This window comes from Pygocentrus nattereri, chromosome 2 (genome assembly GCF_015220715.1).
Source record: "Pygocentrus nattereri isolate fPygNat1 chromosome 2, fPygNat1.pri, whole genome shotgun sequence".
NCBI lineage: Eukaryota > Metazoa > Chordata > Actinopteri > Characiformes > Serrasalmidae > Pygocentrus > Pygocentrus nattereri.
Window position 1 is genome coordinate 44,935,947 of NC_051212.1, and position 72,089 is coordinate 45,008,035.

Genomic DNA, 72,089 nt, shown 5'->3' on the forward strand with positions numbered 1-72,089 from the left:
CAGGATAGTACGGTTCCAGAGAGACCAATCACAGTGAGCCTAGTTAAGAGAACATTGTGATTTACTGTGTCGAAAGCAGCAGTGAGATCAAGAAGCAAAAGAACGGAGATGCAACCTGTATCCGCGGAAAGGAGAAGGTCATTTAGGACACAGAGAAGAGCAGTCTCGGTGCTATGATGCAAACGAAAACCAGATTGAAATTTTTCAAATAGATCATTAGAGTTCAAAAAATCAAGCAGCTGGGAAGCCACGACCTTTTCTAGAACTTTAGAGATGAATGGGAGATTTGAAATAGGCCTGTAATTGCTCAAAATTGTTATATCTGAGTCAGGTTTCTTAATGATAGGTGTGACAGCTGCAGTTTTTAAAGACACAGGAACATATCCAGAAGTGAGTGAAAGATTAACCAAGTGGCATATTGGTTCGGAAAAGATAGAGACACAGCGTTGAAGAAGATGGGTAGGAACAGGGTCCAGTCGAGAGGATGAAGTCTTAGAGTTAGCTATAATATTGACAATAGAAGTTGAGTCAGTCAGAGAGAAATTTGAAAAAGAAAGTGACAGAGTTGGAGAGAAAACGATAGGCCCATGGTAGTCAACAGGGGTATTCAACAGGTCTTTATAGATGGTTGACACCTTGTTACCGTAGAATTTCAGAAAGGCATTACATAGATCAGTTGAGGCAGTATTTGGAGCTGATGGGGGTCGCAGAAGCTTATTTACCACTGAAAACAGAAGCTTGGGATTCTGACCAGCAGCACTGAAAACATCCGCGTAGTATGAAGCACGAGCATTGTTTAGTGCTACTTTGTATGAGGCCAGATGATCAGTGTAAGCTAGATAGTGAACCTGCAACCCGGATTTCTTAAAAAGACGTTCTAGACGTCTTCCAGCTGTTTTCATATTGCGGAGAGCAGGAGTAAACCAAGGCGATCTATGAGTAGAAGGCACAGATCTAGTTTTCATCGGTGCCAAGGTGTCAAGACAAGCACGTAGAGTACAGTTATAGAAAGATATAGCATCATCAGTGGACTGCATTGAACTAAGATGGGCAAAATTAAACGTTTCCAGAGAGGCCAACAGAGAAGGACAGTCAATAGCCTTAACATTACGATAAGTATGTACAGATTTTGAGTGAGGTTTAGGAACAGGTGGAGAGAAAGAGGCATTGATTAGTATATGGTCAGACACACCAACACAATGTCCAGTTATATTAGTAATAATCCCACCCGTAGAACAGATTATGTCCAGAATATGACCCTTCTTATGAGTCGGAAAGTCAACGTGTTGAGTTAGATCAAAACAGCTTATCAATGACAGGAATTCTGAAGAGGCAGAAGAGTTAGAGTCAAGGTGGATATTAACATCGCCAAGAACAATGATGGAAGAGGAGAGTGAACTGGCAAACGCCAAGATCTCCCCAAATTCTGACAAAAATTCAGTCAGAGAACTCTTCGGGGGGCGGTAAATCATTAAGAAGATACACCCAGGAGCCTTGAGAACCATGACTTCAAAAGAGGAAACATCTTGCGGGTTGCCCAAAGTCAATTCAAAATTGTCCCTGAATAAAACCGCCAGTCCCCCACCTCTACCTGTTTTTCTAGGTGAGGCCAGATAATTAAAATTAGGGGGAGAAGCAGCATTCAGGTAAGAAAAGTCACCCGGTACCTGCCACGTTTCAGTTAAAAAGAAGAGATCCAACTGATGCTGGTCGATAAGGTCATTGACTAATGCAGCCTTATCTGTGAGCGAGCGACAGTTCAGTAGCGCCAGGTTAGATAGACGCTGTGCCGAGATCGAAGGAGCAGACTGATGCGACGATGTAGAACGAGGGACCTCCAGTAGAAACCTATGGTTCACTCCACGATGCGCTCTTCCAGGGCGTCGCCTAAAGCAACGATCAGTAATCCGTACTGCGGGATGATTGATGCACAGTGCCTGAGGTGCTAGATAAGTCTGACATTTACGGCCACGATGTATATATCGGGGTCGTCTAGAGATGCTGATAGAGCAGCAAAGATTGTAAGTGGGAGCATCAAGCCGACGGAAAGAACGCAGCCTTCGTAAGTCCTCGCTGGAGTATGAGTAAATAGGATAAAGGCTCGGAGTACCAGTTAATTCCTCCATCGCCCGATCAAAAAATGATAGTCCGAGAAAAGGCAAAAGTAAACACACCGCAAGCCCATTTAGCCACCCGCACGACATCAGAGCCACAGGGGCGGTTCGTGCAAGCAGGCTCGCAGCTAGCAACAATAGCCGACGAAATTGCCGGTGAAACCAAAAGTTAGGAATGTGCCGTTCGTGCAGGCTGGCAGGCAGGCTCGCAGGCAGGCTCGCAGCCAGCAACAATAGCCGACGAAACTGCCGGTGTAACCAAAAAGCCAGGAATGTCACCACAGCGCAAGCAAAGCTGCAGCAGCGGATCAAAACACGTGTCCAGAGAAAACCCAAATCCAGAGCAGTCGAGGTAAAGTCCAGCAAAGTATAACAGACAGAAAAGTGAAAAAGAGAAAAAAGAAAAAAACAAATTGAAGAAAATCCAGCGAGAAGCGGCAGCAAACAAAGCGCACAGCGTACTCTCAACCGGAACCGGAACTCCTGGCTAAATGCATGGCTAAAGGCAGCCCCTTGGAGGAGTGGTTAGCGAGCATATACTTCAGTATACCCGAGAAACATGTATGCAGATCAGTAGTACCACGAGTCTTATTACAGAAATCCTGTGAAAGAGAAAGTGAATAGTTAGCATGTGGGTATTCTAAGTGAGTAAGAACCAGACAGTCAGGAGATAGACAAGTATGAGCCACCTCCCGTAATGTGGTTGACTGGTTCTGCGGGGCGGTAACCATGGAGTGTCTGTCCACGCTAGAAGGCATCAAGTGACAGACATAACATGAGTCGTTGGTGTACTGCTTAGCCGTCCAGTTGGCGTACTGACAGAAGGCATTGTCTGTCGGGGAGGCGCCAGCACCTTCCGAGCAGAGAAAGAGCATTATCAGCAGCATCATGCTTCTGCAAAACAAAAGAGAGATTAATAATAGGCAGAGTGGGTTATAATTCAGGAGCTTTAACACAACGGGAGGCGTGGATCCACTGTGGAAAAAGGTCAGTTAAGACACCAGTACGCGTAACAGCGAGTACAGTTGTGGGCTCTGTAAAAGGAGGGTCAGAAAAACCCTTTCGTTCGAACTTTTTAACCATGATTTGGTCCCCGGGCTTATACAGATGCGTGGGGGTCTTGGGAGGGTCAGTGATGTTTTGATTGACCCTCTCCCAGTACTCATTCAAGACTGACAACAGGCCCGCTGTGTACTCACTGCGACGTACCTCAAGGTCCGCCAGTCCCCCCAGAGCCGTTACTTGTCGCCATGGGACAGGAAATGGTCGTCCCATGACAATCTCGTATGGCGATAATCCACCTAAGGTGTCTGTTCGCGTCATGCGCAGTTCAGCTAAGACCACAGGTAGGACTTTTACCCAGTTGGTTGTGTTTTGAGTCTGCATGGCTTTTCTCAGCCGCCCCTTTATAGTGCGATTCACCCTTTCTACCATTCCGGAGGATTGGGGGTGATAGGGGATGTGAAAAGCCCAGTCTATGCTTAGCTGTTTAGCAAGCGCTTGTGTGACCTTTGAAGTGAAAGGTGTACCTTTGTCGGAGTCAATTCCTAGAGGGACGCCATGTCGTGGTATGATTTCCTGACATAGTTCTTCACTACCGTGTTCGCGTTCTCCTTGTTACACGGGAAGGCCTCAGTCCATCTGGAGAATTTATCAATCATTACCAGTAGATACTTGTGGGGCCCTACAGTCGTCATGTGTGTGAAATCTATTTGCCATTCCTGGAACGGCGTCTCAGGTTTGGGAAGAACCTGGTGAGGGCCTATAGGCTTTGGATTGTTCTGTGCACAAACTAGGCATCGGTCTAGAATGCGGTCTATAGCCGAATTCAAATTATGAATGCAAAACAAATCTGACATGTCATGCTTCACCCCTCTTCGCTCCCGATGAGAAATACCATGAAAATCGGGAACGAGAAAAGGAACACAATGGGAGGGGAGACACAAACGGCCCTTACCGTCACGGAACGGCACAACATCAGAGTCATAACCACACGAGAGCCAATGCTGCACATCCGAAGGCGAGGCAGAAGACTGGATATCAACCAGATCTAGGCCAGGGAGGCAATCAACAGTAAGAGCAGCACAGGAGAAAGAGGAGGAGTCAAGAAACGGGCAAGGGGGCCCATGGAGTGCGCCACGCCTGGCGGCAGAGTCAGCAGCGTTATTCTCGACAGAGTCAGGATCGGAGCCACGCTGATGAGCACGGACCTTGACCACAGCAAGACGAGAAGCTAAGATAAGCTTCACTCGGGACCAGACTCTGTGGGCAGCCCTATACTGGGGGAGGTGGAGGAAAAGGGCCATGAGGACGAGGAGGGCCCTTCGCCATTGCCTTCAAGTCCCTCGCACGTTTTCTACACTCTGGCTGCCAATGACCCTCCCTGCCACAGTAATGACAGTTCCCTGGTTTTCTATCAGGGGCTGGCCTGTCCGGCCTGTGGTTAGATCTGACCTGACCTGAACCTGGATTTCCCTGATACTGCAACAGAACTGTGTTAGGGGCCATATCAAACAACCCATCTGATTCCATCATACGAAGCTTCCTCCCTACATCCTGTATTCTCAAGTTACTCCGATCAGTCAGCTGCATTTTCAGCATCTGCTGACAATCAGCACGACAGTTACTCATGAACGTATTAATGAGCAAAACATTCGGGTCTTTCTCATTCACATCCATACCACCCTGGAAAATCCAAACATTCCTAAACCTTTCCCAGAACTTAACAATTGGCTCACCCTTCTCCTGCTTACATGAGGTTACTTGAGACAAATCCTGCCTACGCTGTTTGCGAGTGGACAGATATCTAGTCAACAAAGCCTGGAGCCTGTCCATAGCATCAGGTTCTGACCATATATAGCGAGTGGTGAGTGAATACGTCGTTCGCTTTTGGGATTTATCATCAGCACCGGCGGCGCTGGCCTCCTTGTCCTTTTTAGAGCGCAAATGATATTCAGTAACCTTCTCGTGTCTATTTTCTGGTTGATCATTCTTAGGCGAGAGCATAGGAACGTTCTCCAATAAGTCAGACTCATCATACTGCTGACCCATGGTGAGACTAAGGATTAAACGAAAATCGGGCCCGCCCAATTGTTGACATCTAACTAGTTTGATGAGAGTAGGCACCCATCGGACAGGTTCAACGTTAATGTCCGGCAGCAATTTCACAATATTGGTTAAGGTTGTAACATCAGGCGGTTTCACCTCGACCCCTTCCGGCCCGGACTGCCAAGCCATGGCAACAGCCAGGGAACTCCGTTCCGATCCCGGGGTCCACGGACCCGGTGGGGGATCGGGGCGTGTTCCAGGGTCGTAGTCCGGGTCTCTTTCCCCATCCAAGTCCGAATCATCATCATCGGGCTTGGGGACTTTAACTACAGCCAGAGACAGGGACGGGTCTGAGGTGTTTGGTCTGGCCTTGGGCTTTGCAGCAGAATCAGAAGCCTTAAGATCAGCTTTAAGAGCAGTAAGATCTGGGTATAACCCCGGAGCGGCAGGCGGCGGAGGCTGATAAGGGGGTGGCAAGACGGGATTATTTGTTACCAGAGGAGCCATTGGGCTAGTTGGGGATACGGTGTTCATACTACAACATGATGCCTGGTTTGAGGGCAGGGACAATTTAGGGCCTTGCCTTTTGGCCTTAATAGGCTTCGGAATTGTTTTCAGCACGCTTTTTGGAGTAAAAATCTTTTTAAAATCATCCCACACCTGTTTCATGTCATACCACGATGTATAACCCTCTTTCATGTAGGGGAGGTCCCATTGCGGATCCCCAATTCCTTCGTAAATCATTCTATGAGCAGAACTCAAATACCCTGCGTCAAAAGTCCCATTCCTAGGGTATGGCGGAATCTGAGGATTACTCTCAGTCCATCCTGCTAGGTTAGAGAGAAACGGGTCAACATAGTAGGCCAGATTACATCGCCTCATCCAATCAGCAGGTTTCTCATCCGGCTCTGGTTTGGGAAACGACGTACCCATATCAACAAACACAATGACAATACAAATACAAACAACACAAATCTTGGGAGTCAGAGGGATTGTGAGCATAAAACCACTAGGCGCCTAGGTTTGTACCCTCGTTACAGGGGCAAAAATCCTGCTTCATCTCATACTCCCACCCACCAGACAGGGCTGGGTAGGTTAGCTGAGCCAAAAAGGAGCGCGATATCGTCAACCAGGCAGAGGTCCAAAGGAAGGAAACGGACTTACCAGGTGAGGATATCACGTCGGGGTCACCAAGACTGTTAGGAAGGGCCTCCTAGAACAGTGCTCTCCCTCAGAAACCAGAGAATGAAGCGATAAACCTGCTCGGCAATCCTACTAAGTCCCAAGACAGAGAGAGCTCTCGATGCAATAATGAACAACACTCTCGTAGAGAGATGAGAGTTTTATTCACAAAGCACACAGAAGAAGGGGCAGTCCCCTCTTTATAAACACAGAGAGCCCGTCCCACGTGCTCGCAGGCAGCCAGGAAGGGCCCGACCACATTCTAACATATGTCGTAACCTGCTGGTCCATACATGGAGTTGTTTTTCTCCACCTCTGGATGTGCTCAGTTCAACATCAAAATCCAGTAAGTCAAAAGTGCAAGTGGTTTGCAGAATAAAAGAGGAACAATAGTTATTAGCAGCCTGTAAGTATGCACAAAGGGCAGACACCCTTGCACCCTCAGCAGTGTCTGATTTTATTAATACATGTTAGTCACCGGGGAAGAAACAGGCCAAAGGAAAGTTAACCCTTTCAGCCCCTGTTTATTTTAGCAAGACAATGCCAAGCCACATTCGGCACGTGTTACAACATCGTGGCTTCATAGTAAAAGAGTGAGGGTACTAGACTGGCCTGCCTGCAGTCCAAACCTGTTATTATGAAGCGCAAAATACGACAACGGAGACCCCGGACTGTTGAGCAACTAAAGTTGTACATCAAGCAAGAATGGGAAAGAATTCCACCTACAAAGCTTCAACAATTAGTGTCTTCAGTTCCCAAATGTTTATTGAGAGTTGTTAAAAGGAAAGGTGATGTAACACAGTGATAAACATGCCCCTGTCTCAACTTCTATGGAATGTGTTGCAGACATCAAATTCAAAATGTGTGAATATTTGCAAAAAACAATAAAGTTTATCCGTTTGAACATTAAATATCTTGTCTTTGTAGTGTATCCAATTGAATATAGGTTGAAAAGGATTTGCAAATGATCGTATTCTGTTTTTATTTATGTTTTACACAACGTCCCAACTTCACTGGAAATGGGGTTGTATTTTTAAGACATTAATTAGTAAAAGTAACAGATGAATAGAAGTTTTAGCATAACTGAGTGACACAGACTTCAAACCATAATACATCACATAGGTGCACAGCAGAGATTTATCCACACAAACCTACATTATGCCTATATATGCACCTGTTACAATCATCTCACACCTTCAGTATTAAATCCCACAGACAAAGAGCTGATAAAAATAGTTAATATTCATTGTAAACCTCTATTTGAAAATCTCAAACTGGGTTAATTTTACTTGCAGAAATATTATAATTGTTAAAAGTGCAGTGCAGGTATTTACATTGTGCGGTGAACTCGACAATGTGCTGACCTGGCATAACAACATTCCTCTGTCTGTGAGTTATACTGTTGGTCTAGTTTACTGTCCCTACTGTCTCTACTTTCCTGTTGGGGTCTTACTGCTCTGCACCTCTATCACTCTTCCCTGCTCTTTTTTTATAGCAGAAAGAGTTTTCAGACAGCTGCGTTCTTTTCCTCTTTCCCTGTGCAACAGCTGAATTCAGGATGAACATTTGAAGATTTAATGGAATTCCATAGAACATGAGCTGAATACGTCTTCAGTTCTTATATGAATGAATGAATTGAGAAGATTCTGCGCTTAGGTTGTGACAAGACACTGGTCTAGTGTTATGTCACAATTTACATGTTATTCATATGTGTGTTGTCATGGTGCTGTTTAGAATTGTTAAAATGTAAAGACTAGTTGTCCATGACACCATCTAATGAAATATGAACTTGCTCCACACCTGTAACATGCCTAAACTAACATAACCAATGAGAATGAGGACCATCACCAGCTTCAGGTCCAGTAACAACAGAGGAGTAGAGGTCAGTGTGGACGGGGCCAACAAGCTAAATCTGTTCTTTAACAGATTTGACACTGCAGGCTCTGCCTATGTACGCCTGCAGCACAGTGTGTCGGACAGAGTGGTCAGCAACACTAGAGTTCCACAAGGAACTGTCCTCTCTCCCTTCCTCTTCACCCTCTACAGCACGGACTTCAGCTACTACAGAGAGACTTGCCACCTTCAGAAGTTTTCTGATGACTCTGCAATAGTTGGATGTATCAGCATTGGTGATGAGGATGAGTACAGGGTGACGATGAAGGACTTTGTCGCATGGTGCGAGCAGAGCCACCTGCAGCTCAATGTGACAAAGACAAAGGAACTGGTGGTGGACCTGAGGAGGGACAAGGCACCGGTGACCCATGTTTCAGTGTGGACACTGTGGAGGATTACAAATATCTGGGTGTGTATATTGACAATAAACTGGACTGGGCTAAGAACACTGACACTCTCTACAGTAAGGGCCAAGGTCGTGTCTATTTTCTGAGGTGAATTAGGTCCTTCAACATCTGCTGGACTATGCTCAGGATCATCTATGAGTCTGTGGTGGTGCATATATACAGTCTCTATGCTGTTGCATGCTGGGTAAGCAGGCTGAGGGTGGCAGATGCCAACAGACTCAACAAACTGATCCGCAAGGCCGGTGATGTGGGTGTGGAGCTGGACTCGCTGACGGCAGTGCCGGAAAGGAGGACACTGTCTAAGCTGCAGGCCATGGACATTATGGACAATGGCTCCCACCCACTCTATGGCACAGTGATGAGACACAAGTGCTCATTCAGTGCAAGACTCATTGTACCGAAATGCACCATAGAGCACCACAGGAAGTCATTCTTACCTTTGGCCATCAAACTCTATAAGTACTCCCTCAGTGTATGATTCACAAAGTGTGGTTCATCTGTGCAAAACTCAATACCAAAACTGCTCATATGTGTAATAATAATTATTGTGTGTGCAATAACTCAGAGGCACAATAAGACTGCTGGGATAGGCTCCAGCACCCCCCCACGACCCTGACGGAGAAGCGGCTTAGAAAATGGATGGATGGATGGATGGACATTATTTGAACTGCTTTATACTAGATGTTTCATATTTACTATCACACTCACTGCCATTTTACTATACTCATAAGTATTGAAATCTCATGTACATATTGCAAATTTCTCTTTATCTTTGTTTTACATTATTAAAGTGTTTATCCTTTTACATAAATGGTTGCAACTGTAACAACTGCAATTTCCCTCTGGGATCGATAAAGGATTCTGATTCTGATTCTGAAAACCACACCTATAACATGCCTAACCTAACATAACCACACCTGTAGCATACCTAATCTAACACAACCATACATGTAGTAGTGCAAGAACCACCACACCACATGGGTGAGGGGAAAACATGAGGATTCCCTCCAGAACTTTGATATTTTTCGGAGGTTTAAATTGCTGGGTTTAAATTTAGTTTGAAGATAACAGGATAGTGAATATGGCTTATTATGACTTTTTTTTTTTAGTTAGAAAATGTCAATTAACTTTCAATGTAGCTTGAAAACTATTATTATGTTAAAGTGTGGTCACTTATGAAGAATAAAGAAAAAAATCATAAGTGGGTGTATCCTTTTTACTGCATATATTTTAAGAGTTTTAACTGGAATCTTTTAACTGGAAAGCATTCAGCACAATCCTCAGCTCTACAGCACTGAGCCGGTTGCAGTTTGTTCAGGGTTTTTGTATCATAGTAAATGCTCAGTGTAACGCAGGGGAACAATGATGTGGTGGGCGCATATACTGGGAGAAGTGAGATTTATTAGGGGCAAATCCAGATTTAGGGTCTAAACAGTCCAGGGTAACAGAGCCAACATGGAGAGAATGATGGACAGACATGATAAAAAGGAACACAGACTAAACACAAAAACAGAGAGTAAGAAGTCCAAAAGATACAACACCAAACAATACAATACAAAGACCAGCAAACAACTAGGGAAAAACACAGGGCTTAAATACTAGAACAAGGTAACAAGACACAGGTGGTTAACAGGTGGGTTAACAAGACACAGGTGAGAAAAATCAAGGGTAAGGTCTGGAAACAAGGGGGCAGGACAGGGAAGAATCAAAACAAGGAAGCACATGGATAATACCAAAAGGTAAACAAAAGCACATCGAGGACTGGGAGGGGCGAATCGTGACACTCAGTTAACAGTTACAACGTCTCAGAGCAGCCAACCACATGCTGAAGAAAAAAAAACGAAAAAAAAAAAAAAACATTGCCCACAAGCATTTCCTGAGTGCATTTCCACAAGCCTAATTTCTTCATGTTAAATTCTAAACTCAGAGCCCACTCTGTTTCACAATGGCTCAACAATACATCATACTGCAAATGCAGAGATACTTAATCATTTATCTCATTGTAACATCAGGTAAATTTTCATTATATACAGAGAAATGTATTATTCTAATTTTATTTATTTAGTCAATTATTTTCTTTTGTTTTATATTTTAAATTTTCTTCTCTTTTTATTTTCTTAATACAGGTGCATTTGGAGATACAATTGGGCCAAAGGAGGAAAATGCCAACCTTGTGAGAAAAGAAACAGATGCTGTTACTCTGAAATGCTCATATGAGTCAACCAGTACTTACATTTTGCTTTACTGGTACAAGCAGCGTGTTAATGAAGCCCCAGAGTATTTATTGTATAAAGGAGCAAAATCATACAGTAGTAGCCAGAGCACCCCCACTGACACTCGACTTGAAGCACAAACAACTGATACATCTACTGAACTTACTATCAGTGGACTAAAGCTCACAGACTCTGCGCTCTACTACTGTGCTCTTAGAGTAGACCCAGTGATACATAGTCCCTGAGAGGCTGTACAAAAACTTATTTCCTCACTACACCATGATATCAGTGAACCACAAACCCAGACAAAGACACCACTAACACCTGCTGCTGGAACAAAAAGAAAAAGAAACATAAATAAAGTATTTCAAAAATTACAACTACACTTATCCCTCAAACCTGAAATACAATGTAACATCTGAAGTTATTCCTTTTATAGTTTACTTTTTAAAAAGATTACTGTCAACAGAGTGTGTATGAAACTAAGTACAGACAACAAAAAATGTACATGCGTAGATGTGTGAACAATCAACTATCATTCTGTTTGTATGTATCTGTCTTTGTTATGTACTTTTTATATTATGAATATGTGTTAAATGGAAAGCCTCTCATATTTTTTAAAAGATGCATATATTCACCAGTTGATGGAAGGGTGCATGATAGAGTGGACATTTTAAAGTAAGATTAGAATCTGATACAATACATAGTTTACTGTCTTTGTTGAAAGGCAGAAAGGAAAGAAAATAAAATCGTATTATTACATCACAGGTTGATATGCATCATAAAAGCCCCCCACCCCCATAAATGGATTGGGGTCTTAGCCCAGCTTAGTGACACAGGCTTAGGCCACAATTTACTCATGCTTGTAGTGCAAATGAAACATCTACAGATAAATCAAGTTTAAAGAACATCTGGTGTTTGACTTTGAGGTAACAATAAAAATGCAACTGGAAGGTAAAGAACCAGAACATGTATAAAACAAAAATATGACAATTCTGTCTTAATATTTTAAAAATATTAGAAAAACATTTATAATATGGAAACAAGGATCAGAGATCTATTAACATGAAAAGGTTGAAATGAAAGATTAGGGTAAACTGGTTCCTGAATTGATCACAAGACAGAGAAAATAAACATTCCATGATTCATGCAGCTCAACCACCTCACTCACGGCTGTCCATCCAATGTCTTCATCAGGATAAGAAAGTAGATGGTCTCACCAACTGTAGTTTTAGCCTCAGCACCACAGTTTGGTCAATAATTTCTTTATAATTTATAAAGGATCTATATAAGGATATATAAAGGATCGCATTTATATTTTATTAATGGGTGATCTGATATGATACAATAACAGGAAAAGAACTCACAAATACATGACTCATGCAGTCAGTCTGCTATTCTAGTAGAATCATGCTAACCTACCAAGTCTACACTGAAGTGAATGCTAAATACTAAATCCCATCCCATAGATGGAGGAGACATATTTCCAGAAGTTCTGCACTCCTTTTAATTTACCGTCACCTTAATTTTTCAATTTAATGTGCTGTACCACAAAAGATGCATCCTGCCTGCAGACTAAATGGAGGACTTGGAGTCACATTCCTGTCACCAAAATATTTGAATTCTCTGTATCAAAGAGAAGGAGGTGACATAATTTGTTGCCAGCTTCTGGAAAATGAGCATTTCAGCGAGTCAATTTAGGTTGACCGGACACACAGGAGTCTGCAGCCACAGCCTATAATACCCCAGTTCTGTCACTACCAAGTCAAAGAACTTGTGCTACATTTGGCTAAACAAAAATCCACTACAAGGGATCAAGGCACTGCAGGAACCAGCTGAAAACTCGCTATGATGCTTCTGTTCAAGCAGATGGGTGAAGATGGGTGTGAGTAGCCCAGCCCTTTAAGGAGAAGGTGTTGATCAACTCTCCCGGTGTTTTGAAGATTGCATTTTCATCCAATTCTGGGAGATCCCCACATGTAGAAGCATATTCAAACACGCTAGTCAGTGCAAACTGAAACTATATCTTCTGACCAGACTTTGTTGGTTTTTGTGAATTTTTGCTTTACCCCAGAAAAGTCAGTGGCATTTCTGGACAGTGTTGACATGTGGCTTCTGCTTTGCTTTTTTTCCTTATTCATGATTTCATTACCTGTTTCAAAAGGTTTTCTGACCATTTAACAATGTTTCTAGTCTTGAATTACCTTTTTTTGGAATCTGCTGCAGTCATCAGTTTCAGAATGATCAGATCTTTACAAAACACAATTAAGTAGATAAATCAAATCATAAAGATCTTATCTTTGCACCGATTCTGTTTAAATGAAAATCAAAGTACATTTTCAAATCACTGATATTTTTATGTGCATTTAACTTACTGTCTGAATGTTTTTATGACTACGTATGCATTTTAATCTGCTGGTAAAGTAATAAAACCTGCCTGTAAAGTGTAGAAAATGTTTCATAGGTCTGCAAATGAAAGACATCATCTCTAAACTGTATGGATTAAATACAAGACAGATTATATTGAACAACATGGCCTCTAAAACAAAAAGAGGCCATTCACAAATTATCTGAAGAACACTGCACCTGTTAGAGTATTCTTTCCAGTAACAAAGACTCTTAAAAAGCTCAATTTTCTGTATAAATATTTATTTTAAGCAAAGTCTTCTGTACACTTAAGAATTTATAAATTTATAAATATAGAGAGCACAGTGGAGCAGCTCCCCAGAGCAGGAGTTTCCTGTTGTAGTTTTTCATAACTGCACTCACTTCAGAGAGACTCACACTAACACTCAGATTATTCAGTAACTACAGGGACTCCAGTGCCACCTGGCTAAGCTATTCTTAGGTTATAGAAGTGTAATAGAACTGACTTTTTAAAGATGTTAACCAGATTATATTTAGCTCATCATTCGACTATAATTACTCAAAAACTATTCACTCTGCCTTTATCTTTTCGCCATACATGGTGCAAAACAGCATCAAAAACCTCTGAAATCTCAGTGTGTAAAGGGTAGGAGTCAAAAACCTTTGATCCCTTGCGTGGCACTACATCAAGAAAATGGGTATATTTTTGTGACATATGTCTTCACATAGACTTGAAACTTGACAAACTCTTATTAGTAAACACTTTCTGTCGATACATTCACAAAGCAAGTAAATCACCTGCACAGGGGAAGAAAAAAATTCTGTGTGCAGAACTGAATAGAAGCATGTTTACCACATTTAACGCTTTTGTTTTTACAGTAATTAATACATTTTTGAAGCCTGAAAACACTAACCTTTATTTATTACTGTTAAAAACAAGAAGTGCTAAATGTGGTAAACATGCTCCCATCCAAACTTTTTTGTAACATGTTGCAAGCACCAAATTCGCAACAAGCATATTAACAAAAAAAAAAAACCCCCCCCCCCCCCCAAAAAAAAAAAACAGTTCATATGGTTTTCATATTCAGTTCATATTCAATCAAATATTATGTTTTTGCTATACTTATATTTGGTAACTATAACTACTATCTGCAGTGCTGACTTATTTGGAATTGTGCATGATACCACATCTTGCAAAGGCTTAGTTCACTGTTAGCACTGCTGTGTGAGCCAAAGGTGGCCCATGCATTAAAAATACACACGTCTCAAAACAAATCTTCCCCACTTCCATCACTGATAATGATTACCTGTGCTGTGTAAATGTAATGACAATCATTTCTTTTTAAACAGGGACTAGTGGGATTAAGGGGTTAGTTAAGGTAATTTAAAAATGATTTGTTGCAGTCTTAAACAGTTTTTTTGTCATTAGACATCAGACATTAAGTTAAGAGAACAAGTAAATGTCTGATATTTAATTAACTTAAACATTTAAGCTAGCAATATTACTTAAAACATCTTTTTTAAACAGTGTAACCATTTTATGGACACAGAATAAAAGTACGATGTAGGATTTTTAGAGCGGCACAACCTGCTGACTGTTGTACTGTGGACATGAGATGGTGAGTTTAAATCCTTTCTATCCTTTCAAAGGCCGCCTGTGAGGAGGAAGTACAGGCCAGCCCAAATTCAATGATCCTGGTAATGCCTGAAGCCTCAGTCAGTAGCAAAGTTGGTTTACTGGAACGTCCTGTACTCATTAACTGTAATAGAAAGTGTTTTATATGGTTCTATGCAGAACCTTTCTTAAAAAAAAAAAAAAAAATAGGTACTTTATTGTGACATTGTCAACTTTGTAACAATAGAGGAACCCTTTTGGTGCTATATAGAACCATTTTATCCATCAATCTGAAGAACCATTTCACCATGGAAAGAAATGTGTTAGCATGCCAGTGGTTCTTTGAGTGTTCATGGCTTTATATAAACCGTTGTCCTAACAGATGAACCCTTGACGAACCAAGGATCTACAGGTCTGATATATTGGTATGCAGTGGTATGATCATTCTAATTCACTGTATCTAGTGATGTGTAGATCCTATCATAGGGTCTCAAAGTCACTGGGGGTGGGTGTGCAGCTTTAGCAGACATGGAATCCTCTGAGAGTGTCAGAAGGTGGAGCTGTGTGCTTTCACAGAAGACAGACCTCATTTCTGACTTTTCCTCTTGCTGTTATTTTCTTTAACCATCATGTTCTTCTGTGCATTTCTGATTCTTTCAGTATTAACAGGTAAGAGATACTTTAAACCCCTGTTTTTCAGTATATCATCAAAATTTCTTAACATTAGTGTTTCCACTTTCGTTTCTAACAGGTGACTCTTTTGAAAATGTGATAACATCTCATGGGTCTGTTATACCTGCCAGAGATGCTGAGACTGTTACTCTCTCCTGCAACTACAGTGTTTCTCCATATGGCTTGTTTTGGTATCGTCAATATTCCAGATCTAAACCAGAATTCCTTCTCTTCATCACTGAATCCGGAGATCCTGTTAAAGCAGCACAGTTATTTGCTACAAGTGATAAAAATAGCAAAGTTATGAGGCTCACAATCTTCCCTGCTGAAGTATCAGACTCTGCATTCTACTACTGTGCCCTGCAGCCCACAGTGACAGGAAAACCAGCTACACTGCACAAACACACTGTGTGGAATGGAACTCTGCACTTGATCATGTATTTTTGTTTCTATACAATGTTGTAGACACTCTTCCGCCATGTCTGCTATCAGCAGTGCTGCATGATAATGTTGAAAAAGGTGATTTAAAAATAAATGGACTACCAAGAGAATCTCTGACCCTGTGTCACGCCTTCCGTAGACCGACATCCCACACTCTGTCCAGAACTCCAACTCCCAGAAGTCTCTGGGAGGTTACATGATCAGGAACCCTACCAACATTCACGCTCGCCTGAGTGTTGATTGATTTCACCTGTTTCAAGGACTATATATATATATATATATATATATATATATATATACAATGAATAGTGATTTTCTGGATGTTAGTGTTTGTTTAACCATTTTCAAAACTCTCCCCGAGGGAGCCCAGTATTACAGTATTATATATAGTTAAAAGCAGCTCCTGGTTTGACCAATCAGTGCTTCATTAAATTGTACTCATGTCTGGTGGCTGTGAAGGTGTCAAGGAAAAATATTGACCCAAGAAATTCCTGTTACTTTTTATTGTTTTTATGCTTACTTGAATTATGAGTATGACTTTATTCTAATGTATATTGTGATAAACTCATTGCTGAGGTAAATTGTTTAAAAATTTGCTTACATGCCTAAAACTTTCATACAGTACTGTATGTTTTCTACATGACAGAAAAAATATAATATTTAGATATTTAAAGACATGCTCTTCTTTAAGTTTAATCCCTTGCAATGTTGTGTGTATATACCTGAAAGCAATGATGAAAACAGAGATGAAGAGCAGCATGATTGTTCTGAGTGACAGTTCAGGTCTCCAGCATCAGACATTAATAGCTGTGTTGACTCTCTGATGTTGTATGATCTCTATCTTAACACTTGTAGCTCCACCCACTCCTAGTTCACAATGAAGCTCATGCAGCTCAACTCTGATCTTATTTCATCTGATCATGTTTGTCACCGAGCGCTTGTCTTTGTGAAGTATTGTTTCAGTGCCTGTGCATTACCAAGCCTTGTTTTTGTGTTTTCACTTTCCGGTTATTGATATTCTGCCTGTTTCTGTTAACGCCTTCTGCCTTACCCTTTTTGGACTATGTTTTTGATCTCTTGTGCACCGACCATCAACTGCTTGTACTTTGTTTTTGGATTCTCCCTGCATTAAAACATTTTACTATAGCCTGCTCTGCGCTTGTCAGAACATTCTTCAGCAGTTACACCCTGTTAGAAGTGATTAGTGATCTGCATTTATTGTGACTCACACCTGCATGAAGTCACTTTTGTTTTGTCCCAGATAGCACTTAGATAAATATTAAGTTCTGCTTAATGTTAGACCCATAATGACTAAGTCCAGATCAGACTTCTGCTTAAAGCTACACTAAGCAAGCTTTGAGATTTGTTCAATTCTCTCATGGAAATTGAAACAATACAAAATGTCGGTTGAACTTAAGAACCCACCATCCTGCTTACCCAAGTGAGTGAGGCCATTTGGGATCCTGGGCACAGAAAGCTGTAGCATCACCAGGGATCAAACTCATGATGTTCTGATGATGGCCAACATTTACACGGCTGCATCACAGAACAGATGACATACTCTAGCACTTTTTTCTTCTGACTCAGTAAAGCTACTTATTTCAGCTTTAACAAAGCAAATCTTACACTTTGGAGCTTTAAATGATGAGGTTACGACAGAAATTCAACAATAAACAGACAGATACATGGAAAGATTAACACCTCTTAGCTAACTGGCTTATTTTGTGTCTTTTAGTGTTTTTGGTAGATATACAAATTATTTATATCCTGGACCCTCGAGGTTTGTCTTTCTAAAGAATGTAACACAATATTTCAGGTTACTTCAGAGTGTTTTTTAAGAAAGAAAAGAAAAGAAAAATCTATAATTTATGTGTACATGTGTGTTCAGTTATGTTAATGTTTATTGCTTGTTGAGTGACATGGTGGTGCAGTTGACTCATAGCAAGAAGGGTCTGGGTTCAATTCCCCTGCCAGTTTATCAGGGTCCTTTCTGTGTTGAGTTTGCATGTTCTCCCTGTATCTGCATACGTTTCTTCCCACAGTTCACTGAATTTTGGCAGTTCTGCCAGTCTGTAGTGTTTAAATGCCTTTGCAAAGAGCCATGAAAACAATTGTGTACCATGAAAATAAATGACATACCATCATCCCATCATTAACAGGCTGACAGATTCAACTATAATAATAGTAGTAATAAAAATAATAATTATAATTATTATTATTAGTAGTATTATTAGCATTATTATTATACCTGTATCGAAATTATCACAACATAAAAAATGAGTCATGATGGCAGTACATTGTGATTAAGTGTATGAGCTGCATTATGGGTGGTGCTGTGTATCTTAGCAGAGAGCTACACTGATCCCATTCAGCTCTGACTCTCAGTCACTTCACATCTCTATCAACATGCTGCTCTCTATCCTTTCTCTCCTAGCACTGTTGTCAGGTAAGAGAATGTTAATGATTTTTGTTAAATTCCTAACTGTTGCAAAAAATAATGCGTGCAATAAATAAATATATTACATATTTTTCTCTTTAATAATCCATTTTAGGAGACACATCAGCACAGAAAATTGCACCACTTGTAGAAGAACTGCATGTTTCAGAGGGAGATAATGTTACTCTCTCCTGTAACTACAATACCAGCACTAATGATGCTCTTCAGTGGTATCGTCAGTTTCCCAGATCCAGACCAGAGTTTCTCCTGTACATTTACTCACATGGGACTTTGAGTGATCCTCTTCCTCCTCGTATGTCTGCTGAAGTTAAAGACAAAAAGCTTGTGGATCTGATAATCTCCTCTGCTGCAGTATCAGACTCAGCACTCTACTACTGCGCTCTGAAGCCCACAGTGACAGGAAACCCAGCTACACTGTACAAAAACTGTTTCATATGGAGACCAATGTTGTTGTCAGGAGGGGGAGCTGTTTGACTTTTTTAATACCCCCAGGTTTTAACGTACACCTTAAATGGAAGACAAACCATCATCTTCCTGACTGCAAAGTAATACTGCTTTTCCACACATTAGCTTCCCATAGTGTATTCAGGGGTCACATACTAGAACATTCCTAGGACCACATGACATAATAATGCTCACCATTGTGAATCAACTACATTTTGAATGTAACATTCTATTCTGAGAAATTTGAAAAAGAAAAAAAAAATCTTTAAATATATTGCCTGGAGAAAAAATCCACTTCAAAATTCTCAATTGTTAAATATAATTGACGGAGAACCAGAAAACCTATGGATGAAACTCAAACAGGTCATCAAGGAACTCATTTCGGCCGCTTGTATTCGCGATCTCGTTCTTTCGGTCATTACCCAAAGCTCATGACCATAGGTGAGGGTAGGAACGTAGATCGACCTGTAAATCGAGAGCCTTGCCTTATGGCTCAGCTCTTACTTTACCACAACAGACCGGTAAAGAGCCCCCATCACTGCTGACCCAGCACCAATCCGCCTGTCAATCTCCCGCTCCCTTGTACCATCACTCGTGAACAAGACCCCGAGATACTTAAACTCCTCCACTTGAGGCAAGAGCTCATCCCCGACCCAGAGAGGGCTCTCCACCCTTTCCCGCGTGAGAACCATGGCCTCGGATTTGGAGGTACTGATCCTCATCCCGGCCGCTTCACACTCGGCTGCAAACCGATCCAGTGAAAGCTGAAGTTCACGGCCTGATGTCCCCAATAGGACCACATCATCTGCAAACAGCAGCGATGTGACCCTGAGGTCACCAAACCGGACACCTTCCATCCCCTGACTGCGCCTAGAAATTCTATCCATAAAAATTATGACTAGAATCGGTGACAAAGGGCAGCCCTGACGGAGTCCAACTCTCACTGGGAACAAGTCAGGAGGGGGGCTGTTTGCTTTTTTTTCATTTTAACCCTCAGCTCATTCAACCCCAGTTTACTTTTTATAACAAACTTTATTAAGGAATATTATTTCAATAAAAACACATTTTCAGATACAAAATACAAAATCCACATTCATCAAAATTCCTGCAGTATTATTTACATTAGAAACATGCAGCACTATTAAAAATCCAGCAGAGTCCAGGGGAACTTTCTCTTTCCTCGAGTGTCTATTGTCCTCAGTCTTTTGATCTCACACAGTATTTGTTTATAAACAGTTTCTGCAGGTATTTCGCACTGCTCTATAACCATTTTACAGCGCGTCTTCCAGATCTTACAATTAACAACACAAACGATGAACCAATAAAACTCTAACACACTTTTGGAAAAAGTTTCATTAAAAATCCCGAACATTACACTTTTAACATTAATGTCCAACTTCAGCCCAATGTGCCGTAATTTCCTCCAGATGTCTGTTGTTCTCGGACAGTGAATGAAAAGATGTTCAATCGTCTCGTCTTCACTACAGTCAGTCATCGGACACGTTCTGGTTGTGATGTAACAGCTCCATTTCACTACACATCTGACGGGTAGCCGGCCAACGGTCACCAGCCACATCACATCTCTGACGTTCTCAGAGAGGAATGTGGATGAGATGTTTTTCACACAAGCTCGTCCTTCGGTGGGAGTTAAATACTTATAATGGAACATTTCTCCATAATCTCTGTCCTGTATGATCTTATAGATCGATTTATTTGGGGAATTCCTCCAATCAATATTTAATTGTTCATATTTTGATATAAAATCACTATAAACTAATTTGAAAGACGGGATGTTTTGTCTCGCCCTGCCTTTTTTTTCTCCCAAGAAGTTTTATTCCCTATCCACTCTGAGTTTCTGCTCATAGCCTGAGCTACATTTTTACAAAAGGCTATTTTTAATTTTCTCCCCAACTCCACCGCCCCGAGGCCTCCTTTCTCCCGGGGTTTATACAAAACCTCCCACTTCGTCACTTCCCTGTTGCTTCCCCAAATAAAACGAACACACATTGTATTTAATCTCATCTCACACTTTTCATCTGGAGGAAAAATAGTAGCCAAAAACAACAGTTTAGACAGAATAAACGTCTTAATCACGTGAATCCTGCTCTTATAATTTGAGATTTTCCATTTTCCTAATTCAGTCTGAATTTCCTGTTCTTTTTTCTCCCAATTTGTGTTGCTACACTTCCCGTTTAATATCGTGAGTCCCAGGATTTTAATCTCTTCTTTAACGGGCAAGTTTATCGTGGCTGGATCTCCCTCTCCTATCCACATGGCCTCACTCTTGCTGGTTTTTTTAACCGCGCCCCGGCTACCGCCTCATAAGTGTTAAAATGCTCTCTGATGACGTCTGACTCCACTTGACCTCTAACAAAAACTGTGACGTCATCTGCGTACGCAGAGATTTTCAGTGGCTCTGTGGTTGAGAGTTGGACTCCCTGCAGCCTAGGATCACATTTGATTCTATGCAGCAGGGGACTAATAGCAATCACATACAGAGCGGAGCTTAGCGGACACCCCTGCTTCACTCCTCTGTCAATTTTAAAATCCTTAGTTAAAATCCCGTTTACGTTAATCTGGACTTTTGATTCTTTATGTAACAGCTTGATCATATTAATGAACTTCTCTGGGAAACCATAATGTCTTAAAACAGTCCATAAATAATCTCTAGAGAGGAAATCAAAGGCCTTTTTCTGATCTAGTCCAACTATATAAAAGTCCTGATCTCTCTTGGTCGTGATTATGTCTCTAATCGCACACAGATTATGCCACATGCCCCTTTTACTGCACAGGTCTGGCCGACCTCAATGACTTCATTCATGACCCCAGACATTCTGTTTACTATCACTTTAGCCAAGATTTTATAATCTATATTCATCAGGCTTATCTGTCTCCAGTTATCCAGATCACTGCGATCTCCCTTTTTAAATATTAATGAAATCACACAGTGATAAAAGGAGTCATGTGGAGAGGCGCCTTTGGGGCACATGCATAGCTTCTTTTTTTTTGTTGTTAAATTACTTGAGATACTTCAAATTGAGCAAGAGAATAAACGAAAACAAACTTCCGGGCCACAAAGCACTGGACTGAGTAATTGGTGTTTCAACTGTTCAACAAAAGAGACCGCCGGTCTTGCTTTTTATAACAAACTTTATTAAGGAATATTATTTCAATACAAACACAATTTCAGATACAAAATACAAAATCCACATTCATCAACATTACTACAGTATTATTTACATTAGAAACATACAACACTGATTAAAAATCCAGCAGAGTCCAGGGGAACTGTCTTGCCTCTTCCACTCATCTTTGACTTCTTTCAATTTCGTCCAATTAAACTGAAATAAAGTTTTCCAGTCGCCAAGCGCGCTTCTTATAGCTAAAGCAGCTGCGTTTCTATTGGCTGAAATGCAACAACCAATCGTTTTAGCGCCGTCAAACTGTAGTACCCGCCTACCGCCCACCGTTTTTGTCCCGTACCCCAAATTCTCCCCCCACCCCTCTCTTTTGTGCTTCCGCCTGTGCGCGAGAGACAGAGAAAACTTATACACGTCCTTGTTTTCCTTTTTAAATAAACTTTATGAAATAATCCAAATACATAATCAATACAAAATCACATGAATGCAAATTTATACACTTGTTTTCCCGCCTAATCCTAATCCATGTCACTGCAAATGGCAGCTTGGTACTTTCAGTATTGATCACAATTTACAGAACACTGTGAATTTATCACCATTTCCCCTGTGCAATATAATCAACGCTCCGAGTACAATATTTAAAAATCCCTCTATAGAGTAAATGTTAAATATTCTTGAGCTTCTATTGAAATAGTTTATATAGTAACTCCTCACCGTCCCATGTGTGATATAAACCAGTGCCTCGTGCAATATTCCATGTGAATTTCAAAAAAAATATATAGTTACAAAGTAAATATATAAATTATATTGTCTACACATTAGCAAGTAAAAAAACCTTAAATACTCCAAGTTAATTACTCGCTTGTTAATTCTCTATCACTCGAGTGCCTCGCTGCCCGTTCGCTGCTGTAACAGGGAGAATTTCCCCGCTGTGGGATTATTTTATTAAGAAATAATGATTTTGTGCAGGGCGAAAGAAAACCGAGCTCCTTGAGTGGAAATGTGGGGCTCTTAAAAGAGCCGTTTTTGAAGGGGGAATTACGGGACACGAAGGTAAAACGGCGAGTTTACTTCTTCTTGGGGGCCTTTTTCGCCGCCATGGGCTTGGCAGCTTTGGGTTTGACCGCCTTCGCTTTCTTCGGGCTCTTGACCGCCTTCTTCGGTGCCGCGGGCTTCTTCGCTTTCTTGGGAGACTTGGCGACTTTCTTGGCGGCCGCCGGCTTCTTGGCTTTCTTCGGCGATTTCTTAGCGGCCGCGGGCTTCTTCACTGCTACCTTCTTGGGCTTCTTAGCAGCGGCGGGCTTTTTGGCGGCCGCCTTCTTGGCTTTTGGCGCCGCTTTCTTTGCCGGCTTCTTCTTGGGCTCGGCTTGTTTCTTGTTAAGCTTGAAGGAACCCGAGGCACCGGTGCCTTTGGTCTGCACCAGAGTGCCCTTCGTCACGAGGCTCTTGACGGCGATCTTGACGCGGGACTTGTTCTTGTCCACGTCGTAGCCGCCGGCAGCCAGAGCTTTCTTGAGGGCGGCGAGAGACACGCCGCTCCTCTCCTTAGACTGCGAAACAGCCTTGACGATGAGCTCGCCGACGCTGGGGCCGGCTTTCTTGGGCGGGGCGGCGCGCTTCTTCTTGAGGAGCTTTGGCCGGCGCGGCGGCGGCTGGAGCGGGAGCGGCTTCTGCCATCGTTCTGCTTTTGCTGCGAGGGGAGCGAGAATGAGCGGAGCTGCGCTGTTCAGAGGAACCTCCCTCTCAGGCGACGGGCCGCCCCTTAAAAGGCACACGAGAACGGTGTAGACTCAACCCGGCGGGCGCTGTGCAGCCGTGCCTCAGTGACGCGCTCGCACTTGTGTTTTCTCGTGATATTTATCGGGTAAAATAAGAGCGAATGCGCCGATTGTTGAGCGCCCAACGGCTCAGTCCTCTAGAAGAGGTTCTGTCGTGTGTCCCGAGTCCAGGAATGAGCGCGCAGCGACGCCTCGTTTCGCAGGGCGCGCTCAAAAAGGCGCCGCGCGGTCGCCGCTCCGAACGAGATGCGGCGCTTTTGGCGCGATAATCGCTGGAAAATGGTAGTAAACGGCGACGTGAGCCTTCGGACAGCTCGACGACTCATTCGGGGAGAGCCTCGGCGAGGGCGCGGAAGAAAAACGAGCGGTCAAGCGCCCCGTTTATCAAGGGTAAAACGAGCTTTCTTGGAGCGAGTAAAACACACGCGTAAGCAAGCGGGCGCCGTGGGCAGAGCTCCTCTCTGCTGATGTGCTGGTGTATAAAGCGCTATATATAAACTTTGACTTCACCAGTGGTAAATAAACCCCAAGCTCCTTCTCACCCTAATTAACTTTATTCTAATTTCTCCCTCACCCTAGTGGGAAGTAACCATGAACTTCTTATAATCTTACTAGAAATAAGCCTCACTCTTCTCTGATCCTAACTTGATTTAGTCTGAACTCATCATCAACCCTGTGGGAACTAGCAGTGAAATACTCAGACTACATCATAAGCCTAAGGCCCAGCTCCATACCAGCTTTTAATCACTCTTCTCACAAGCCTGACGACTTCCAACATCTCCCTTCACTCACTATAATTTCACCATAAGCATGAGCTCTGGCCCAAAAAAACTCCTATGGCTCGCTCCAACTACATAATAGTCCCATGTCTTAGCTTCTGTCATGCTTTTGATTACTTTGACCTCAGCAACAATCAAAGTTCTTGAACTAAATATATTTTCACTTCACCATAAACCTAAAGCCTCGCTCTAAATCTGCTATGGCTTTAACTGCATGATGAGCCTGAGGCCTGGCTGTAAGTCTGATTTGGCCTACTCTACGACATGGACTCAAAGCTGAGCTCTGCACCTGATTTTAGTTCTCTCATTTTATCAGAAGTCTGATACATCTCAGTTCACTCTCACTCCATCACAAGCCTGATGCCCTGCCCTAAGCTTACTTTGACGTTCTTTAACTGGAGCTACTCATCTAACTTTACTATAAGCCCAGGGCCTAAAGCCGAGCTCTAAACCTACCATCAGTCCCTCTCTATACAGCGTAAGCCTGTGGCCTAGCAGGAAAGATCATATTACTCACTGTCTTCTTTGGAAGTCAAAGGCCTTGCCCTACACTGACTTTCACGATCTCCGAGTTCAGGGCTATAGCAGCTGTTACTCTGACTACTGTATAAACCTGAGGCTGTCGGGACCCAGAGCTCCCTGTCCTCCGCTCCGAAGTCCCAGATGATGTGGAAAAACATTACTAATTAAATAAAGTTAAATCAAAGTTTTAGTTTTAATTTAATCTGTTTTCTCATTTAGAAAGAGTAGCAAATTAAAAGAATTGAAAAAAAACATTCTTGCAAAAGTTCAAGAAAAGTGAAGAATCACTCTTTGCAAAAAAGTCAAAAAAAGTATTTTCTTAATGTCCCTGGACCCAATTTCTAATTCCCAATGTGTCTTGTTTTCTGGAGAAATCTGGTAACCCTTATTTCTCACCCAACTCAAGATGTTTTTTTTAATTAATTTTCTCTGCCTTGTTTTATCAGGTCTCTCTATCCTCCCTGTGTCCGTTGTTTGAAACACTTTCTTATTAAATTGGCTCAAAGACCAGTTCTTACCAACCCTTATCAGCTAGCCTTCCTATTCCCAGCTAACTTCTACTGTAAAAGCAGTGTTTCTCACTCTTTCTGACCTGCCAGGTGATTTTTTCCTACCACAATGGCTCCTTTCATTCCCATACCCTGCTTGGGTCTGGAGTTCGTGCTATTCTATATATGGAAATATTGGGCCTGCTTTTCCGGTCTCTGTCTGCCTGCCTCAGTTAAGTGCTTATAGGCCTGTCTGTCTCAGTTTTAGTATTTATAACCATTTTTAATATTTTCAAAGCTAATGATCATTACAAAACTTTTATTAATTAGGGTTCAAGGACATTTTCTTCAAAAACTCCAACAGGCCTAGCCATAAGTATGTAAGCTTAATGGCACGTCTTGCACCTACTTTTGCTTTATGTTCTTGCTTTAACCGACCTGTACTCCCTGACACCTTATCATCAGCCTAAGGCAGGGGTGTGCAGTCTTATTCACAAAAGTTCGGCGTGGCTGCAGGTTTTCACTCCAAACAAGCTGCAGCACAGCTGACTTCACTTATTTAATTAGTTGGTCTCAGTCTTGGAGTGAAAACCTGCAGCCATACCAGCCCTTTGAGGATAAGACTGGACACCCTGGCGTAAGGGCTGCTTTCATTTCCTCTAACAGGTTTGTGCATATCTATATTCTTTGATGTAAATAATGCTGTATTTTGCACTTCTGGTTAGATGCTGACTGCATTCCATTGGCTCTGCACCTGTAACTGCACAATGACAAAGCTGGATCTAATCTAATCTGAGCCTAACGCCTGTCTCTGCATCACAGCCCTAAGACTTAGACTGTAACAGACTTTAACTAACTCCCATTTCATCAGACGTCTCTGGCCCGGCTGTAAACTCTTTATCCTCAGTCTAACTTCAATATGACTGCCCTAAACGCAGTTATACTCACTCACTTGGACTAAATACAGCAGAAGCCTGGGGCCTTTCTACACACCTGTTCATACTTCCTGAGCCTAAATCCTAAATCCAAACTTATCATTGTTTTAGTCCTAAAGGCCTTAATTCTGCTCTTCACACTCCACACAGTATTCCAGCTATTCTCTGGCCCAACACACCTGATCCAGTGCATAATCACTTACAAGGAAATGTTTTTGAGGTGGAAAAAAAAAAAAAAATGACAAATATTAGCAATGAGCAGCGATAAGAAACACTTTAAACTCACCAGCCCAAAAACTGGATGTACAGGATGAGTCAAAAGTCACAGGACATGTTTTACTGTATTGTATTATTGATTTTGTGACAGCACAAAAAATAAAATCAAACTTAGTGTAGCCTTTATTTTATTAATGCAGTGAGTTCATCTCTCTCTCACACACGGTGGGAAAGCAAAAAAGGAGCTCACCAGGCCGCACATTTAAACCGTGTTACTACATTCAAATATACCATTATTTTAAACTACAAAAACCCGAATAACGCGTGTTACATTTATTATTGTATATATGAGGCAGAGAGCGCCATTTCACCAGCGCCCATTACCCAAACAAAGAAACTACGTGCAAAGAAGCTGCGCAGGAAAACACAAACTAAGTTTCATCAGACACATCCCCGCTTTCATTCTCAGAAACAGAGAAAAGCTCTTAAAGCGAAACCGTGGGTGACTCTTAAAAGAGCCGTTGGTGTTGATGAAGTCCGGGTCACTTCTTACTTGGAGCTAGTGTACTTGGTGACGGCCTTGGTGCCCTCGGACACGGCGTGCTTGGCCAGCTCGCCGGGAAGAAGCAGGCGCACGGCGGTCTGAATCTCCCTGGACGTGATAGTGGAGCGTTTGTTGTAATGAGCCAGACGGGACGACTCACCGGCGATGCGCTCGAAGATGTCGTTGACGAACGAGTTCATGATGCCCATCGCCTTGGACGAAATGCCGGTGTCGGGGTGGACCTGCTTCAGCACCTTGTACACGTAGATGGCGTAGCTCTCCTTCCTGGACTTTCTGCGCTTCTTTCCTCCCTTGCCGGCCGTCTTGGTCACGGCTTTCTTGGATCCCTTTTTCGGGGCGGACTTAGCAGGTTCAGGCATGGCTCTCCTCTTCGAGTGAGACTGAAGAATGAGAAGAAGCGCCCGGCACCGGCTTATTTACACTGCGATATTCAAATAGATCAGGCTCCGCCTTCACAGTGCTGTCAAACGGTCATTGGACGATGAACAACGGCTCGCTTGGCGGACAACCACTAGCTCTCCTTCACCCCACTCTCCTCCTCCTAGCTAAAGACTGTCTTTGTTCTCTTTCCCGCGCATTCCGATCTACTGGGTGTCCTGCACAGCACATCTGAACAAATTTATTCAAAATATTTCTTTTTATTGCTCTTTCATAAAATGGCGTCACATTTCTAAACACCTTTGAAAGGTTTTGAGTTTTTGGCATTTTTAAATAATAATTGTGTATTTTGGATCTCAAAATGCTGTTTTACTAAAAAAAAAAAAATTCAAATAAATAGTTCAAGTCATTCTGTATTACAGAGTTAATGAGATCCAAGTAACACATTTGAGTTCATTTCAAAGGAAATTGAACGGATGTACCGGGTTCTGGTGGAGAACCGCGCTGCGTTTGACCGTTTCAGCTGTAAAAGGTAGAAATCGTGAAGCTGTGACGATGAATAATAACGGCTTTACTAACTAAACGACTCCAACAGCGTTTTCTGAAACCTACAGTAGCTCACCACACACAACATATACAATGTTCCTCTTCCTCTGTTGTTCTGGTATTAAAGTAAGATCACTACTAATTTCCTCCCAATGTTGAAGTTAAATGGACCAAACTGGAATTCCCATTTCTACCAAACAGGTCATAAGGAGCAGCTCTTCTGGTGGGAGTGTGGGGGGCTCTTAAAAGAGCCGTTGGGTTTCTGGTTGTTCGAGTCGAGAGTTTAACCTCCGAAGCCGTACAGGGTTCGTCCCTGACGCTTCAGGGCGTAAACCACGTCCATGGCGGTGACGGTTTTCCTCTTGGCGTGCTCGGTGTAGGTGACGGCGTCCCTGATCACGTTCTCCAGGAACACTTTAAGTACGCCGCGAGTCTCTTCGTAGATCAGGCCAGAGATACGCTTCACACCGCCACGGCGAGCCAGACGGCGGATAGCCGGCTTGGTAATGCCCTGGATGTTATCGCGGAGCACTTTGCGGTGACGCTTAGCGCCTCCTTTACCGAGACCTTTCCCGCCCTTTCTTTTTTTTTTTAAAGAAACTTTATTTTAACAAAAATATAACAGTTTACAATTAACAAACAAACATCATCATTACATACAAAATATCAAAACAGTTACAGACTTTATATTTTAAAAGGTCAGAAAATCCCATTTCTTACCTTCCTGTTTTTTTGTATCGATAGTCCTTCTTCTTTTCAGTTCCCGTATAATTTGACTAAAAACAACATCACTGGACACAAAAGCTTGATCTATCGTCATTCTCGTTCTTGTTTTCCACAGTTGACTTTTTACAATGCAAATGATTAGCCATAATAATTCCTTTTGTTGTTTTGGGAGAGAGTTTCCAAATAATCCATATGCTATTGTCTTCATATTCATTTGTATATTTATATTTAAGCTTTGTAATGTATTCCATGTTTCTTTAGATCTATAACAATCAAATAAAAAGTGTTCTAAAGTTTCTTCAGCGTCGCAGTTTGGCATGGGACATTTTATAGTCTTTACATAGCAGCTCCACCTGACTACAGTTCTTACAGGTAGTCTCCTAACAGAGATTAGCCACGATACATCTCTCAGATTTCCTGATAGAAGTTTATTGTTAATATTATCACATGCGTCTTTATATTCATTTGGTTGTAAATCTTTGTAAATAATCATATCCCTATAAATAGAGTTACATATTAGTTTATATATTTCTTTACTATGATCATTTATCCAGTTTATATTGAGATGTTTATGTTTTGCAATAAAGTCTGAATACAGTAATTTAAAATATGGGAAATTGGATCTTTGGCCTCCTCTTTTTTCTTTCCAGTTTGTTAATTTTCCTACCCAGGCTGCTTGTCTGTGAATGCCCCCTGCAATAACTTTGCAGGCTGCAATTTTAGTTTTGATTGCTAGGTCTATTGCTCCTAGACCTCCGAACTCAGTGCTTTTAAATAAAATATTTCTTTTGGTCACTTCTCTTGTGGTGTTCCATATAAAATTACAACAGATTTTATTTAGTTTTTTGGTCCATTTATCTGTAGGAGGAAATATAGAAGCTAAGAACATTATTTTAGATATTATATACGTTTTAATAACATTTATTCGGGTTTGGTAGCTAAAATTATGATTTTTAAACTTACCTATTTCATCTTTTATTTCTTTTTCTTTTTGTTCCCAGTTAAAATCGACACATCCTTTATTATTCAAAAATATTCCTAAGACTTTCATATTTTCTTTTTCTAAAACATTAATTGGGAATTTTTTACTTTCATCTCCAATCCATACACACTCTGATTTCTCTATATTTAATTGTGCTCCAGACACTTGTTCATATTCTTTAAAATGATTTCTTATTATGTCAAGTTCAATTTGTGATTTAATAAATACAGTAACATCATCTGCGTACGCTGTTATAATTATGTTTTTTATCTCCAATATTAACTCCTTTTAATCTCAAGTCTTGTTTTATTTTTAGAATCAAAGGGTTAATGGCTAAGATGTAAAGAGCTGCACTAAGAGGACATCCCTGTTTTACTCCTCTACAGATTTTAAACTGGTCTGTCAAACTCCCATTGACATTAACCTGCACCTTCGAGTCGGAGTATAAACATTTGATCATATTAATAAAATTTAAAGGGAAACCATACATTTCCAGAACTGCCCATAAATATTCTCTCGACACATAATCAAAAGCTTTTCTTTGATCCAGAGCTACAACATAAAAGGACTGTTTGTTTTTATCACACACAAGTTCTCTTAAAGTGCTCAAATTGTCCCACATCCGTCTTCCTTTAACGGAGCACGTCTGTTCTTCTGTGATGACGTCATCCAGAACCTCATGTAGTCTGTTCATAATGATTTTAGCAAAGATTTTATAGTCCAAGTTCATCAGAGTCAGATGCCTCCAGTTATTAATGTCCCTTTTATCCCCTGTTTTATACAGCAGTGAGAGCACACCTTCATAAAAACTGTTGTACATAAAACCCTGTTCAATTCCCTCATTATACACCCATGTTAATAAATTGCTCAAATCACACATATTTTTACTATAAAATTCTGCTGGAAGGCCGTCTTTACCTGGACATTTCTTAAGATTTAATTGTTTTATTGCTTCAGTAACTTCTTTTTCTAAAATTTTATCCCCTAAGTATTCCAAATTATTATTATTAAATTGAATGTTTAAAAATTTGTTCATCATATTTTTGTCTATTTTAATTTCTTTGTACATTTCTTCACACAAGGTTCTAATCACCTTTCTTATCTCTTTTGGATCTGCTATAACGTCACCATTAGTATTAAATATTTCCTGGATGTAAGAATTTTCTTTTCTTGATTTGTACAGAGACATAATTTTTTCATTGTTCTGGATTTCTTCAGAGTTAGCTCCAGCTAAAACCTGAATATTATTATATATATTTTTATTCATTAAATCAATATTTTCTTTAAGATGTGCCAATTCGTTATTTTCAGATTCAGTTCTTATCTTTTTGCATTTTAAATCAATATATTGTCTTATCATAGAATCATATCTTTTATTATTATCTGAATTAATTTTCCGAGATTTTATTTTTAAGAAATCTTTAATTTGTATTTTTAAGGTTTCCCATAATTCTCTATTATTTCGAGCAAAAATTCCAAGAGATTTTATTCTATTAATTTCAGATTTTAACTCTAATAAGACATAGTTATAATTGAATATATTTATATTTAATTTCCAATAATTATTTTTAATTTCACCCTTCAAATTAAGTTTACATATTACAGTCAAATGATCAGAATTTAATAGCATTTTAGTTTCATATGAGCACACTTCAATTTCATTGTTTATATAAATTCTGTCAATACGACTGTTACATGTAGAACTAAACCTTGTAAAATCTATTTTATTAGGGTAAAGAATTCTAAAAATATCATTAAAATTTTGTTCGTGCATCATGGATTTTAGAAAGACACCTTCCCGGCGTATTTCACACGGTTTATTAGTAAGTCTATCGTTCTGGTCTGTAACTGTATTAAAATCTCCACATACAATAACACAAAAGCCTACACATAATAACACTTTAAGTTCTTTAAAAAGCTGCATTTTCCTTACTCTATCTTGAGCTGTATATATATTAATAATTCTAATTTTTTTATTTTTATAAAAACAATCCACATAGATCAATCTTCCTGGGATTAATTCCCTATAGTTTGTAATTTTAAACAGTTTGTTATAAAATAAAACACCTAAACCATCAGCCTTACAATCTCCAATAGAGAAAAAGGAGACCCCTCTATTCCATCTATTTTTAACATCCTCTATGTCTCTATGTGTTGATAACCTTGTTTCTTGTATACACAACACCTCTAATTTTTCATGACTTAATATATTCAATTTACTTTCTCTATTAATCTTCGATTGTATACCTCTCACATTACAAGTAGCGATGTTAAGAAGGACAGAGGTCATACAGATTTAAAGTCATCTCTTTTTTTTCTTTTCAGTCATTGTCCTACCTTCAGTCCCAGGTAGAGTCTTCCTTTTTCTTTCATTTGTTGAGTTCCCATCTTCATCTTGATCCATGTCTCCAGCAGTTGAAATCATCGAAGTTGAAGAAGATGAGGATGTAAAAGTTGAAGAAGAAGAGGATGATGACAGGGATGAAGATCCTTCCTCCTTGTCCATGTTCCTTGCGCTCTTTGAATCATCCCCACTATCGCTCTCGGTTGAGATGCTGATGTTAATGGGGGTCTCTGTTGTTGCTCCACCCACACAGCTGGTACTTGTGTCCAGAAGGTCTTGTTCATCCTCTTGGTTGTTCACCTTCACTTGACTCATTTTCTTGATAACTGCTGGAACACTTTTTTTATTTATAGGTTCACCTGGTGGAGTTTGCATAAGGCGGAAAATGCGTAGATCTTTCGCAGTCTTGTCTTTCCTCAATTGAAGTTCTTTGTTTTTCCCTGGATCCCGGATACCTTCCTGGGAATCTTGTTCTTTATGTTCTGGAACAGGTACTGTAATCACCTTAGATCTGTTAGCATATGAATTCGGGCATGTGAAGTAGGTATGACCATCTTTAGCACAAAGAGTGCATTTGGCTATAAGAGTGCACTCCTTGCCTTTATGTCCAAAAGTTCCACATTGCCAGCATTTCTTTTTGCCACAGTCTTTAGCTTGGTGATCTGTGTCTTGGCATATAAAACACCTCGAGACTTGGCCATGGTAAGTTATCTTCCCATTATGTGGACCCAAGGAAATGGAATTGGGGATACTGATCTCTCTTCCAAGATCATCATTTTTTATCTTGACTTGATATTTCCTAATTCCATACCATAAGCCATATTTGTCTACAGGTTTAATTACTACTGGCGACCTGTCCAGGGTGTATCCTGCCTTCCGCCCGAAGACTGCTGGGATAGGCTCCAGCACCCCCCCGCGACCCTGACGGAGAAGCGGCTTAGATAATGGATGGATGGATGGATGGATGGGTTTAATTACTGGTTTTAAAATAGTACAAAACCTGCTGAGGTAGGTTTCAATGTCTTCATCTAGGATTCGGCCAGTCCAGAACTTGACTATGATTGTCTTTTCGTCGGTCTTCAAGGGGGAAAACAAGTCAAAATCTTTCCATGTTGTTGAATTCTTCTCATGGTGGTCTAAAAAGATTCTCAGGGCTCTCTCAGTCCTAAAGCATAACTCAAACTCCTTTCTGTTGGGTAAACTAATAAAGGAGTGAATATCCTGGACCTGGAGCCACTGAGACTGGAAAATCATGTCTGCGATAAAATCTCTGTTAGGGGTTTCTCCTTGACCATTAAAACTGATCTTCACCCAAGATCTGACGCTCGCTGTATTGGCCGAGGCCATGCGGGACGCCATAATGGCGGCGGGATCCGCAAAAGCGGCGTGACTTCAGATAAAAGTACTCAGTACAACGATGTATAAAAGAAGTAGGTCTACAGGAAAATAGTAAAAGAGACCGCAGCTACCGCAAGGCACCGTGGCCAAACACTCTCACGTCTCACTCAGATACCGCCCTTGCCTCTTCCAGACATTCTGCGTAGCTTTTCTGGTGATAGTCACAACAAGACACTTTGAGAACGCCCCGAGTCTCTTCGTAGATCAGACCAGAGATACGCTTCACAACGCCACGACGAGCCAGACGGCGGATAGCCGGCTTGGTGATGCCCTGGATGTTATCGCGGAGCACTTTACGGTGACGCTTAGCGCCTCCTTTACCGAGACCTTTACCGCCCTTTCTTTTTTTTTTTTTTAAAGAAACTTTATTTTAACAAAAATATAACAGTTTACAATTAACTAACAAACAAACAAACATCACAAACATCATCATCATCATCATCATCATCATCATCATCATCATCACATACAAAATATCAAAACAGTTACAGACTTTCGTCGCTACCTCGTCTCCAAACCGAAGCTTACAGATCGAATAACTCGACTGTGCTGAACGCAGCTTTTATGCTCCTCTACAGGACCTAGTTGAAACCAAAGGACCCGGAGGCGGAGCTACACGCCACAGACACTACAGAGAAACACACAAAGCAAAAACAATCAGTATCACTATCACCACTGTCATTATTAGTATTTCACAGCCTTACAAATCTGATGCATTTGTTAAGACGATCTTGTGGCACATGCCAGACTGCCAGGAGGAAGAAACACTAGAGCTGTTTCTGTTAGACCGTTACCATGCTCGAGAAGTGTGGGATAAAGTGAGAGTTATGGGACTTGGAATAGAAATGAATATGAAATCTATTTTTATGGGATCTTTAAAGAAAATATGACTAAAAACAAACATGATTTTTTGTGGATGGCTCTTTGTGTTGTAAAGTCTAAACTTTGACTATCGACCAGCAGTTTGTTTCAAGTGAAACTGTTTTTAAAAGCATAGAAACTGAAGGCAAAATACTGAAGACAATGAACACGTTGGTTAAGGACACAGACATGCGGGACTCTCTTACTTTGTAGACAAGATTTAACAAAACAAAAAACAAGTTGATGTAAATTTTGTGGTTTTCTATGCTGTTCTGTTATTTTTCTGTAGTTTGATGAAATTTAAACCAAGTTAAAAAAAAAAAAAAAAAAAAAAAGGCAGCTGCTGATCTTCTGGGCCATGTTCATGAACCCCATGCAGTGCTCTCCTCTCTACCACTGAGCAGCTGCTGGACCACGTTGAGATGCAGTATGTCAGCACACTCTCGATGGTGGCGTGGTAGGAGGACACCAGCAGCTTCTCCTGAAGGTCGATTTTCCTGAGACTTCTCAGGAAGTAGAGTCTCTGCTGCGCCTTCTTGATCACTGCCATGGTGTTGGTGGTTCAGGAGAGAACTTCAGAAATAACAGAGAAAAAAAAAACAATAAAAAATAAATAAATAACAAGAATAATAATTAAAAAAAAGAAAAGGTTTGCTCAGGATGCAGTAACAGTGTTGGGGTAGTTGGATCTATAGACCCCTTCCTGCTCCTCTTATACTGTAGATGATTCAGGTGACCTTTTAAATCCATACAGTGACTCAGAAAAGCTGATTTTAGGGGATTTTACTCTGCATTTCTCTCAGGCAACTCTGAGGATTACAAAAGGTCCAGATATGTACACCCCCAGCACAGACTCTTCACACTCCTACCTTCAGGCAGACGCTACAGGAGTGTGAAGTCCAGGACAACAAGACTGACCAACAGCTTCTATTCACAGGCCATCAGGCTGGTGAACACCTCACTCACTGCCTCTTCCGTCCTCCCGGTCTGAACTGATTTAACCTCACACTCAACAGCTGCACCTTACCTACACTGCACTGCTGCTGTTAGAACAACACTGTTTACATCCATTACTGCACAGAACAACATTGTTTACTGTTTACATCTGTTACTGCACAGAACAACATTGTTTACTGTTTACATCTGTTGCTTGATGCACTTTATGAACAGCTGCTCTAAATATTTGCACATATGCACGTGTAACTAATTTTATTTCAACTTTCATACTGTATATTTGGTGAATGGAGGAACAGCAGTTAAAAGTAAAAATGTAATCTTAAGAGAATAAAAAAGAAAATATAAGAATAACTCTAAAAACAGTAAAGAATTTCATTGTACAGTGTAACTGCCTGTTCTGCTGTGCATATGACAATAAAACTCTGGAATCTTGAACTGGTTAACTAACACATCTGATCCCATGAAGGAAGTGAGTAGGAAACTGTCTCTAACAGAACTCATTACAGAACCAACAAAACCGAATTTAATTGACCCACCAAGTCAACAATCCAATCACATGCAATAGAAACACTACCATAATAAAGTCAGGCTCTCGGATGGAGGTTAGAAGACCTTAAAAACATCAGGATCAGACACAGATCAGATCCCTTGTTCAGCTCTGAAAGATCTTCCTTGATCAATACTAGTAACAAATCATGGAGCCTCACTAGAAGAAACGGTGACCGAGACCGACGGTCACTATCAGACAGCTGAGGAATAAACGACGCTATGACCTCAGCAAAAAAGTCAAAGGTCTTACCCGGAATCTACTTTCACTTCATGCAAATTCCGGCCTAACTTTAGATCTAAAATCACTCATTTTAAGCTCATGCTGGAGTCACAGTTGGCCAAACTAGCCGTACAGCTTAAAGTCTAGTTCTGTACCTGATTTTAATTGTCCAGCTTCATCTGAAGTCTAATGGGGTGCTATAGTTCACCCTTCACTCACTGTTACTCCATCACAAGCCTGATGCCCTGCCCTAAGCTTACCTTCACATTATATAACTGGAGCTACTGTTACTCACGCTAACTTTACCACAAGCGTAGGCCCTAAAGCCGAGCTCTAAACCCACCATCACTCTCTTTATATACACTATAAGCCTGAGGCCTCCTTTCACTTTAACCTCCATCATCATAAGCCAAAAATAAATAAATAAATAAATAAATAAATAAATAAATAAATAAAATCTCCTTTTATTCGTGATGTCTACATCAGGAGTTCTACACCTAACTAGAAACCTACTTATTAACATGCTTTCACTCACTTTCACCTCATCATAAGCCTGGAGCCTAGATATGAGCCTATATACGCCCACTGTAAACACTTCCAAAGCTTGAAGCCAAGTCCCATACCTCCTACTGCTTCATCTAACTTCCTCATAAGCCCAGGGCCTAGCTCTAAATCTACTCTACATACACTCCAACTACTATATACCAGCTTCATCACCTGCCTAAAGCCCAGCCCTGTACCCATCATTACTTTTGCTTGATCTAACCATGTTATAAGCTTAAAGCTTAGCTTTGAACACAATACTATTAACTTTAACCTCATTATATATCGGAGGCCTCGCTGTAAACTCACTTTTACTTCCTCTAACTTAGTAGTTACATCTACTTTCGAGATTCGTTTTATATTCTCTTATCATGCTTATGATAAAGCTATGCTGAGAAAGTAAATGTCTTGCTATGTTCCTCTTCTCATTCACATTAGCTACCATAGAAGCCCAAGGCCTAGCTATTAACTGACTATTCACCACCTTTAACTTCCACTGTAGGATTATAGTAAACACAGACATCTCCAATTAGTCTCATGATCTAGTTAGGCTGAATGGAAGGAACTACATAGTAAGACATTGCGGTTGTAAGGAATCGCGAGTCAGCAAAAGTAGCCTCACAGCTAAATCTCAGACTTCAATATTTCACTGCATTAAGGCCTGGGGCTCAGGAATAATCCACTCTTTGCTTCCTCTAACATTGTCATGAGCATACGGCCTCGGCCTGTACCTACTTTTACTTTCTCATCAGAACCTCATCATTGGCTTAATGGCTTGTTCTCTACCTCCGTTCCTTAATGCTAGCTACATCAGGAACCTGAGCATAAGCCTGGGGCCTAGTTGGAAGCCCACTTTTGCTGACTCTGACTCCATCATGAGCCTGTGTCCTAACTCTAATCTCATTTCTACTTCATCTCACCTCATCATGTCCCTATGGTCTCGCTCTAACTACACAGTAAGCCTACGGTTTAGCCCTGCATCTATTACTACACACTATAACCACAGTAGAAGCCTGAGGCCGAGCTATAAGCCTCACTCTAACTTCATCAGGTGCCTAAGGTGTAGCCTTAAACCTACTTGTACCCTCTGTGACTTTACCATTAACCTGAGGACTACATGTAAATATAAATATGCTCACTCTTACTTCATCATGAGTCTGACCATTAGCTTTCTCACACAAAGGCCATGATCTCTGACTTCAGCATTAGCCTAACGCCTGGGTCAATATCACAGAGCCTAAGCTTCACTTCTGTCCTACTTTTACTATTATCATTCCATCACACGTCTCTGGCATAGCTGTAAACTCACATTCAAGGTTGTGTCCTAAATGCAGTTTCACTCATTGATAAATTTACACAATTCACAAACCTACAGTCTACCTGTGAACACACTTTATGGTAATACCAGAGAAGCCTGGTTACACACCTGTTCATAGTGCCTGGAGCGTCATCAATAGTCTCAAGTTTAACTCCAAATGTATTTTTACTCATTCTAACGTCTAAATCCATGCTTCAGTCCTCCAGCCTTCCTCAGATTACTTCATTCTGCTTTTGACAACACGCCACACTACACAGTATTCCAACTATTCCCTGCACACCACACCTGATCCAGTTCACAGTCACTTGATGAGCTGGATCAGGTTTGCTGAGTACTATTTGTCAGTTTTTGGCATAATGTGAAAATGCCTGTTGCCCTTTAAATCCAGTGTAAATTTCACGATGAATGGATCAAAACAAACAGACCAAAGTGAGTTGGAAAAAAGTCTGACTCCTTCTAGGTTTTTCCTTCTCCTGTAAAGTTACCATTTTGGAGATACAAGGTTTTGTTCCGACAGCAGCAATATGTAAACAATGTCTTGTATTCATGAATTCACATGTGAACATAAAGGAAGAAAAGCCAAAAATGCACACCAACATTCTCACAATAAAAAAAAAAACACTTCCCTCCCAAATCACATCACCTGATCCAGTTCACAGTCACTTGATGAGCTGGATCAGGTTTGCTGAGTACTATTTGTCAGTTTTTGGCATAATGTGAAAATGCCTGTTGCCCTTTAAATCCAGTGTAAATTTCACGATGAATGGATCAAAACAAACAGACCAAAGTGAGTTGGAAAAAAGTCTGACTCCTTCTAGGTTTTTCCTTCTCCTGTAAAGTTACCATTTTGGAGATACAAGGTTTTGTTCCGACAGCAGCAATATGTAAACAATGTCTTGTATTCATGAATTCACATGTGAACATAAAGGAAGAAAAGCCAAAAATGCACACCAACATTCTCACAATAAAAAAAAAAACACTTCCCTCCCAAATCACATCCTCATGCCTTGTCACTGCATTTAATTACACCGTATTTGCTTAAACTACCACTAAATAAGATATGTATAAATAGGAATGTGAAGTTTCACCATTTTATAAGCTGAGTTATCACAACACAAAGGGAAAAAAACGAGAAAAAAACCCACAACATGGCTCATTTTTAAATACAGAGTCCCATGATCCGCACAACACAGTAACTACAGGCAGATTAAACTGCTCAGGAAATGAGAAATAAATTACATCACCGCGTTTAAGAGCTCGGAGTTTCCTAGAAAAATCGCTCTTTAGGACTGAAACAGTTTGGTGGCTCTTAAAAGAGCCTTTTGGGTGTTTGAGGAAGTTGTAGTCGCTCCGCTGAATCTAAGCGCGCTCTCCGCGGATACGGCGGGCCAGCTGGATGTCTTTAGGCATGATGGTGACTCTCTTGGCGTGGATGGCGCACAGGTTGGTGTCCTCGAAGAGACCCACCAAGTAAGCCTCGCTGGCCTCCTGCAGGGCCATGACGGCAGAGCTCTGGAAGCGGAGATCGGTCTTGAAGTCCTGAGCGATCTCCCGCACCAGGCGCTGGAAGGGCAACTTGCGGATCAGCAGCTCTGTGGACTTCTGGTAGCGGCGGATCTCGCGGAGAGCCACGGTACCGGGCCTGTAACGGTGAGGCTTCTTGACGCCGCCGGTGGCCGGAGCGCTCTTCCGTGCAGCCTTGGTAGCCAGCTGCTTCCTCGGGGCTTTACCACCGGTGGACTTACGGGCGGTCTGCTTGGTTCTCGCCATTACGATAAACTCTGCTCTTCTCTGTAAAAGACAGAATGAGCTCGCGCGTACAGCGCGGCGCTTTTCTGCATTGGAGCTGCTCTCCGCTCATTGGGCGGCTTGAATATACCCGCCTCCCATTGGACGGCCGTCCACGCAGGCAGTCAAACGCTATTGGGTGGCTTGTTTCGCGCCAACATTTTCAAACTACAAGACGCCCCAAAGCTGCGGCTTCTTAGCGTTATTTTCCTTCTTTACTCGAACCCGCGTCCCATTGGCTAAACTTCTTCAGTGTGCCCGCCTCCCCACACGTTGGCCAAATCTTATTGGGCGTCTTACGCCGCGCCAATATTTTCATCAATAATCTTGTGATTCAATAATCACAAGACACTGCCCCAACGCTTTGACCGGCGTCTTTCCTCATTTTGTTGTTTCACGTCCTGTGTAACTTCACTCATACTTTTGGTTCATTTATTATTACACGCCTGCGCTTTCACCTTCCTCGCGTAGTTAGAACAGACGCTCATGAAGGTTTATTCATCGTGTTCGAGTAGTTTCTCATTTTTATTCAGTAGGTAACTGTGGGACGGTGGCGATGCCATGATCCTTTTATTTCTTTTAAACATACAACAACCTGTAACAACCGATCGAAAACTTTTCTTGCATTAAGGGAATTTAGAAAACGCTGCACTTTTGTCGCCAACGTGGGTGGCTCTTAAAAGAGCCTTTGATTATTTACGATTTCGCAAAAAGCCCAGTTTACTTGGTCTTGGCAGGCTTCTCGGTCTTCTTGGGAAGCAGAACGGCCTGGATATTGGGCAGAACGCCACCCTGAGCGATGGTCACTCCTCCGAGCAGTTTGTTGAGCTCCTCATCATTACGAACGGCCAACTGTAGGTGACGAGGAATGATACGGGTCTTCTTGTTGTCACGAGCGGCGTTACCGGCCAACTCCAGGATCTCAGCGGTCAGATACTCCAGCACGGCGGCCAAGTAGACGGGAGCACCAGCACCAACGCGCTCGGCATAGTTACCTTTACGCAGAAGCCTGTGTACACGACCCACAGGGAACTGCAGCCCAGCACGGGAGGAGCGAGTCTTGGCCTTCGCCCTGGCTTTACCACCGGTCTTTCCTCTTCCACTCATTTTGTAGTTCTCTCAACTTTGTCAATCTAAGCTGAAATAAAGTGCTCCGGCCTCCGAGCGCCTCTCTCATAGACAAAGCGGCTTAATTCCTATTGGCTGGAATTTGACGGCCATCCACAACCAATCCGCGTCGTCAAACTGTAGGGTCCGCCCACTGCTCTTCTCCAAACCGCCCGCATCTCCCCCTCCCCTTCATGCTGCCTCCCGTGTGTGTGAGAGGGAGACGAAGACAAAGAGGGAAAGAAATAGAAACATTCGCGGCCCTGTTTTCTGGATTATTCTGTCGAGCCCGGCGCTTTCCTGTAATTTCACTTCTGATTAGTAATGACTTTCTGTGGGCAGCGCGAAGGAAAATCGAACTATCCTAATCCTTTTACCCTTGGATTCAAACTTCAAACTAACTACAGCTACTGCAGGGCATGTACCTCAACCTTCTCCATCATTATTACCTACTTACTCTTATTTTAGGAGAGATTCAGAGCTCTCTCCGTTCAACCCCACACACACTGGCGTCTTCTGAAGACTTCAAATGCACCAACACACACACGAACATGAAGACGTACAAAAAAAAAACGTCGTACACACAAACGTACACTATATATTCACATACGCGTTGTGTACATGTTCCCTCCACCCCAGCTCTCATTCAGCCCCCTCCACCCCAGGTCTCATTCAGCCCCCTCCACCCCAGCTCTCATTCAGCCCCCTCCGCCCCAGCTCTCATTCAGCCCCCTCCACCCCAGCTCTCATTCAGCCCCCTCCACCCCAGCTCTCATTCAGCCCCCTCCACCCCAGCTCTCATTCAGCCCCCTCCACCCCAGCTCTCATTCAGCCACCTCCACCCCAGCTCTCATTCAGCCCCCTCCACCCCAGCTCTCATTCAGCCCCCTCCACCCCAGCTCTTATTCAGCCCCCTCCACCCCAGCTCTCATTCAGCCACCTCCACCTCAGCTCTCATTCAGCCACCTCCACCCCAGCTCTCATTCAGCCATCTCCATCCCAGCTCTCATTCAGCCTCCTCCACCCCTGCTCTCATTCAGCCCCCTCCACCCCAGCTCTCATTCAGCCCCCTCCACCCCAGCTCTCATTCAGCCACCTCCACCCCAGCTCTCATTCAGCCCCCTCCACCCCAGCTCTCATTCAGCCCCCTCCACCCCAGCTCTCATTCAGCCCCCTCCACCCCAGCTCTCATTCAGCCACCTCCACCCCAGCTCTCATTCAGCCCCCTCCACCCCAGCTCTCATTCAGCCCCCTCCACCCCAGCTCTCATTCAGCCCCCTCCACCCCAGCTCTCATTCAGCCCCCTCCACCCCAGCTCTCATTCAGCCCCCTCCACCCCAGCTCTCATTCAGTCCACTCTCCTATTCCTCGCGAAAGACTTTGTTCTCTTTCCCGTGCATTCTGATCTACTTGTGTGTTGTAGAGCACAATTTGAACAAATGTACTCCAAATAAGTTTTGTTATTGCTCTTTTTCATTAAAAGGCATCACATTTTTGAGCACCTTTGACAGGTTGAGTTCTGCCAAACATTTTTTTTTTCAGAAATCATGTATTTTATTCTGTATTTTGGATGTCAAATTACTGTTGGATTGTCTTGATTTTCTACTTGAAAACATCTTAAACTAAAAATATATTTATCCAGATGATTCTGTGTTCCAGAGTTAAATAGATCCGTGTAACATGTATAAGGCTCTCCTAAGGGATTTTGAACGGATCTATCGGCTTCTGCTGGAGAAGAACGCTGCGTTTAACCGTTTCTGCTGTAAAAGTTGCGACGCCTTGACGATGAACAATGGCTTCACTGCCTAAACGACATTAGGTTTGAAAAAACGCTGCTAGATTCAGATTCCTTTATTGATCCCAGGAGGAAATTGCAGTGGTCACAGTTGCAGCCATTATGTAAATTAAAATCACTGACGCTTCAGGGCATAAACCACATCCATGGCGGTGACCGTCTTCCTCTCGGCGTGCTCGGTGTAGGTGACGGCGTCCCTGATCACGTTCTCCAGGAACACTTTGAGTACGCCGCGAGTCTCTTCGTAGATCAGACCAGAGATACGCTTCACACCGCCACGGCGAGCCAGAACCCCAATTTACAATGTCAGTCTGATTTGCAATAGGCTCAAACTCCTTAAACACTACATGTGTAAACCTTCCCAGAGACTAATCAGTGAGTACATGCAAGCAGGAACTCCTTAAGGAAAACCAAAATTGAACATTGGTGTAGGTTGGGGTCTTTCATGTGAAATAAAAGGAGAATTTTCTGATAAAATCAGAATCGTCTTTTCAAAGTGTTCATCATGTTCAACATTCGATTCCTCCTCTTGGATAAGCTGTAAAGTCACTCAGCACAAATTAACAGCACACTGTAGTGCACCGAGCCATGTTGGTCCAGTTAAAAACTGAAGCTTCAAGCTCAAGTACATCTCAAACTGCATAGAAACTGTAGATATCTTTGACTATAAGTCAGCAGCAGCCATGAACATGTTGTTAGCAAGAGTTTTCATTTCAGGCTGTTGTAGACCATGCAACATGTGTTTTTTACCCATTTGTCTGGCAAACTGAATTGTAACTTCATTTACTTCATCATGCTGGTCTCTATTTTTTTTAATTAACTAATATATATTTTAGTAAAATAACTGAGATAAATGTAGACCTGCTTGTCATTTCTTCCTGTCAGCTTCTAAAGACCACCACTCGGACCACCACATATCATCACATAATATGCACAGATATGCGCAGATTGTGCCATAATGTCACAATAAATGACTTTTAAAATGTTCTTTTTCAAGAAATGTGACAATCAAAAGTGTTAATGTGCTGTAAATCAATGCAAGCTAATTTCATGTGTCCTTTCCTCACTGCTCACCTGCTTGCACTGTAAAAAAATGGCTCATGAGATGAACCTAAAAATTTCATGTAGTAACAACTGAAGTGATTTAAACATCAGCCACTTTTTCACTTTTTGCTGCTGTGATCTATCTTCTTATGTTTCACTGCATTGTTTAATAATTTATAGAATCTGTAGAAGACTGCCTGTTGTGTCAAATTCCATCCACTCTACTAGACTTATTAGACAAATGAAGATTGTACCACTTAAGATGGGGGTACCCCCTGCTCTAAATAAATAAATAAATAAATAAATAAAAATACAAATACACTATATTTCCAAAAGTATTCAGTCTTCTGCCTTCACACGCATATGAACTTGAGTGACATCCCATTAATACATCGGGTTTAATATGATATAATATAAGCTTTAACTCTTTTGGGAAGGCTTTCCACAAGGTTTAGGAGGGTGTTTATGGGAATTTTTGACCATTCTTCCAGAAGCGTGTTTGTGAAGTCAGACACTGATGTTGGACATGAAGGTCTGGCTCGCAGTCTCCGCTCTAATTCATCCCAGAGGTGTTCTATCGGGTTGAGGTGTAGGCCAGTGAAGTTCTTCCACACCAAATTTACTCACCCATGGCTTTATGGACCTTGCTATGTGCACTGGTGTGCAGTCATGTTGGAAGGGGCCATCCCCAAACTGTTCCCACATTGTTGGAAGCATGAAATAGTCCAAAATCTCTTGGTCTGTGGAAGCAATAAGAGTTCCTATCACTGGAACTAAGGGGCTGAGCCCAGCTCCTGAAAAACAACCCCACATTATAATCCCCCCTCCACCAAACTTGTCTCCACTGCTCTGGAGTCCAGTAGCGGTGCTTTACACCACTGCATTCGACACTTTGCATTGCCATTGGTGATGTAAGGCTTGGATGTAGCTGCTCAGCCATGGAAACCCATTCCATGAAGCTCTCTACGCACTTTTCTTGAGCTAATCTGAAGGCCACATGAAGTTTGGAGGTCTGTAGCGACCCTGCAGAAAGTTGGCAAACTGCGCATTATGTGTCTCAGGATCCGCTGACCCTGCTCTGTCATTTTACATGGTCTGCCACTTCGTGACTGAGTTGCTGTCATTCCCAATAGTTTCCACTTTGTTATATTTTCACTGACAGTTGTCTATGGAATATTTAGTTGCAAGGAAATTTCATAACTGGACTTGTTGTATAGGTGGCGTCCTATCACGGTACCATGCTGGAGCTCACTGAGCTCCTGAGAGCGACAATTCTTTCACTGTTTGTAGAAGCAGTCTGCAGGCCTAGGTGCTTGGTTTTATACACCTGTGGCCAAGGAAGTGATTGGAACAGCTGAATTCACTGAGTTGGAAGGATGACTGAATACTTTTGGCAATATAGTGTACACTTGGTTGCATGGTTTAGTTTGGGTGTGCATCTTTTTGTAGATCATTGAGACAATACTTGAGATGCTATGCTATATTGTTAATCTCTCCTCCCTCCGAATTTCCCACTCTAGCATTAAGCCAAAATGTTCTCACTGTGATCTGTTCTTCAGGCATGGACAAGCTTCTGGCATGCTGCCATTTGCCCAAATCATACTGCTTCTGTTTATTGGTGAGAATGAAATATGCATACAACTTTTATTCATTTCTGCAAAACATAATTCTATGTCATCTGTTACAGTGGTTTTAGATTAAGAGGCCTGGCCTTGTTTATATTTTTGCTCTTTATTTTTCAGGTGATGTATATTCAAATACAATCTCTCCACTGGAAACTCTTTTTGTAACTGAATCAGGGTGTTTGCGTAATCCTCGACCACCTGGCTTCTCCAGACAAAAAGAATGGATTTGTTGATCTCCTCTGCTGCAGTATCAGTCCCAAAATCCCCAAAGCTATTTAGCACTAAGAAGGCACACTGGGCTCAACTTAGTTCTTTGTCTCTTTGGGGCGAATGTTACAGTACGGTATGGTACGGTTGACAGAGGTCCCACTGCTTGAAGTGGTTTCTCTACTGTCCTGTTAATCAATCTCTCTCTCTTTCTCTCTCTCACTCTCTTTATTTGAGCTCCTGAGCATCGTCTGCCTGAGTCATCACGTTAGCCATCAAAGCTGCTAGAGTCACCAGAGCTCCATCTCTGTTGGCTGTTTTGCACCTCAACTGCATGAACTGACCCTCCTGATGCTGCTGCTGCTGCTGCATAAACTCAATTAACCACTGCTCCACTTATTTCCCATTTTGTATTCTCGTATTTTATAATAACACTGTTTGCTATCCGGGGTCAACCAGAGGAGGATGGGTTTCCCTTTTGAGTCTTCAGGTTTCTTCCTCTTGCTCTAAGGGAGGTTGTTGTTGCCACTGTCGCCATTGGCTTGGTCTTGGAGGCTTGGACCCAGATTTTTCTGTAAAGCTGCTTTGTGACAACTCCTGCTGTAAAAAGCACTATATAAATAAACTTTGATGTGACTTGACTTGACGAATGACTATGTAGTGTTTCACTGTACAGATGGGTTAAAATGCAGAGGAGAAATTTAACTCTTGTGGGACTAATAACGGTCACTTAACTTTTTTATTATTATTAATTATTTTATGAGCTTATATGATTATTTTAAGACCACATCACAATTCTATATGTCTATGTCAAAAAATAGAAAAAAAATATTAAAGTTATTTTATAATAACTGATAAAAGTGGCTACCAAAGCTCATAAATAATAAACCCATGCATAGAAATCAAGCTCAGCTTAGTTTCCTGCTCGCCAGCTTCTCATTTGAATTTTCTGTTCCACCTTAAATGTTCCTGCAGTTATTCTGAGGTGCCTTAAATGTAGAACGAATTTAAAAGTTGGGGAATACGAAGCCACATCAGCTCAATAAATGCATCAGTTTACCTCAATAAATAATCCTTGATCAACAAATGACCTCAGACTTTTGCTCGGAGACGTTTACTGAGCAGTTAATGTGCAGCACAGCGAAGCTACAATCAGCCGTTGGAGCTGCTGAACATGGGCCATGTGATGAACTGGCGACCTCTCCAGGTGTATCCTGCCTTCCGCCCAATGACCACTGGGATAGGCTCCAACAACCCCCGTGACCCATAAGGAAAACCGGCTTAGAAGATAGACTTTTAAACTTTCATACCTGGCTTCAGAATACCTGCCTTTCCAAAGGCTTGACTTTTATAGACAATTTTAACCTCTTCTGGAATCACCCCTCCTTCTATAGATCTGATGGGATTCATCCCAATAGGCTGGGTTCTCAGATTTTAGGACATAATATGCTTTTCTCTGTTTTTAATTTGAAATGACAACTCAAGACCTACAATGCAAGTTCAATTATACCAGTAGTCATTAATAGTAGGAGACCTAGGACCAGCATTTTTACAAGAAATACCAAGAATCCTCATAATTTTAATGTTTTTATTAATCGTGATAATCTTATCAGCATTAAGCCATCTCTAATTTCCATAAACCCCCAAGAAAACTGTAATGATAACCCAATGAGTAGTGAGAGTTTTAAGAAAAGAAAAGGTTTAGGTATAATGCATCTGAATATTAGAAGCCTACTACAAAAAGATAGAATGGATCATCTTAAAATCCTGGCTGCACAGTCTGATCCTGATATAATAGTTTTAACAGAGACCTGGCTTAGACACTGTACCACTGATGAAGATATAGCTTTAAATGATTTTATCCTCCATAGAAAAGACAGAGTTTCAAGGGGAGGGGGAGTTGCTATTTATATCAGTGTAAATTTACAAGCTAATGTTTTATGTGCAGTATCCAAAGAAAAATGTTATGAGTTCTTAGCCCTCCAGGTTTCACTCGGAAAAAATAACTCTTTTGTTTTAATTGGGATATACAGGCCTCCCTCTGCCCCACACTCTGCAGTCGAGGAATTAGAAGATCTTTTATCCAAATTTAGTGCTTCTGAATTGCTGGTCCTTGGTGATTTTAACCTCAACTGGCTTTCTAATGCATCCGATCACTTAAAGGAAATATGTGGCAATCTTAACCTAACACAGTTAATCAATGAACCGACTCGCCCAAATCTGAAAGAACCCACCAAGTCAACCCTGATAGATCTAATACTCTCCAATAAAGCTGGCAAAATTACTGCCTCAGGAGTTTTTGAACTTGGCATAAGTGATCATTGTCCCATCGGATGCATTAGAAACAGTTGCACAAACAAAACAGGCTCTCGGTTGGTGGTTAGAAGAAATTTTAATAATTTTAATGAGCAAGCTTTCCTTTCTGACTTAGCAATGAGTGAAATCCACCTTACACTAGAAATCTCAGATGTTGATGGGGCACTAAACCACTTCAGTAAAACTTTCCTAACAGTGGTAAACAAACATGCCCCACTCAAAAAGTCAAGAATCAGAGACAGATCAAGTCCCTGGTGTACAGGTGAAGTTTCCTCATTGTTTAAGGCCAGAAAAAAAGCCTGGTCAACTGCTAGACGCTCAGGGGAGAGAGACCATTGGCTTACCTTTAGACAGCTGAGAAATAAATGTACTTCTGCTGTTAGAAAAGCTAAATCAGAATATTACTTTAGCTTAATCACCAGCACTAGAAACCCTCAAAACATCTGGAAAATAGTAAATGCTCTAAAAAATAATTCCCCCCTTTTTCCAACAAGCGTTTTAGTTGACGATCAGCTGATTTTTGCCCAGAAGGAAATATGTCAAGCCTTTAACTTACATTTTGCTGCAGCTGGCCACATCTTTGATAAGAATAGCACAAACCCATTGAATAAAACTGATCTCAGCTCTACTGTTTCTAAAACGCATGGTCTTTTCTCACTCCAGCCATTTTCTCCATATTTAGTTGCTAATGCCCTGGCTAAAATTAATCCATGAAAAGCCACTGGAGAAGATGGGCTGGACCCCTTTTTATTACGTCTCGCAGCCCCGATTATTTTAGAACACATTTTATACATTTTTAATCTTTCAGTTTTATCTTGCAGAATTCCCAGGGTCTGGAAAACAGCTCATGTAATTCATCTGCATAAAGGTGGTGAGACAACAGATCTGAATAATTATAGGCCAATCTCAAAACTGTCATGTTTAGCAAAAATACAAGAATCTCTAGTAAACCAGCAATTGAAATAATTTCTTATGAAAATTCTGTTTTTATCTAAATATCAGTCTGGTTTCAGAGAAGGTCACAGCACTATTTCTGCTACGACAATCTTTATTCAGACATAGACAAGAAGAAACATTGTGCAGCTGTTTTTATTGACTTAACAAAAGCATTCGACACAGTTGATCATACTCTTCTTTTACAGAACTTAGAAAAGATTGGCTTTGATGCAACTGCGCTGGACTGGACCCAAAACTACCTCACTGAAATCACAGAAATCAATGCATGACATTGAATCATTATAAATCAGAGTTGGTATCTGTATCTAAAGGTGTACCACAAGGTTCAATTTTGGGTCCAGTCTTATTTAATATCTACATAAATGATATTGCTACCTCTGCTTCAACCTCAGACTGCAAAATTCACCTTTATGCAGATGACATGATTTTATATTGCTCAGCAACAATAAAATTACAGAGCTCATTTAATGCTCTGCAGGTGGCGTTATATAAGCACAAACTAGTTTTAAATGCCATAAAAACCAAGTTCATGCTGTTTTCCAGCTCTTTTAATACTGATTTTAGTATTGTAAATATTACTACCCTGGCAGGATCCACTATGGAGAGAGTCACAGAATATAAATACCTTGGCATATGGCTGGATGATAAACTCAGTTTTAAACCACACATAAATAAACTAGTCAGTAAATGCCGACAGAAGCTGGGCTATTTTTATAGACATAAGACCTGTTTCCCCATGCACGCCAGAAAAAGACTAGTTGAAGCAACTTTACTATCAGTGCTGGACTGTGGTGACGTTATTTATAAATATGCTCCCTCCAGCTCTCTCAAATTACTGGACCCCGTGTATTACTCTGCCCTGAGGTTCATCACTGGAGATCCATACAGAACTCACCACTGTGAGCTGTATGCAAAAGTTGGGTGGCCCTCTTTAACGGTACGAAGGGAAACACACTGGTTGATTTTTATTTATAAGACACTCTCCGGTCATTTGCCAGAATATATCACTTCATTGATGAATATAAATAACAGTAATTATCAGACTCGCTCTAGTAATTGGATCAGCTGCCAGGTACCAAGAGTTTTTACAGAACTGGGAAAATCTGCTTTTAGTCACAGCACCAGTGAGCTGGAATTCACTACAGGAAACACTAAAACTCAGCTCACTGGTGTCACTCAGTCATTTTAAACTTTTAATATCAAACCTCCTTCAGACAGCCTGTACCTGTTTTACTTAATCATATTTATTTGTAACTTTTATTTTTGTGTTCTTTCTCTTTTTTTTTTTATTTATTTCCTCTCATTTTATTTTTAAAGTTTTTTTTTATCATTACTTTTTTAAAAATTTGTGATATTGTACTACCCCGCGACCCTGACGGAGAAGCGGCTTAGAAAATGGATGGATGGATGGATGGATGGATATTGTGCTATTACCTTACTAATTTCTTATCTATTTTTGATCTTAATTTCTTACCATTTAAATCTCAAGTTCTATTTTTATCTACTTTTATCTTTTATTCACTGTTATTTTAAATTTTCTTTTAATTTAAAATGATTAAATGTAGTTATTATTTTCTTTGTCATGTCAATCCCTGTTTTTGTAAATGCTCGGCTACATTGAAAATGAGGGTTGCCCTCAATGTACTTCCGAGTCAAAATAAAGGTTAATTGATTGATTGATTGATTGATTGATTGATTGATTGATTGATTGATTGATTGAAATGTCAGCCGTTTAGATTACAGCTTTCGTTTGTCATCAGTACAAACACAAATTGAATGAAATCTTGTCAGTAGATTCAAATACACTGATTAAAGTGCTTTACACATTTAAAAAGTGTTTCAAGAATCTGTTTTACCACCTTTGCTAGATCAGTTATGGTTTTATCTCATTACAAACCACCGCAGCACCGCTGAGTGAACTTGAAGTTGACAACCAAATTGGTGGCAGCGCGATTGTGACATCATCATAATACAATTGATAGGAAAGTGCAGGCATTAGAATGTTGAGGTTTGCTGCAGAATGATTGGATAGGACAAAGTTCTATATGGAATGATGTCATAATGACTGTAACATCATTTGGGAAAACCCAGAGTCATGGAGAGAGAGAGAGAGAGAGAGAGAGAGAGAGAGAGAGAGAGAGAGAGAGAGAGAGAGAGAGAGAGAGAGAGAGAATCGTTTCAATGGAAGTTCAAATTGCTTGATGGTCATGTGATTTACGTGACACTTCAGATAATTCCAGGAAATTCTTTGAGGCAATTTAAACCCATAAACACAGAGCGACAGAACTGCGTCTTTTGGTATTTAGCTGTCAATAACTGCATTGATTTCTAATATTTATGTAGCAAACCAACCTTTGCCAGCACACACACGTTTTTTGAGCCGCTTCTCCCTCTGGGTCGCGGGGGGTGCTGGAGCCTAACATAGCGGTCATCAAGTGAAAGGCAGGATACACCCTGGACGGGTCGCCAGTCCATCGCAGGGCAGACAGACGCATTCACACACACTCACACCTAGGGGCAGGGTTATTTATTTATTTATTTATTTATTATATTTAAATTAAGTCATTCATATTTTAAAATAAAGCAAAAAGTTAACAGTTACACCTTCTTGAGCCGTTAATTTAGCAATATTGGTTTTTAAATCAATTATCTAGAACTCCAAGCACCACAGAAGAGCTTGTCCCTACAGTCATGCGTAAGGGGTGACGCCGTATTTTGAAGATAAAAAAAACACATTTTTCTGCATTTATAACGGCAATAATCTAAACATGACTGTGGAATATAGAAATTAAATGACATTAAAGAAAGCAAATGATGGATAAACATGATAAAATATGTAATGAAAGATCCCCAGGAGTCGTGTCACTGGAGTTACCACGTAACAGAAAATATCTTATTTTGAAATAAAAGTCACACTGATCACATCACTTGACTTCCTTTTACCTGTTTTCTGAGGATCTATGAAGAAAAGCACATGGTGAATCCACTGTGTCTTTCAGTTCTCAGAGATTTTCTCATTTAGCTCATGATTTCATATGAAGCTTTTAGCTGAAGTCACTGGTGTGACAGACTGTATTCTGAGATAAAAGTGAAAAAACAGATCATAAATGGATTAAATTCCATATTTTAGTGGATTTTCCAGGATTGACTATGATGTGGTTTGATGCTCTGTAGCAGCTGTTTTGTAAAATGTGTTGTTTGTTTTGCGTTGTTACTTTTCTTATGTGTAACACCGATGAGGATCAGTAACACCAGTGACTCCTATGGACAGATAGAAAAGTGGACGTTTCTGTAGAACAACCCTACTTCAAGATTTCTGCAGTTTGTTTTTCTCCCTAGCAAATGTATTAATGTATGTGTGACACCCACAAAGTTTTTTGTGTGTTTCCTTTATTATTATTATTATTATTATTATTATTGTTGTTGTTGTTGTTGTTATTGTTAGTTACCTTTAGTTAAATCTGCCATATTAATCCTCGTCTCAATGCACATCAGTTCTAAGCTTGGCAATAGAATAGCAGGTATCCCTGCTATTCCCTGATGCTGCCAGAAGGGAGCGGTGTAGCGCTGGCTGTGCTGTGATTATCTACGGTAGTCTGTACATTTCCTCTCAGACTATGTTGGGGGGTGCAAGGATAGATGATTCGTTTTAGGTGTTAAGCGTCATCCAACATGGGGCATCGGTCAGAATGCCAGGTAGAGGAATGATGAGGAGACGATGGGCTTGGTTATCGAATTGTATTCTTAGAGGTCATTCAAACAGGTAGCATTAATATTCACATTCTCAGGAAAGCGAGATGAGTTGACATTTGTCACAGTCTGAGAGGGTAGAGGAAACAAGAAATAGAAATAAGGCACCATAAAATACAAATAACAATCTGTAATTACGTTAACAGTTAAGTGCCTGTAATGCACTACAAACATAAGTCGCTGGCGATTTCTAGTAGTAAACACAGCCTAGTCACGGAGCAGACATTATACAGTCTCATCTAGAGGTCAAAGGAGGTAACGCAAATGTGACATTCATCTCCCGAGGACAGAATTTCCCCGAAATATTCTCAAATGGTATCGAGGCAGGTAGTGCTAAGCGCTAATAATAGGCAACTTAGAAACATGTGGATTTACAGACAAGTAAACGAAACGGAGATGTGAGGAAATGCCACCACCATTACTTAAGAACTAAAGGGAACTTCGCTTGAAGGTAAGATTTAGACTATAAATCGGAGCGTGCCCAACAAATACAGCTCCGTTGCTAATACAGGCTGATGAAACAGGAAACTCTAAACACGAAATCAGGAGATTCTACAATAAAAGTCCCGGCCTTCTGTACAGACTAGCCAGGCGTTCGTTAAAGCGAGTGGCGTCTTCTGTCTCGTCCTTTCAGCCCTGTTTTTCAGGTGAGCGCTGTGTTAGAAATACACCGCACCCCTCCTGAACTAGTTAGTCCAGCGTCTGGGAGCAGATATCAGCACGTTTTGTGTCAGCTTGCGTGCGCGGAGTCGAGGCTTAGTAGGTTCCAGAAATGCAGAAATGAAAAAAAAAAAAACCTTTTTAGTTGCTTGTGTTTTAGCTGAGCTCCTGGGTGAACTCCACTGTTCCACTGTTTAATATTCGTTTAGGGGTTAAAGATGTTTAAACGAGCTAAAATGCATTTTAACTGGACGTGAAAGTTTCCCCACCCTATTCACATTCACATCCCTGGGTCTCCCTACCCGCCATGTTCGGGTCGTGCCGGGGGTCGGTCACTAGTTTTACAGATTTGATGTCCAAACCCAGCGTCGATTTGATGGAAAAAAGGATAGATGACAGTGTCTCAGATGTATCGTTGACAAATGTCAAGAAAGTGTTTTTTTAGTTCATATTCACTAAATATTAATAGAAGACACTAAATAATTCACCATGTATAATGAATATTCATAGTTCACAGTACACAATTCACAGTGGATGTTGAATAATTCATAGTGAATATGGAATAATTTGTAGCAATTCCATAATAATTTGTAATAAATGCTGTATTATTTAAAATACGGTATCATTCATAGCACATACTGAAGAATTCATAGGAGTCACCACTGTAAAAATCTCAGTAGATACTGAACAATTCACTGCAGATACAAAATAATTCAGAATGAAGAGAATAATTAATAGAAGCACTAAATATTAATGGTAGACACGAAATAATCCATATTGGGTACTGAGTAAAGCACAGTAGATATTGATTTATTTAGAGTAGTTACTATATATTCATTGCTGATACTCAAATTCATAGTCAATAAGTAAAAAATATATACAGTATATAATCAAAATACAATAGACAGTGCATATGAAATAAATCATAGTAATTATATAATACATTGTAATAGATACTGAATAATCCATAGTGGGCATTCGATAATTTGTAGTGCATATGAAATAATGGATATAAATTACATAATTAATAACAAATATTAAATAATTCAGAGGTCATTATATGAATAAAAGCTGATAGTAAATAAATAATCGCAGGTGCTGTATAATTCACAGTGGAGAATTAATAAATCATAGGAGGTAAAGAATATTTCAAAACCATCATGAAACTTGCACAGCAGTGACTGAATAATTCTCAGTACATAACATTTACAGTAAATGCTGAATTCATATGAAATATGGAAAAATTCATATTTCATACTGAATAATTTGGTCCTGAATATTTCAGAGATATAACTGGAAAACAAGAGGGTGTTTTTGAAATCATTTTCCAGACTGAATAATTCAGTGTCCATTACAATTGACTGTGTTTCTATGAAAACAGAAGCTGAGACTGTGCAGATAACGGTGGCTGATGAAGTGGCTGCTGAAGTCATCAACAGTACCATGAGCATCTGTCTGGAGGGGTCTGAAGAGAAACATCTGGGTAAGTACAGAAAATGAGAAGATAGTGAGATGAAAATAACACATTTAGTCAATATTAAAGCTTAACATGAGCCCTTATCTGTCTGAATTCATTCACGATCATCTAGTGAGCTCCAACCCTGACACAGGTAAAGTCATCAGAGAGCTCCTGGACATCCTATTTGATGATGCCCTGTCGGCGAGTCTCCATCTTCTGGGTGAGTAAAAGAAATAAACATATTACAATGATAATGAAAGAGCTGGGAAACTGACCGTATTCATTTGTATTAAAGCAGAAAATGAGCTTATGGACACCAACCTGGGTAAGTAAAGGAAATCACCAGAGAGTGAGATGAAAACACATTTAGTGAATATAAAAGCTTTAATCTAAATTCCTTCAAGATCATCTAGTGAGCTCCAACAAAGATGCAGATGATGCCATCAGAGAGCTCCTGGAGATCGTGCTTCATGATGTTTTGTCAGCGAGTTTCCAGCCTCTGGGTGAGTGGAAGACACAAAATAACATATTTGAAATATTGAAAAATGATAAACTGGAAAACCAACTAATGAAAGCAGAAAATGAGACACTGATGAACGATGGATGATGAAGCTCAGTCAGAAGCTATAGATGAGCTGATTTTATCATTAATCTGCCTTAATTAATACAAATTCTGCTCGCTGTATTGTAAAAGAAGACGATCAGGTGCTGAAGATGACAGTGAAGCCAATGACGAGCAAACGCACCCTGACCTGGAGAAGTCAGAGCCCACCAATATCCATCCTCTGGGTAAGAAATGGAAATCATTAGCAGATATAATGATGATCATAAAACAGCTGCTGCGAATAGTTTCCTGATCACTAATTAATAATTAATCAATGCTGCATATATTATGATACATAAGTAATAATCATAACCAATCACAGTGATTGATCTGGACAGCGTTTCTCCGTATAACAGCAGGAGATGAGTGGCTGAAGCTGAAGGACCATGTAGCTGAGGAACATCTGGACCTCACAGAGGCTTCAGACAGTGATGACCAGCCTCTGGGTGAGTAAATAAGATAAATCTCAGATTCTGGAGTCAGAACACAACAGAACATCTGTTCACAGCAAAAATACTGGCATGGATGTGCGGTTCTAGGAAAAGGCCTCAATTGGTATAGAACTGTTACATGATACAAAGATGCTTTGGTCATTAAAAGGGCTCTTTACATGTGAGAGCCATCCAATGAAAGGGTCATTAGGGAACCAGATATGGTTCTTCTAAGGAAAGAACTCTTACTCTTTTATCAATACATTAAAAAAAAAACATTTGAATTCAGAGAAAGATATGATCAGCATAATCAAAGCTGAAGCTCAGCCTGAAGCCACCAAAAACAGGCTGAACGTCTGCCTGGAAGAGAGTCAAGCCCCAGAGAACCAAGGTCTGAGTAAGTGACAGAAAGAACTGTATAATATGCTCATAATAACTAGAACAGTTGTGGTGTGGCTGGGGTTTTGATGGGTATTTGATAGGGTACTTTAGGTGGTTATGAGGTGGTGGCTGATTTGTTTATAGGTAGTTTTATGATATTGTAACATGTTCTAGAAATGTTCTTCATGTTCCTTCTTGGTTATTGTTCTACAATTATTTTCTGGGGTTTTTCTGACGAAGGGGCTGGTTCACCTTTGGGGGTTTGTTTGTTAGATCAGACAGGAACTGGGTATTGGTTGGAGTTGAGCGCTGATGGAGTGCAGATGTGAGTTAAATGTAGAGCTGGCTGTTAGCTAAAGCTTCACTTATTGTACAGTGTACCGAGCACGTCAGCTTCTGCATCAGCCATGTGTCCTTCAATAGCATTAACATTACAGCATTATAAATGGTTGCTAGGGTGTTGCTAGGGGGTCACTAAAGTTATGTTGTGATGTTACTATTTTGTTGTAGTGTTTTGGTGTTTGATATGGAGTGGCTAGGCCACTGCTATATCATGCCAGACGGTGGCCTGACTGTTGTTTATCTGTTAATGTTATTCCAGGTTGTTGCTAGGGAATTGTAGTTACTATGGATTTTCTGGGAGTTGCTAGGGAATTGTCATGTTGATTACTATGCAACTGAAAGCTCTTTAAAAGCACACCTCTCACAACCAGAGTGAAAATGAGTTGATTGGTTGTGAGCCTCAATTAGATAAACTGATTTGAAATACGTTGTAACTTAAATGCTGGTTACTCTTTCTGGGCTCCAGACTATCTGAGAAAAGCTGGTTACTGATTTAATCTAATTTTGCTCTCTTGCTGAAATAGACATAAAGAAAAGCCACCCTCCTGAGGAAGAAGACACCAACAAGAGAAAAACTAGGAGAGGAACAAGAGGAAAAGGGCGGAAAATCGTCTATAATAAAGAAAAACATCCAAATGACAAACTAGATGGACAGGTACATGTACAGATTTTCGTCCTTGTCATGGTCTGTAATCTGCAGATCATGTAGTTCTTATCATGGTCACTAGATTGTTCATCATTTAGTCCTAGTCATAGTCCCAAAACTGTGGATTTTCTTGTGCTATTCAGGGTCCTTAATCTGTGGATCTTTTAATTATAGTCTTCGTCGCTAATGTATGGATCTTCAGTCCTAGTCATAGTCTTGAAAGTATGATTATTTTTGTTCTAGTAATGCTACTAAAACTACTCTTGGTTCCTAAACTGTGGATCATTTAGACCTTGTCTTGGTCCCGAAACTGGATCTTTTAGACCTTGTCTTGGTCCCTAATCTATGGATTTTATTGTCTTAGTCATAGATTCTAATGTGTAAATATTTTAGTTCTAGTCTTGGTCCCTAATCTCTAAATGATTTACTCCTAGTTACGGTCGCTAAACTATTAAACATTGTTTTTATAGAGAGGTTCAAGAGGTTCTTCTGGACAGACAAACAACGTAAAGAACTGCGGTCATGAAAACAGGGAGATGGTCCGTCCCAAACGGGTGCAGTTAGAGTGAGATGGTGAATCTGATGATGTCCCACATACGTTCACAGTCTGGAAGACAGGATGGACTGAGAGAACAGCAACAGAAGGACTCCACTGGTGGCAGGACTACATAAAGAACCGTGGTGTTGATCACAGTTGGGCGCAGGAAGAGATGGGTGACGGATATGATGCAGTGCCGTTCAACCTCACATACTGGAGGACAGGATTTTTTCTGAATGGCGCAAATGAACATCTAAGACCGGGGAGATGGATAGAGAGAGAGACAAAGAACCAGAGAGAGACAGAGAACCCAAGAGAGACAGAGAACCCAAGAGAGACAGAGAACCTGAAGAAAAAATTACGCACTCACACAAATACAATCACACACACCACTGACACACACACACACACCACTGACACACACCCACACACCACCGACACACACTCTCTCTCACACACACACACACACACACCACCAACACACTCTCTCTCTTACACACATACACACACACATTTTCTAAGCTGCTCATCCTTCAGGTTACAGGGGATGCTAGAGTCTATCTCAGTGCTCACTGGGCAAAAAGCAGGCAGCATTTGGACAGATCACCAGTCCATCACAGCAGACCAGAAGATCTAAATAATTAAACAGGAAAAAAAATCTAAACATTTCGTTTTTTGTTAGATTTTTTTATTTTATTTTATTTTATTATTATTAAAAAGTAATATCTATAATATGGAAACATGGAACATCGGAGATGTATTCACATAAAACCTCAAAATTAAGATAAGAGCAAAAGCTCTATGCTAAATGATTAGAAGATGAAGAAATGAGGCATGACAGCAGTGCACTGTGACTGAGTGTATGAGCTGCATTATGGGTGGAGCTGTGTATCTCAGCAGAGAGCTACACTGATCCCATTCAGCTCTGACTGCTCTCAGTCACTTCACATCTCTATCAACATGCTGCTCTCTATCCTTTCTCTCCTAGCCCTGCTTTTAGGTAAGAGAACATTTATGGCACTTCTTTCTAACTGTTTTGAGATAATAAACGATCTGTATAGTAATACATTTAAATTCTAATCGCAGATTTACTTGAATGTTGTGTGAGAGGTTCCAATTTAATTTCTTCAATATTTTTCTGTTTCCAGGAGACACATCAGCACAGACAGTTGTACCACTGGAGGGAGAAATTCATGTTTCAGAGGGCGATAATGTTACTCTCTCCTGCAACTACAGTAACCAGTATGGTAGTGATGTTCTTCAGTGGTATCGTCAGTTTCCCAGATCCGGACCAGAGTTTCTCCTGTCTATTAACCTATATGCGTCTAAGAGTGATCCTCCTCCTCGAATGTCTGTTGAACTTGATCAAGACAACAAGCGTGTGGATCTGATAATCTCCACTGCTGCTGTATCAGACTCTACACTCTACTACTGTGCCCTGCAGCCCACAGTGACAGGAAACCCAGCTACACTGTACAAAAAGCCCTTAAATAGAACCTCAAACATTAGGTACTGTTCAAAGCCTGTGAATGAATAAGGTTATTTTTCTCTGAATGTAACTACAGTATGAAGACTTGAAACTTTCATTTATACTATATGCCAAACTGAAGAGATCTTATATTCAAACTGGCATTCTTACATTTCTCTGGAGTTTCGATGATACAGATTAACATATTTAATTCTCTGCATTTTTAGGACCACAATTCTGAACTAAAACAACAATACTGAGTCACATAAGTCAGTTTAAAATCTATATTGTCTCTATATGTTGTGTATAGGTCTCTATATGCTGTGTATATTTTCTCTATATTTTGTATATATTTAATATCTTTCAATTTGTTTTTTATATTTTACTTTTACTCATTTTCTTTCTGTAGAGTGATTATCTGAGCCTCACCACAAGCATTTCAATGCATAAATGTCATGACATGTTGTGCAAATGACAAATAAACTTGAAACTTACATTAATACCTGTATGTGTAGTCAGTGTGTGATAATGTTCTGACACACAGATGTAATGAGGGAAACTGTCCACAGGAGTGTAGACTTCATCTAGTCTTTACTGAACACTGGAGCAGTATTGTTCAATCTGAAGTGGAAGGAAAGAGAATAATTGTTTCAAACGTACTTAAGGACCATCCATCCATCCATCCATCCATCCATCCATCCATCCATCCATCCATCCATCCATCCATTTTCTAAGCCGCTTCCCCAATGTAGCATTTTTTATGTAACACAAACAGTTAATACAGACAGTTTAAAGACATTAGATTTTATCTCAAGTGAATGTAAATACAGTTTAGTTAGATAAGCAATATTAGTCCCTTGTGTCCAAAATGTTTATTTTTCAACATAAGAAAAAAATGGCGATTAAATGTCAAGGGAAGAAATTTGAAAAGACATTCATGTAAATAAATAAAGGATATTGTTTATTATTTAACTGCTTAAATGGCCAGGGCCCACCAGTGGGCCCAAAGTTTTAATACATACTTCTATAATCTAAGAATATCTCAGAATATCTTTGCACTGAACTCCATGTAGTTAGTGAATAATAAGCCTTGGTATGTACATAGTCTGAGATTTAAAGGGGTTAATAACCTCATGTTAGTCTCATACATGCAATGATTGGAACATCTAAACACTAATAGTAGACACTGTATACACAAGGACTGAAGACGAATGGTTAGATAGCACTTCACTGAACTAAGGTCAAATAAAGAATCTGAAGAAAGACAGAAACACAAGTGTAGACCCTTTAAGGTTTGGGAATGGAAAAGTGTTCTATTCCACCAAAAAGTTGAAAATTCCTGCAAAATTTGGACAGACTAAGCATCTTGTCTAAACTGAGGCATGCATGAAAAGAGCCGTGCTGGATTAGAAAAATGACAGTACAGTGATGTTGTATCAACCTGTAAAAAACCTGACAAGCTCTGGTCATTACCGTGTAAACATTATGGACGATGAAGGCAAAAACATTTACGGTAATGACCATGTCATGATAGCTGCTGAAGATGTCACTTTAAAGAAACAAAGAAATGAAGATGTCAGTGAGATGAGGAAACACTCACAGTCCCAGAAAAAATAAACTCAGCAGATAAACAGAAAATCCTGATAAAACTTCATAGACATTTTGCTCATGTGTCTGTGGACAGACTGCTAAAGCCTCTGACAGGCTCAGGCAATGAAGATGCAGAACGTAGCATCACTATGCAGAGAAATGTTAGTGAATGTGAAATATGTCACTGTATGTAAGACCAAACCAAAGCCTGCTGTTGGCCTATCACTGGCATCTCAGTACAATGAAACTGTGCCAGTAGATCTGCATGGACTTGAGCCAGGAGTGTCTCCACATTATTGACCTGTTCACACACTGTAGTGCAGCCAGCATTCTGACCATGTCGGATAAATGTGTATGGTCAACCTTTGAAATTGTTTATTGACAATGTGGGACAGTTAAACAATGATGAGATGAGATGGCAGAAAACTTCAACACAGAAAAAAGACAAAATCTGCCTTCAGCCCATGGAGCAATCGACTATTGCAGCAGCACAACCAAACACTTATTGTGGTCATAAAGAAAGTCAAGACAAATCACGCTTGTGACTGGGACACAGCATTCAAAATGCCCATGGCTACAGTCTTCGTCAGAATCCTAACCTGACCCCTGGGTTAACCAACAAGCCCCCAGCTTTAGATGGCACCACAAAAAGTGAATGAGTAGCAAAACACATTTCTTCTTTACATGCATCAAAAAAGCTTTTAGAGGAGCAGAATGTTCAGAGAGAAAACAGAGAGAATTGCAGAAACAATTGCATCACACAGATGAGGAATATGACTTTGGTGACAAAGTGTACTACTGTCCAGACTGGAAAGGACCAGGAGTTGTCATTGGTCAGGGTGGTGCAGTGGTATTTGTCAGACATGGAGAGGCCCAGCAGCACCTTAGCAAGCCTGGAATTACTACAAAGCAAATCCCTGAAAAAGCATCTATGAAAGGATGACTCATCAGCAAAACTCCAACATCTTAAGAATAACATTGCTCAGAAAATGATTTAGGTATCTAACCCTCTGTGGTGCATAATGTAAGGTTCAGAAAGTCCAGATAAATCACAAGTGAATGCCTGTGATCTTTGATCCCTCAGAAGGCATAAAAAAGATATTCCTATGTGACTGATGTTACCACATGGGCTCAGGAATACCTCAACAAGCTGTTGTCAGTAAACATTGTCTGCTTTCAAAACTGGATTGTTTGGTGTCTTCAGTCATTTATTAACTGCTGTTGAAAGGAAAAGTGATGTAGCTTAGTAAACATGCTGGCATCCTTTTTTTGAGTCATGTAGTCTTTCTTCTTACCTTCGCCATGTCCGTGGCCCAATGGATAGCGCATTGGGTTGCTGGTTCGACCCCCTGAGCCGACAGTACCTGACTAAAGTGCCCTTGAGCAAGACACCTAACCCCCAACTACTCCCAAGTCACTGTGGATAGGCACGTTGTGATTTTCATAAGTGGCACCTCATCCTAGACAATCATTTCTTTTCTTTTCCTGGAAAAACACCACTATCGTCCAATCAATGATTTGTGACATCATTAGCCTGTGCCTGCTGTTTTTCAAATGAAAACCACAACATGCCTGTGGATAGGGCTGCCCACCACTCCCAGCAAGTGTGTTCACTACCCCCTGTGTGTGCATTCACTAGAGTGTATGTGGGCATTTTACTGCAAGGATGGGTAAAAATGTTGAGGTAAAATGTACCCATTGTTGGACTAATAAGGGGAACATAACTTCTATCATACCTTCTGCTATGAGATCTCAGTGTTAGGGGATAAAACCATCCTAAAAGGATGTATAACTGCCGTGAAGCCTTTACTGAGAAAAGGAATACAACCAAATTAAGAGTTAAGAGAATTTGTGCCTGAATACCACCACTGGACGTGTTGGACAAGCCAAGAGGAGTAAGGTTTTTGAATCAGAATTTTTAATTAGGATTAAAAATTATTTGGATTGTAATAAACAGAAAATGCAATTAACATTTAAGACTGCATTTTGAATGTGTGAAAAGCTATCCCCACAGATGTCTTTGAAAAACTGAAAGCAAATTTATTAAAAAGAATAGAAGTTGTGCTAAAGGCAAAGGCTGGACACATGAAATACTCCAAATTTAATACAAACTCCAAAAAATGTTGGAGCAGTTGGTAAAGTACACAAAAAAACAGAGCAGTGATGAAATCTACAGGGTGGGCCATTTATATGGATACACCCAAATCAAATGGGAATGGTTGGTGATATTAACTTCCTGTTTGTGGTGCATCAGTTTCACAAGAAAAACAACGGTGTGCTTGGTTTTAACGTAACTTTTTACGTTTTTATTCGTTCATGAGTTATTTACAAGTTTCTGACCACTTATAAAATGTGTTCAAAGTGCTGCCCATTGTGTTGGATTGTCAATGCAACTCTCTTCCCGCACTCTTCACACACTGATAGCAACACCGCAGAAGAAATGCTAGCACAGGCTTCCAGTATCCATAGTTTCAGGTGCTGCACATCTCGTATCTTCACAGAATAGACAATTGCCTTGGACTGGCCCACGACGACCAATCCACTTTGGAAGCTGGCACGTTCCCTGAGTTTTTCCAGCAAGATGTTGCACCACCACATTATGGGTGCCAGGTCCAAGCATTCCTAGATGAACAGTTTCCTGGAAAGTGGATTGGTCGTCGTGGGCCAGTTGAATGGCCCCCAAGGTCTCCCGATCTGACCCCCTTAGACTCTTATCTTTGGGGTCATCTGAAGGCAATTGTCTATATATAAATAGTATATATATATATATATATATATATATATATATATATATATATATATATATATATATATAATTTTAAGTTTAAGATAGGGGTGCACAACTCTGGAGGGCCAGTGTCCAATACAGTTTAGTGAATAACATACTCAAACACACCTGACTACAATTGTCTGTTAATTGCAAAGATTAATGAGTGTGTTTGACTAGGGAGACTTGGATTTATTGAGGAGGATTGGAGTTATGCACCCCTCAGTCATTTTAAACTTTTAATATCAAACCACCTACAGACAGCCTGTACCTGTTTTACTTAATCATATTTATTTGTAACTTTTATTTTTGTGTTAGTTCTCCTTAGTTCTTTATCTCTTTTTATTTATTTATTTATTTCCTCTCATTTTATTTTTAAGTTTTTTTTTTTTTTTTATCATTACTTTCTCAAATTTGTGATATTGTACTATTACCTTACTATTTTCTTATCTATTTTTGATCTTAATTTCTTACCATTTAAATCTCAAGTTCTATTTTTATCTACTTTTATCTTTTATTCACTGTTATTTTAAATTTTCTTTTAATTTAAAATGATTAAATGTAGTTATTATTTTCTTTGTCATGTCAATCCCTGTTTTTGTAAATGCTCGGCTACATTGAAAATGAGGGTTGCCCTCAATGTACTTCCGAGTCAAAATAAAGGTTGATTGATTGATTGATCGATTGATTGATTGATTGATTGATTGATTGATTGATTGATTGATTGATAGTTTAAGACTTTGTAAAGCACAGTGGAGGCCATATATTAACAACATCCATCAACAGCTTAGGAATCTATCATTCATCTGCACATCTATACTAACACTAAGACATGCTGAACAACCTAGAACAAATGTCTAATTTTTTACACTCATGTACAACTTTCCTACAGAGTAAGCTTCAGAAATCTTTATGTACTTCTGAAAAATGACTTCCCGTCACATTTTTACAACACCAGAAGGTGGAGCTGTAGTAAAAAGAGTGAATGAGCCTCTATAAGATCAACGTTTTGACCTTTTGAAGAGGAAACTCAGTACCGGCACCCAGAATCACATTGTCTCTCTGAAGATCAGTCACGATGTTCCTCTGTCTCTTGGTGATCTTAATTCAGCTTAAAGGTGAGTCATTTAGAAGTGCAGTTAATTATAATCAAGAAGAATTTTACTGAATTCAACCCAAAGGCCTAGTGATTGCAGATACATTTCACATTTAAAATGTAATTAAATATGTTTCTTTAATTAAAAAATCTTTCTTCTTTACTTTTTTTCTTTCTAGAAAATACTGCTGCAGTTGGAATACAGCCACTCGTCTTTGAAAAGCATGTTTTGGAGGGAGCAGATGTGACTCTGTCCTGTAACTACAGTGCAGCTACAGGAGACACCTTCCAGTGGTATCGTCAGTATCCTGGATCCAGACCAGAATTCCTCCTTTTTTTCAATGAGCACAATAACGTATCTGAACCGGCTCTTCGTCTGACAGCAGGGGCAAATAGACCAGTGAAATTTGTGGATCTGAACATCTCTCGTACTGCAATGTCAGACTCTGCACTGTACTACTGTGCTCTGGTGCCCACAGTTACAGGAAACTCAGCTACACTGTACAAAAACACACACACACAACATTTTCTACAACAGCAGAAGACTTTTGTAAGTGTAAACAGAACATTCTGGAGGACTGTCTAAGCACACTTTCTTACTACTTTCTTTTTTAGAAAGAACCTTTGATGCCATGTTGCCAAGACATTAGAGCAAGTAGAGCCAGTGGCTCATCTGCTTACGGGGGTTCATGAAAGGAGGTAGATGTTAGGAGAAGTCAGTTCAATGTCTGTTGTGACAGTGCCTGTTGTAAAGAGAACTCTAGAAATAAAACTGTTGCTGTTGTGACAGAAAATTTAAATAAAAAGGGCTGTCTCTAATTTTTGCATAGTAATCTATATTCCTAATGACTCTGTATCTTCTTACTCACATATCAGATACATTACTTGCTTATATTGACAGTTGTTTGTTGCGGGAGACACTGCAACACTTGATTGGTCGCCCTTGACCCTGAACACTTCAGAGGTGTCATTCCTGGGTCTAGACAGATTTGCGACTGACCCGAACTTACTGTACTTAGTTGAAAATAAAAACATTTCAGAGATGGAGTTTTATGATTCACCTCTGTACATCCTGTACATATGTTCGGAACATTAAAAACACATTTTTCAATACAGAATTCTTTGCTTAAAGAAATAACAATACCCAAATTGCCTATCGCAGTGGCCACTGGGCAGAAGGCAGGATACACCCTGGACAGGTCGCCAGTCGATCGCAGGGCAGAGAGGCGGAGAGACACATCCACACACACTCACACCGAGGGACATTTAGTCAAACTGCTTTTGGAATGTGGAAGAAAACCTATGCAAACTCTACACAGGAAGGACCCTGGTTTAAAAATACAATTTTCTCTTCTATGCTACATACATACTTTTCTATTTCTGATTGATATCTGCAGTGCTGACTTATTGGGTACTGTGGATGTGACCACTGGCAAAGATATGGCTTACTGTCAGCTCTGGTATGTAAGCCAAAGGTGGCCTATATATTAAAAATAGATTATGAATAGACAATATATATATATATATATATATATATATATATATATATATATATATATACACAACCCCAATTCCAATGAAGTTGGGACGTTGTGTAAAATATAAATAAAAACAGAATATGATGATTTGCAAATCCTTTTCAACCTATATTCAATTGAATACACTACAAAGACAATATATTTAACATTCAAATGGATAAACTTTATTGTTTTTTGCAAATATTCACTCATTTTGAATTTGCCTGCAACACATTCCAAAGAAGTTGGGACAGGGAACTGAGGACACTAATTGTTGAAGCTTTGGAGGTGGAATTCTTTCCCATTCTTGCTTGATGTACAACTTCAGTTGCTCAACAGTCCGGAGTCTCCGTTGTTGTATTTTGCGCTTCATAATGCGCCACACATTCTCAATGGGAGACTGGACTGGACTGCAGGCAGGCCAGTCTAGTACCCACACTCTTTTACTACGAAGCCACGCTGTTGTAACACATGCAGAATGTGGCTTGGCATTGTCTTGCTGAAATAAGCAGGGACGTCCCTTAAAAAGACATTGCTTGGATGGCAGCATATGTTGCTCCAAAACCTGTATGTACCTTTCAGCATTAATGGTGTCTCCACAGATGTGTCAGTTACCCATGCCATGGGCACTAACACACCCCCACACCATCAGAGATGCTGGCTTTAAACTTTGCGCTGATAACAATCCAGAGAGTCCTTTTCCTCTTTGGCCTGGAGGACACAATATCTATGTTTTCCAAAAACAATTTATGAACCCATTCGTTGGAATAGACCATTATGGTTGGAACAGTTGAAAATAAACGAGGGAGCTGATGAGCAGCGGTGGAGACATGTCGCAACTGTTCAGAAGCCTAAAGAACCAAATAAAAACGGTATTCTGGAGAAATACTATGCAGGAGTCTTGACGACATTTATAATAATAATGGTGAACATTCTTTATAGAATCATTTTTGTAAATAAGATGTGTGAAGAACCTATTCAAAGTTTATAGAATATCTACATAGTATAATGATTCAGCAGAGCCCTTAAATTGGTAAAGAACCTTTATGTTAAATGCAGTTGATCTAGATTAGTGGGGAGCACTGCTGCCTTCAATATAGCAGATTCCTTCCCTCTGAGGGGAATGCTAGCACAATGTTCCAGACCGCATAACATAGCCACCATATCCCCTTCAACTTCAGGGTTAAGTGCTTAGGCCTGTGGTGTATGGCACACATTCACTTGCTCACTTGTTTAGAATACGGTGTGAGATCTCTTTTTTTCTACATCCCTTTAGACCAGTGGCTGTTGTTTTTACCCCACTGAACTCTCAAATCTGCATTTCTCTTTGTAATGATGGGGTTGCAACCCTACTATAATATTCTTTACTAAATATTCTTATCCTTCTAAGCATGATTAATATACAGGGAGATTCACTCGAAAGATGTGCCAAATGTTCTCTAATAACTCTAGCTAGGACGAAGCAATCTGAATGGAATAACATGCAATGTGCTCCTCGATATACGGAGCTTCGAAACAAGCCAGGAGTCCTTTTAATTTCAATGGGGCTTTGGCCTCCACGGTTGCTGGATCTGACACCACCAGACTTCATCCCTTGGGGTTTGCTCAAAGGAAAGGTCTATCAGAGCAAGACTCTCACTGTGGAAGATTTGAAGGAAAACATCTGACGTGAAATTGCTGCTATTCCCAGATACATTCAGGCACATTCAAATGTCGAAATGTATCAGGCAGAAAACAGAGATCACTTCCAGCATCGCATGCACTGCAGTCGATTACAAATATGCCAAGGTATGTAGCATTTTTGTTTTTGGTTCAGATTGCTTCATCTTAATGGGAGTTACAACACCATATTCAGGGCCTCTTTCGTGTGAATCTCCCTGTACTATTGAATTGGAGTAAAGAACTGACAGCAACTGTAAAACTAGAAAGTGCAGCTTAAACTGAACAAACTGCAAGGTACTGTACCTCAGTGTACATGAGTGATTAAACATAATTAAACTTAGATGGTTATAACTTCATAAACACCAAACAAGCAACAGAAAAGTAGAAAAATTAAGTCTAAAAACAACAATATGAATTAATTATAACTGACTACTGTCAACAATAAAGAAAATATTTTAATTTTACCTGGGAGATTAAAGAACTCTGTGATGCATCTGAGCTGCATTCTTCTACAGAATGTAGGAGGAGTCTTTACATACTTGAACAGTAGCACCAAATCTCTCCTCATTATCTGAACACTGGAACCACCATGATGTTTCTGTGCTCTCTGGCTGTCTTCATGATCACGCTAGGTACACGTTATCAATTCAGTTTATATCTATATGAAGATATAAGATGAAGATCTATATGGTGGATTTCTATCTAGATGTTTTTAAATCTACTTTTGTCTATGTAAAATGATCACATGCAACAGTAAATAATGTAACTATTTTTATTTATTTATTTCAGGCAGCTGTAGTGCACAGTCAATAGCACCCCTGGAGAACAAAATGCAGGTTCATGCTTATGAGGGTGAGACAGTTACTCTCTCCTGCACATATGAGTATGATGGTGTTGTGAGTAATCTGCAGTGGTATCGTCAATATCCTGGATCCAGACCAGAGTATTTATTGATGATCATTCCAGCATCAAACAATGTGATCCATGCGACTCCACCTTTTCCACGACTGAATGCTGATGTGGATGTAAATGTACGAGTGGATCTGTTGATCTCCTCTGCTGCAGTATCAGACTCTGCACTCTACTACTGTGTCATGAGGCCCACAGTGACAGGAAACCCAGCTACACTGTACAAAAACGTGTTTCATATGACTCATGCAGAGCAATGCTGTTGTCAGGATGTGGAACTGCTTACTTTTTTCATTTAGAACTTCAGCCTGTTCATCCCCCAGGTTACAATGTCTGACTGATTTGGAAGACAAACTCGATCATGCTGTGCTCAATAAGCTGTTGCAGCTTTTCTAAACCTCTTCCCTGATTATATCAGCTGGTACATACAAATACATTCTTGGAATCAAATATTTGACCTCATAATGCTCTTAGCCATTATGACAGAAATAGCATCTCAAAATTCTGGAGGTAATTATACAGTAGTATTTGAGAAGGACTGCTATTTGAGGGAGTAGAATATTGGTACCGCATAAAAAGGCAGTCACACTGCAAAACCGTCAGGATATCTACATTGGAAAGTCAAGTCTTCTCCTCAAGACAAAGCATAACAACTGTGAACTAGAGAGAACTACAGTACTGTGCGAAGGTTTTAGGCATCTAAGCTAATTTTTAAACAATTTAGCTCAGCAGTGAGCTTATCACAATATACATTAGAATAAGTCATATTCATAATTCAAATAAACATAAAAACAATAAAAAGTAACAAGAATTTCTCAGGTCCATATTTTTCCTTGATACTGTCACAGCCACCACAGAGACTTGTTAATATTATCAATTGTATGATGAGCACAATTTACTGAAGCACTGATTGGTCAAACCAGGAGTTGCTTTTTAACTACACATAATACTGGGCTTCTTTGAGGAGAGATTTGGAAATGGTTACAAACACACTAACATCCAGAAAATGTCTATGTATTATATATATATATATATATATATATATATATATATATATATATATATATATATATATATATATATATATATATGAAATATTTATTAATTAATATTCTATACATTTTGTTTATTCAAATAACACTTTTGTCAGCAAAAAACACATACTACACAAATAAATAGATTTTGAAAATGTGTCTTGGGTGCCTAAGACTTTAGCACGGTACTGTAGCTACACACTTTACATATGTATAATGTAGTTATATCAGTAGCTCACAGCAGACCCAGATTAAAAACTTGCTACTACAATTGAAAATTCTAACAGGCTAGCAATATCATTACCATTCATACTGCTCACCTTTCCCCACCTCACAGATTAATTTCTCCTCATCTGTTTGACAAAAGGTGACAGCTTTACTGCAGTGTTTAATGTAGAACATCAGCATGATGACTTTATACATCAAAAACAGAAAGTGGGCATCCGTTAAAAACTGAGAACTGCTGCTGTCTGGTATAAACACTATACAATAACACAAACAAGAAAAAAATGACAACACTAATAGCGCATAAGTCACAGTTCTACAGTGTGTACTAGCACATAAGCTGTTGTTCTGCTGCACTTAGATTAGTGTCCCCACATTTGTTTTAAAGTAAAATGGGGGCTTAAGTGAATGTTTTGTAGCTTGCTATTGCTCAGTTGGACTGCTGTTCTCAAATACTGTCCCAAAACTACTTTTCAGCGCTGTACGGTAAGTGTACATCAGGGGTGTCCAATATTGTCTGCGGTGGGTCGCAGGAGTTCATCTGATTCCACTAGTTTAATTAATTGCTCAGCTTTCAAGCATCTGATCATGTGACCTCCTGCTTTGCTGGAATTAAAATCTGTAGCCACGCTGGCCTTTTATGGATAAGACTGGACACCCCTGGTGTACCTGATAAGATGAATAATGGGTGGAGGTTCAAGATAGGTGTTTTGTTATTTGTTTCTATTTGTTTAATCAGTTGGTCTAATTCTTTAAATGAGTTGAGTTGAGCTCCTGCGTTGTTGGAATAAAAACCTGCAGACACACCATTTATGCATAACAGTCCATGGTTTAAATTGTAATGAGGACGTTGTAATGTTAGTACTGTTACTGTAACAGATCCTCTGACAAATGTAGGAGGAGTCTTTACATGGTTTAAAAGTAGCACCAAATCTCTCCTCAGTATCTGAACACTGGAACCACCATGATGTTTCTGTGCTCTCTGATTGTCTTTATGATCATGATAGGTATGCATGGCAAATTTATATTTGGATCAAATATATGTTTTTCAATTTAGATACAAATTAGATTTTTGGGGTGATTTTTTGTTTGTTTGCTTGTTTATTACTTTTTCTCCATAGGCTACTGTTCTGCACAGTCAATAGCACCACTGGAGAATAAAACACACATTTATGCTCTTGAAGATGAGACAGTTAATCTCTCCTGCACATATGATGGTGATGTGAGAACTCTGTTTTGGTATCATCAGTATCCTGGATCCAGACCAGAGAATTTACTTCTAATTGTTCCAGGATCAAAAGATGAGAGCCATGAACGACTGAAAGCTAAAGTGGATGTAAAGGACAATAGAGTGGATCTTTTGATCTCCTCTGCTGCAGTATCAGACTCTGCACTCTACTACTGTGCCCTGCAGCCCACAGTGACAGGAAACCCAGCTACACTGTACAAAAAGTGTTTTATGCAAAGCAGTGTTTTAGTCAGGAGGGGGAGCTGTTTGCCTTTTTTCATTTTGACCCTCAGCTCCTTCAACCCATGTTTATAATGTCAATCTAATTCAAATGTTACATTAGTGCTACTTGCAATAGGCCCATACTCCTTTCCTAAACATTACATATGCACACCTTCCCAGAGACTAATCAATGGAAGCTGGGTTGAAACTGAGGTGGGTGTTGAGGGGTTCATGAGTCCTCCATTGGGATAACACTGAACAACAATGGTGTGCATAGCAGGGTTGCAAGGAGAAAGCCACTGCCCTCCAAAAAAATATTGCCCATCTGCAGCTAAAGATCACATGGGCAAGCTAGAAGGCTTTTGGAACAATGTTTTGTGGATGAATGAGGCCAAAATAGATATTTTTGGTTAAATTGAGAAGCATTATGTTTGGTGAAAGAAAAACACTGCATTCCAGTTTTTCTGTATTTATGTATTTATGTTTTCATTATATATGATCCCTTTAGGGGGGATTTTTAGGAAGTATAACATTCCATTTCACTGTTATGCGGATGACATCCAAATGTATTTTCCTATTTAACTGTCATCATGATGTTAAAGACTGGCTAACTCTGAATTTT

The 72,089-nt window shown here is 40.4% G+C and overlaps 3 protein-coding genes, 1 pseudogene and 2 gene segments (V, D, J or C); 2 read left to right on the forward strand and 4 right to left on the reverse strand.

Annotated features, from left to right (window-relative positions):
* Positions 1-23,061: 23,061 nt before the first annotated feature.
* On the reverse strand, positions 23,062-23,898 carry LOC119262032 (annotated as a pseudogene).
* A 3,316-nt stretch (positions 23,899-27,214) lies between these two features.
* LOC108417208 (histone H2B) lies at positions 27,215-27,646 on the reverse strand. Its single transcript, XM_017689892.1, has one exon. It carries the CDS (start codon positions 27,634-27,636, stop codon positions 27,262-27,264), a length of 375 nt encoding a protein of 124 aa, XP_017545381.1. The 5' UTR covers positions 27,637-27,646; the 3' UTR covers positions 27,215-27,261.
* Positions 27,647-39,283: 11,637 nt separating this feature from the next.
* LOC108416227 (histone H3) lies at positions 39,284-39,880 on the reverse strand. The gene has a single exon (XM_017689255.2). It carries the CDS (start codon positions 39,867-39,869, stop codon positions 39,459-39,461), a length of 411 nt encoding a protein of 136 aa, XP_017544744.1. The 5' UTR covers positions 39,870-39,880; the 3' UTR covers positions 39,284-39,458.
* A 727-nt stretch (positions 39,881-40,607) lies between these two features.
* LOC108417048 (histone H2A-like) lies at positions 40,608-41,012 on the reverse strand. Its single transcript, XM_017689817.2, has one exon. The coding sequence runs from the start codon at positions 40,992-40,994 to the stop codon at positions 40,608-40,610; it is 387 nt and encodes a 128-aa protein (XP_017545306.1). The 5' UTR covers positions 40,995-41,012.
* Positions 41,013-58,167: 17,155 nt separating this feature from the next.
* Positions 58,168-59,571, forward strand: LOC119262055. The segment is given in 2 exon segments: positions 58,168-58,749; positions 58,898-59,571. Coding segments are annotated over 2 exon segments (429 nt in total).
* A 5,062-nt stretch (positions 59,572-64,633) lies between these two features.
* LOC119264973 lies at positions 64,634-65,298 on the forward strand. The segment is given in 3 exon segments: positions 64,634-64,692; positions 64,850-65,183; positions 65,286-65,298. Coding segments are annotated over 3 exon segments (387 nt in total).
* The last annotated feature ends 6,791 nt before the right edge of the window (positions 65,299-72,089 follow it).

What these genes read in the sequence shown, in the direction of transcription:
- LOC108416227 (XM_017689255.2), bottom strand. Translation starts at nt 39,869, where the DNA reads ATGGCGAGAACCAAGCAGACCGCCCGTAAGTCCACCGGTGGTAAAGCC.
- LOC108417048 (XM_017689817.2), bottom strand. Translation starts at nt 40,994, where the DNA reads ATGAGTGGAAGAGGAAAGACCGGTGGTAAAGCCAGGGCGAAGGCCAAG.
- LOC108417208 (XM_017689892.1), bottom strand. Translation starts at nt 27,636, where the DNA reads ATGCCTGAACCTGCTAAGTCCGCCCCGAAAAAGGGATCCAAGAAAGCC.